Raw genomic sequence first — 72,089 nt, 5'->3', positions numbered from 1 at the left:
GAAGGCGTCAATCGAATTTTTATCTTCTTTGTTCGAATACATACATTTTTCGTTAATTTTTCGTGGATTTGTGGGTTATCGTATTCAGTCTTGCTACGACAACCTTGTGTTAACTAATCCCTGTATCCGTTTTGATGCTCGTTGTTAGTTCAGAATTATTTGTTGCTAAGAGGTGAACTGTGTTCCCGTAACCTTTTACTATTCGAATGCGCTCCTGAACTAAGTGCTCGAAATAATTTTCATATAACGCGTTTAGCACTAGTTCGGGCGCTGTTTTTTGCATACCTCCGGATTTAAACATGTATTTCTGCCAACATATCGCGGGTAAATTGAATTCACCGCCAACTGTATGAGTCAGGTACGTGTTTGAAATTAAACTCAAGTTACCTTAGAACCTTTGAAGAATTGTATCTTCTGTGTTGGGAGGTCTGTAAAAGGGTCCAATTGTTATTTTATTCCGGTTGCCAAGAACAACCTCTACCCATACTATCTCATATAAACTATCAATTTCAATTTCGCTGCAAGATAAACTGCTTTTAACAGCAATAAACACGCCACAGGCAACTGTATTTAGTATATCCTTTCTGAACACCGTTACGTCACTCACAAAAAAAAGTTCAAATGGCTCTAAGCGCTATGGGACTTTACATCTGAGGTCACCAGTCTCCTAGACTTAGACCGACTACTAACTAATCTAAGGACATCACACACATCCATACCCGAGGCAGGATTCGAACCTGCGTCCATCGCAGCAGAGCGATTCCGGGCTGAAGGGCCTAGAACCGCTCGGCCACAGTTGTCGGCACTCGCAAAAATGTCGGCTGAATTTCTCTCTTCCCTTAGCCATATTTCAGTGGTTATAACGAGCCGGCCGCGGTGGCCGTACCGTTCTAGGCGCATCTGTCCGGAACCGCGCTGCTGCTACGGTCGCAGGTTCGAATCCTGCGTCGGGTATGGATGTGTGTGATGTCCTTAGGTTAGTTAGGTTTAAGTAGTTCCAAGTTCTAGGGGACTGATGACCTCAGATGTTAAGTCCCATAGTGCTCAGAGCCATTTGAACCACTTTCTGAGTGCTTATAACGATTTCAGCATTTGTGCTTTCTATTAGCGATTGAAGCTCTGTTACATTCCTAACACGGCTTCCACAATTTAAACATCTTGTACCGTTGGTTCCTAGACGTACGTTCTCCGTGTGTTCAATCTGCACTCCGAGTGTGGACCCTTTTTTGTATTTCGCCGAGATCCTCTAACCTAAGAAACTACCCAGTCCACGTCACAAAGGCCCCACTGCCCGTGTAGCCGCCTCCTGCTTGTTATCTCACATATTTACTGGAACCCGAAACCCCAACACCCTAAGGTGCAAGTCGAGGTATCTGCAGTCTACACGGTCGTAGAACCGTCTGAGCCTTAGATTCGAACCCCCACTTCGCTCTGTACCAGAGGTTCATAATCGACTCGACTAAGCTGCAGATGATGAGCTATGCTTTCACCTCAGAAGCAGGGCTATCAGCTTTCACCATTTGAGACAGCTGCTCGAAACTAGAGAGAATGTCTTCTGCCCAAAACGACACACATCATTGGTATCACAGTTGGCTATCAGTTTTCACCACTCCTCAGCTTTCGCCACTCCTCAGCTTTCACCACTCCTCAGCTTTCACCACTCCTCACAAGGGAACCTCCCCATCGCACCCCCCCTCAGATTTAGTTATAAGTTGGCACAGTGGATAGGTCTTGAAAAACTGAACACAGATCAATCGAGAAAACAGGAAGAAGATTTGTGGAACTATGAAAAAAATAAGCAAAATATACAAACTGAGTAGTCCAGGCGCAAAATAGGTAACATAAAGGAAACCCTGAGGCCAGGAGCGCCATGGTCCCGTGCTTAGCGTGAGCAACTGCGGAACAAGAGGTCCTTGGTTCAGGTCTTCCCTCGAGTGTAACATTTTAATTTTTTATTTTCAGACAATTATTATCTGTCCGTCCACCCGTCCGATGGGAGATAACTGCGCCGTAGTATGGGGACGCTACACCTAAACAAACATCGAAACACACGACGTCAGTCGATTACAGCGCACGGAAGAGAGAGCATTCCTGCTAACGAGGCTCCCTGGCTGGCAGTTGACTGTTCGCTACTTTGGACGAGAGTGCATTAAATACGTGAGATGTATTTCGTGGGCAATATGTTTTCGGTTCCCATTGGAGAGTCTACTAATCACACGGTTTTGCGGCGCGATCGCAAAACACAGACGCTACACTTATTACAGTGAACAGAGACGTCAATGAACGAACGAACAGATCATAACTTTGCGAAAATAGAGAAAGTAAACTTTCCACTCGCGGGAAGACTTGAACCAAGGACCTCTTGTTCCGCAGCTGCTCACGCTAACCACGCGACCACGACGCTCCTGACCTCAGAATATCCTTGATGTTACCTATCTTGCGCATGGACAACTCAATTTGTATATTTTGCTTATTTTTTTCTTAGTTCCACACAACTTCTTCCTGTTTTCTTGATTGATCTGTGCTCAGTTTTTCAAGGCGTATCCACTGTGCCAACTTATAACTAAATCTGAGGGGGGTGGGATGGGGAGGTTCCCTTGTCAGCTTTCACCACTCCTCAGCTTTCACCACTCCTCAGCTTTCACCACTCCTCAGCTTTCACCACTCCTCAGCTTTCACCACTCCTCAGCTTTCACCACTTCAGGTAGCTGCCCGAAATCAGAGAGAATGCCTTGTGATCCAAAACAACACGCATCATTGGTACCGCAGTTAGCTGCAACCTGCTCTTTACATGGCATCTGGAAGGACCCGTTCCACAACTGGAATGACTCCACCCGGTATGCAGACGGAGTGCACAATGGATTTCTTCCTCTCCTTGGCAACCATATGCCCTAAGGGGGCACCATAATGCGCCCAGCATTGTTACTCGCAACTAGCAACAATTCCATCCTTTGCTCAGATCTTGGAGGCTGAGAGGTTTCCTTTGAAATACGACAAGTGACTGCATCTGTCTGAGGGACAATATCAGCCAGAGACAGCACATGGAACCTGCTTGTCAGACTAACCAGGGAGGCATTACGTTCGGCACCCCAGGAAGTCTTTCGCCGCCTTCCATGTCCCGAGGCGACCTCCCACTCGTTCACGGGTGAGGGGTCAACCTCAGTCCGTGCAATAACTGGGCTGGCTACTGGTGCGGAGCGATCGCCGGACCCGTGGGTGATGTCGGTCGTCCGTTGGACCCTCACGGCCGGCCCACAACAGTGATTCCCACCCAGTGCTGAGTCAAGCTGTGTAACCGAAGCCTGGAGCTGCAAGCGAGGTGTCACCAACTCAGCTCGCATCAGCACACAGCAGTTAAAGTCCCTATCCATACTATAGACTGTGACTAACTGATTACATTACAGGACAAACAGAAGACTGCCGACTCATGTTGTGGAACTATACCGTAGATACAGACAAAAACGCAAGAACTGTGTCTAATAAATTAGACTAACACTCAGGGATTCAGAAACTAAACCGCCAAAGCACGCGTGAGGTTACGTAATACACTTCTGGTTATGAATGCGTAAAATGTCACAAAATCTATTACTTCCATGTTGTTGCTGTTTCTCAGCCGGCAGTTGTTTCCAGATCAAATGCAAACGATTTGGGTAGGATAAAAAAAAGAGGTGTTTGATACTGCAACCGTATAAAAAAGATGGAGATGCTTCTTCGGTGCCCTTGATTGAAGGTGATCCTTGCGATCTTCGTGCTAAACAGTCAATGAGCTTGGCTTCCCAACTCACCAATGAGAAGGCAGCGATATTACTGTCTACATTGATGATTCCTCATACGATATGTTTCGTAAGATATCTCTCATCTTCAGATGTGTGTTCGATGAAACATTTACAATATGACTCTGAAGAACTTCGTCATAGTAATCTAAATATTTCACCGAAACGATACTAAAGATGTAAGACTTGGAAAAAATCTAGTGTGCGGAATAAACCAAATCAGTTGCGGAGGTCCAACATTTTATTACAGCTAACATCCAGTGCCGCTCTAGGAAACATTACGTCAACACTACACATAATCGGTGTATCAGGTAAGGGTGCAGCTCTCTTTCACTGGCGAGGGTTTTTGACAGTATTGTTGCTTCACAATAGCAACGGAGTGAAGAGTGGTTGATGAATGTTACCATTCGGTGTACTAATATATACGCTCCTGGAAATTGAAATAAGAACACCGTGAATTCATTGTCCCAGGAAGGGGAAACTTTATTGACACATTCCTGGGGTCAGATACATCACATGATCACACTGACAGAACCACAGGCACATAGACACAGGCAACAGAGCATGCACAATGTCGGCACTAGTACAGTGTATATCCACCTTTCGCAGCAATGCAGGCTGCTATTCTCCCATGGAGACGATCGTAGAGATGCTGGATGTAGTCCTGTGGAACGGCTTGCCATGCCATTTCCACCTGGCGCCTCAGTTGGACCAGCGTTCGTGCTGGACGTGCAGACCGCGTGAGACGACGCTTCATCCAGTCCCAAACATGCTTAATGGGGGACAGATCCGGAGATCTTGCTGGCCAGGGTAGTTGACTTACACCTTCTAGAGCACGTTGGGTGGCACGGGATACATGCGGACGTGCATTGTCCTGTTGGAACAGCAAGTTCCCTTCCCGGTCTAGGAATGGTAGAACGATGGGTTCGATGACGGTTTGGATGTACCGTGCACTATTCAGTGTCCCATCGACGATCACCAGTGGTGTACGGCCAGTGTAGGAGATCGCTCCCCACACCATGATGCCGGGTGTTGGCCCTGTGTGCCTCGGTCGTATGCAGTCCTGATTGTGGCTCTCACCTGCGCGGCGCCAAACACGCATACGATCATCATTGGCACCAAGGCAGAAGCGACTCTCATCGCTGAAGACGACACGTCTCCATTCGTCCCTCCATTCACGCCTGTCGCGACACCACTGGAGGCGGGCTGCACGATGTTGGGGCGTGAGCGGAAGACGGCCTAACGGTGTGCGGGACCGTAGCCCAGCTTCATGGAGACGGTTGCGAATGGTCCTCGATGATACCCCAGGAGCAACAGTGTCCCTAATTTGCTGGGAAGTGGCGGTGCGGTCCCCTACGGCACTGCGTAGGATCCTACGGTCTTGGCGTGCATCCGTGCGTCGCTGCGGTCCGGTCGCAGGTCGACGGGCACGTGCACCTTCCGCCGACCACTGGCGACAACATCGATGTACTGTGGAGCCCTCACGCCCCACGTGTTGAGCAATTCGGCGGTACGTCCACCCGGCCTCCCGCATGCCCACTATACGCCCTCGCTCAAAGTCCGTCAACTGCACATACGGTTCACGTCCACGCTGTCGCGGCATGCTACCAGTGTTAAGGACTGCGATGGAGCTCCGTATGCCACGGCAAACTGGCTGACACTGACGGCAGCGGTGCACAAATGCTGCGCAGCTAGCGCCATTCGACGGCCAACACCGCGGTTCCTGGTGTGTCCGCTGTGCCGTGCGTGTGATCATTGCTTGTACAGCCCTCTCGCAGGGTCCGGAGCAAGTATGGTGGGTCTGACACACCGGTGTCAATGTGTTCTTTTTTCCATTTCCAGGAGTGTAGCTTTGTAAAAGCAGATAATTGGCGCTGTAGACTGACCACACCCCGCCAGTGGTATTTAAATAATCATTCTTTCCGCGATCCATAAGCGAACACATCGGGAAGAAGTCATAATAAGGGGCTGGGTGGTTCAAAAAATGGTTGAAATGGCTCTGAGCACTATGGGACTTAACATCTTAGGTCGTCAGTCACCTAGAACTTAGAACTACTTAAACCTAACTATCCTAAGGACATCACACACATCCATGCCCGAGGCAGGATTCGAACCTGCGACCGTAGCAGTCGCGCGGTTCCGGACTGAGCGCCTAGAACCGCGAGACCACCGCGGCCGGCCGGCTGGGTAGAAATTACCCTCTCTGGCATGTACTTCACAGTTGTTTTTTTTTAGAGAGTATAGATAAATGAGGGAATGACTTCCATGGTACTAGAGGGAGCTGTAAAGGGCAAAAACTGTAGAGGAAGACAGAGATTGGAATACGTCAAGCAAATAATCGAGGACGTAGGTTGCAAGTGCTACTCTGAGATGAAGAGGTTAGCACAGGAAAGGAATTCGTGGCGGGCCGCATCAAACCAGTCAGTAGACTGATGAGCAAAAAAAGATAAAGCTGCAGATATAGATAATGCACATAAAAAGATACCCGCGAGAATCCAATTAAAAGAATAGTTGTAAGCATCAGCAATGATTTAAGTCCTTTAAATATGAACGTAGTGGTGTTAACTGGGACGAACGTAGGTATGTTGGAAAGAAAGTGATCAGTCCAACAGCGGTACTCCGTGTTTGGAGTAATTATCAAGGTAGGATTACAGGAACAGTCGGCAGAAACGGAGATGTGTTGATGTGTTGTTAGGTCCCTACATGGTCGGAGTAGCCCTTCGGAAGTACACTGAACAACCAGAACTTCATGACCACTTATCTAATAGTCTCCATGCCGCCTTTGGCACGGATAACAGCGGGGACGCATCATGGCGTGGAAGCAATGAGGTACGTCGCTGGAAGGAGTTGGCACCACATCTGCACATGCAAATCTCGTAATTCCCCTCACTTCCTGGGAGAGGGGTGATTGACGCCACGTTCAGTCACATCTCAGGTGTATTCGATCGGTTTCAGATCTGTCAAGTTGAGGAGGTAGCACATCGACAGTAACTCACCACTTAGTTCCTCGAACCACCCATCACATTATTGGCCTTGTGACATGGCCCATTATCTTTTTGGAAAATGCCACTGCCATCAGGAAACAACCAGTGTACGGTACTCCTTGGCCACCACGATGCCTTGCGAGGGGTTCACATGATCCATGGATGCCCACGTGATTGTTCCCCAGAGCATAAATGAGCCGCCGCCAGCTTGTACCCGTCCAGCAGTAGAAGTATCAAGGAGCTGTTCCCTGGGAGACGACGGTTTCGCACTCTCCCATCGGCATGACGAAGAAGGTATCGGGATTCATCAGGCCATTCATCGCTCTGCCACTGTGGATATGTCTAGTGCCGACGTTCACTTACCCATTTCAGTCATAGTTGAAGTAGTCGCGGTATTAACAATGGCACACGTATGGGTCGTCGGCTGTGCATTCCCATCGTTAGGAGTGTTTGATGCACTGTGTGCTCAGACACACTTGTACTCTACCCAGCATTAAAGTCTGATGTTAGTTCCGCCACGGCCCGCCGCCTGCCCTGTTTCACCAGACTGCACAGCCTACGACGTCCGACATCTATAACGAGGGGTGGTCGCCCAATCCCACGACGTGTGGACGTAGCTTGGTTTCGCCGTGTGTTGAAGACACCACAGAACTTCTGGAAGACCCGAAAAACCGTGCAGTTTCTGGAATGCTCTTGCAGAGCCTCCGAATCGTCACTGTCTGTCCCTTATTGACACTACATGCTCCTTGCTTGTGTCTGATCAGCAGCCAATCCTAGCCAGGTGATGCTGGACGGGTTTGTATTGATAGTAGGTCGGTGGTCATAATGTTCTGGATAATCAGTGTATAATGTGGAAGGTGGGGGAACTTATAGGGGAGTTTCGGTAGAAAGGCGACTAAGCTGTGGCCAAGTTGCGTCAAGATAGAGAACTAGTGGTACACTAGGAGGACTGTACAATGATTGTGTCACCTCCTTCGCAGGGAGTATAAGAAGAGGATAATATATTAGGCACAAATCGAGACGTAAAGGTATTTTCCTTCAATGCACGTACGGTTTAAATGTGGCAGAGGACTGCTAATTTTCGTACAAGTTCGATCCGGTATGTACTGCGCTGCGACTTGTTCAGTGTAACAGTGAAACCCAAAAAATTAAACAAAAGTTCTATAGACATGTATAAGAAGTCTATGTTTTCAGAAGGTGGTGCCCCACATCTCGTAAATATTTGAAGAACGTCGAGATTTACCGCCAAGAGTTACTGATAAAATTGCTTTATTGAACAAGCAGTTCAGGTCCATTGGTCATCATCTTTCTGGATGCATTTGGAGAATCATAGAAGGCGATAGAAAAGCAATGGTGTCAAATAATAAAATCCTTTAATTCGTCTGCTGACACAAATAAAGTCAGTGAATTCGTCTGTTCCCACATAGTGATAATAAAATCATAAATCATCAACAACCATAAAATGTGCTAAGCAGCGCACTCATTCACGCTACAATACCAATCAGCTATAACCCTACGAACGGAGGAATTCTGTACACTTATTACCTAGAAACTCCGGAAACTGTGAAGTTCTTTATAGAAGACACGGATTTGAAGCAAGGAGTGCGCCATGTGATAAATGATCATGGTGAAGTTTTCCAGTCGTAGCTAGTATGAGACATAATTTGCGACCCCGCCCAACTGCCTACAAGGGAGTCATACAACGTTTTAATAAGACGTAGGCAGATACGCTCTTGCGTGGATGTCGAACAGAGACATTGGGTTACAATACTGCCCGTTCTGATATTCACTTACATCAGAGCGAAGCGACGCGCTATAGGTTTCACAGCTTTCTTTCTGTTATGCTCACGTGAGGTCGGGACAACAATGGTCTGGACACTACGTTCCCGTTTCAACTGGACGATACATAGGATTACTGCTTGTAGCGCCTCGCACCTCATACTATGACCGAAGATGCAAGGCATCTGGCTCACCCAAGAGAAGGACCCAGAGCCCTATATCGCCAAGTAACTGTCAGCGAGATACTGCCCGGAAAACTTCCTACAAAATTTTACGACTGTGCGGAAAGTGGAAGAGTTACTAAAGCGCTACTTTACCGTATTGTATCCTTCGTAACTTAGCGAGTGTCACGTATGAAGTTGTGGATTATGACCGGCAATCAAGAGGACAAAAGCGCAGAGGGTGGTCTATGTCCTCCGTATAACATCCCACTACTGTCCAGAGGCGGAGACTGTCAACCGGACGTTCAGCTGAACTGGAGGTTCATTCGACTATCGTGAATCTTCGGGGCTATCTTCGATGCTCGACCACAAAGCGAGGCTTCGCCAGCGCCCTCATACAAAGTACCATTGACAAGATCTAGAATCAAGGTGTTGTAGTCGGCTTCATTATGACTTTCTGAAACAGCGCGTCGCTGCTTCTCCTGTAGAGAGAGCTATGCCACCACCTGCAGCGCATACTATAATGGAGAGTAGTGTTTAGCGATGGTGGCCGGCGTCATTCGGATCATTAGTTCAAATCCAACTGACAACAGTAATTTGTTACTTAGTATTTATCTTTTCTGCAAATTTCTTGAAATACCTATTGTTCGAAGATTGGGGAATATTCGATGTCTGCACAAATATCTCCACTCTGCCAACAGGAAGTTAGTTCTGTTCCGGCGGTATGTTGGTGTTTTTGATAGATGTGCAGTTATTTCTAATTGTTGTTCTCCATTGACGACCCTGTTTTTGGATTTGGACTTGAGGTAACAGTATTTGCGGGAGAATGAACGTTGTCTGCCGCAAGTAAGTGCAATTAGGCAGCAGTCATAAAATCTTCATCGTTGTGCCTACCTTTGGAGCGGGAAACTATCTTTTGGTGAACTAACGTTGCGTCAAACCATTAACAAACAGTTTGTCCGAAGAGGTCAGTGGCTAATGTACACAGTCATACACCGCATTGCAGTTTCTTATAGACCCAATTGTTCAAACACAGATTTTGTGTCCGTAGAATACGATAATTTATGTTACTACTAACGATTCATTTGTGCAGCGAAAACTGGAACAGATGGGACTGCATATCATGCGGAATATCTAAAATCTGGATAATCCAGAAAGTCAGAAAAAACAGAATAATAGGTGCTAAATACCATAAACAAACATCAATTTATTTTATTTAAAGATATAATTTTCACACACGTTTTGAGCAGATTTTAAATAAAAGCAATGAGTTTTATTCCCTGAAATAATCACTAAGTTTCTCTTTTAAGTATCGTGTATCGTTTATGTTCAGGACCGTCACGCTGCCATTTTACCTTCACTAGTTCAAATAAACCAATAAACACGCTGTATTCCACAAATTTATGTATTTCGTGTACCTTCTGTGTAAGTAATATCCTTGTAAGTTACACGTCATTTACCTTGTTCGCGACATTTGGTTGTTACTTGACGGTGTTCTACGAAACTGAAAGCCGCTTCTGACCAGATAAATATAAATATTATTTTTCAGAAGCATAGGAAAGCGTTTCCTGGTTGATATTGTTATGTTATCCCAGACATCGAGGGTGAATTATTTTGTCCAGCCGTTTTGTAACCTCTGTCTTCGATCGAGCGGAATCTCCGTCAGTTGCTGACCAATTACATTTCGAGTTTCCTATCACCTCTGGCTAGCTGTGAGGTTAGAAACATAACTAGAAAGCTTCTTGTTTAAACTAATTGATTTTTCCTGCAACATTACGCCTGAAATCGGAACGGCAGTCTCCATTTTTTCACTACACGAAAAGCTCGTCTATTACCAACACATCAGTAAACCCCCCAAATAACGGATTATTTAAAGAATCGAACTCACACATTCAAAAAATCTTCAAACGTCTGATTACTTCAAAAATGAGTTAATATATGAAATAAGTACATTAAGTATGTAATCCCCACAACGAACCTTGGACCTTTCCTACAGTGGGGAGGCTTTTGACCCTCAGCCATACAGATATCCGTATCGTAGGTGCAACAACAATGGCTGGGAATCTATTGAGAGGCCAGACAAACTAATAGTCCCTGAAGAGGGGCAGCAACCTTTACAGTAGTTGCAGGGGCAACAGACTGGATGACTGACTGAGCTGGCCTTGTAACATCAATCGAAACAGTCTTATGTGTTGTTAATGCGAACGGCTAAAAGCAAAGTGAAACTACAGCCGAAATTTTTCCCGAAGGCAGGTAGTTCTACTGCATGGTTCAATGGTGATGACATCCTCTTGGCTAAAATATTCTGGAGTTAAAATTGTCCCCCATTCCGATCTCCGTGTTGGGACTACTCAGGAGGGCGTAGTTATCAGAAGAAACAAAACTGGTGTTCTACGGATCGGACACTGGAATGTCAGATCCCTTAACCGGGCAGGTGGGTTAGGAAAGTTAAGAAGGGAAATGGAAAGGCTGAACTTAGACATAGTGAGATTTAGTGAAGTTTGGTGACAGGAGGAACGTGAGTTTTGGTCAGTTGAATACAGGTTTAATAATAAATGAAAAATAGTAACGCAGGTAAGCTACTGCGAACACCTCAGTGAACTCATTATTGTAGCCAGGATAGAGACGAAGTCCACACTGATTGCAGTCGTAAAATTTAACGTGCTAACTACCTCTGCAGATGATGAAGAGATTGAAGAAATGTATGTTGAGATAAAAAGAACATATTCAGATACAAAGGGGCCGAAAATTTAATAGTGATGGGGAACTGCAATTCTATAGTAGGTAAAGGAAGAAAAGGAAAAATAGTTGGTGAATATAGTCTGAGGAAAGAAGGAAAAGAAGAAGTCGCCTAATAGGATTCTGCACAGAGTATAATTTAATCTTCGCTAACAGTCGGCTCAAGAATAATGAAAGAACTTGTTTACGTGGAACAGACCTGGAGACACCGGAAGGCTCTAAATGGCTCTGAGCACTCTGAGGTCATCAGTGCCCTAGAACTTAGAACTACTTAAACTTAACTACACTAAGGATATCACACACTTAAACTTAACTACACTAGGGACATCACACACATCCATGCCCGAGGCAGGATTCGAACCTGCGGCCGTAGCGGTTCACGGTTCCAGACTGAAGCGCATAGAACCGCTCGCCCACAGCGGCCGACCACACTGGAAGGTTTCAGATTCATTAAAGAATGGTAAGACAGATTTAAGGACCAGATTTTAAATTATGTGAAATTATTAGACATTTCCAGGGACGGATGTGGACTCTGACCACAATTTATTAGTTATGAACTGTAGATTAAAACTGAAGAAATTGGAAAAAGAGTAGGAACATAAGGAAATGGGACCTAGATAAAGTGTAGAAACCAGATGATGTTGAAAGTTTCAGAAGGAGCATTTGGGAACAATTGACAAGAGCGACGGAAAGAAATACAGTAGAAGAAGAATGGATAGCTATGAGAGGTCAAATAGTGAAGGCAGCAGAGGGTGAAATAGACAAAAGGGGAAGTAGTAGAAATCCACAGATAACACAAGCGATATTGATTTTGAATGATGAATGGAGAAGATATAAAATGCAGTAAATGAAGCAGGTGAAAGGCAATACAAACGTCTAAAAAGTAAGTGCAAAATGGTAAGTAGGAATGGCGAGAAGACAAATGTAGGGATTTAGAGGTATATATCATTAAGAGAAAGGTGGGTACAGACTACAGGAAAATTAGGAAGGCCATTGGAGAAAAGGGAACCACCTGCACAAATATCAAGAGCACAGATGGAAAACCAGTTCTAAGCAGAGAAGGGAAACCTGGAAGGAGAAAGAGAACCTATACAAGGGAGAGGTACTTGAGACAGTGTTATAGAGATGGAAGAGGACATAGATGAATATTAGATCGGGGACATGAAACTTCGAGAATAATTTGGCAGAGCAATGAAAGACCTAAGCCGAAACAGCGCCCCGGTAGTGGACAACATTCCGTTAGAATTACTGATAGCCTTGGGACCGTCACCCATGACAAAATTCTTTCATCTGGTGAGGAAGATTATGAAACAGGAGAAATAACAGCAGACTTTAGAAAGAGTATAGTAATTCCAATTCCAAGAAAAGCAGGAGTCGACAGGTGTGAATACTACCGAGCTATTAGTTTAATAAGGCACGCTTGCAAAAAACTAACACCAACTTTTTTTTACAGAAGAATGGGAAACCTGATAAAAGCCGACCTCAGGGAAGATTCCGGAGAAATGTAGGAACAAGCGATCAATACTGACCCTACGACTTATCATAGAAGATAGGTTTAGGAAAGGTAAACCTACGTTTGCAGCGTTTGCTGATTTAGAGAAAGGTTTCGACAATGTTGACTGAAATATTCCCTTTGTAATTCTGAGAGTATCAGGGGTAAAACACAGCGATCGAAAGCTTATTTACAATTTGTACAAAAGCCAGAAGGCAATTTTAAGAAGGGAGTGAGGCATGGTTGTAGCCTAATCCCGATGTTACTAAATTTTTATATCAAGCAAGCAGTAAACAAAACCACAGAGAAGCTTCGAGTAGGAATTAACATCCAAGGAGAAGAAACGAAAACTTTGCCTCTTGCCGATGGCATTGTAATTCTGTCAGGAGCAGCAAAGGACTTGAAAGAACATTTAAACGGTATGGACAAGTGTCTTGAGAGGAGGATATAAGATAAACATTAACAAAAGAAAAGCAAAGATAATGGAATTTAATCGAATTAAATCTGGAGATGCTGAGAAAATGAGATTAGGAAACGAGACACTTACCAGTTTAGTATCGGAGGGAAGCGTGTGGGGTAAGAACCGTAGAGGGAGACGAACGGATTTACACAGTCAGCAGATTCAGAAGGATATAGTTAGAGATGAAGGCTGGCTGGCTCTGAGCACTATGGGACTTAACTGCTGTGGTCATCAGTCCCCTAGAACTTAGAACTACTTAAACCTAACTAACCTAAGGACATCACACACATCCATGCCCGAGGCAGGATTCGAACCTGCGACCGTAGCGGTCAGGCGGTTCCAGACTGTAGCGCCTAGAACCGCACGGCCACTCCGGCCGGCAGAGATGAAGGGTCTTGCACATTATAGAGTAGCTTGGAGAACTGTACCAAATCAGTCTTTGGATTGAAACGAAAACAACAACAAACCATCTAGTATGTAATCGAGAAAGTTTCATAGTTTTCGTAATTTGCGCTCCTTTTTAGACAAAAGCTAGTTTCTCACAAATTTTAGTGTTCCTTACGTCATATCTCCTGAACTATTTTTGTACAATGATATAATTTTGCTGACACATTCAGCAGTACCTGTGGATACCGTATCCATAATCTATTGTGATGTTGATGTCTTACAGCACGAGCCAAGATAATGTAATAAGCGACAAACTTTTTTATTTCATTATTTTGTGGGTGATGTAGGCGAGAACATGTTTAGTAAAGGTTTGAAATTATGTGCAAAGTTCGTTGGAAATCGGCAAGTGTTCTAGTCCCCAAAAACTGGATGAATGAGATTAGTGTAATATGCGCTCCGTGAGTAGGTGCTACCTCAAGATACATAACCCAAAGACCTGTATTATTCTGTTAAGCCTTCGACATAAGTTTGTGACCCTTAACGAGTAGATTATTCGGAAATTTAAATTTTTAAACTCCGTCAAATTTATGTAGCCCCGGACGGTCATTAGATATGCAACCTGCCCCTGAGACTATGCATCACAAATCATGATTTGGGTTAGCAATGTAGTGATATATTTTCTTTGCTTTTCTCGGTTGCCCCGTGATTCTCTAAACTGTTCTTCGGAATCACATTTCCAGTCATTCTTCCATCACCACATCCAGCAGCAATATTTTCAACATACTGATTTATACATCTAACTCTTAATCCATAGATATCTCTTTGAAGTTATTTTCTAAGGCTACATCTACTCAGATACTCCGGAAGCCACCTTACGGTGCGTGGCGGAGTGTATTCTGTACCATTACTTGTAATTTCCGCTCCTATTCTACTCGCAAATTCAGCGAGGGATAGACGACTGTCTGCATGCCTCCGAATGAGCCCTGAATTCTCGAATCTTGTTTTCGTGGTCCTTGCACGAAATACATATTTATGCCAGTACAATCGTTCGGAAGTCACCTTCAGATGCCGGTTCTCTAAATTTTCTCATTAGTGTTTCTCGAAAAGATCGTTGCCTTCCCTCCAGGGATTCACATTTGAGTTCCCGAAGCATCTCTGTAACACTTACTTGTTGTTCGAAGCTACCGGTAACAAATGTAGCAGCCCGGCTCTGAATTGCTCCGATGTCTTCCTTGAATCCGACCTGGTATGGATCCAAAACAATTGAACAGCACTCAAGAACAGGTCCTACCAGCGAGCTATATCCTGTCTCTTTACAGGTGAATCACTCTTTCCTAAAATCCTCCCAATAAAGCGAAGTCGACCACTGGCATTCCCAACCACACCTCTCACATGCTCGTCCCACCTCACATCGCTTTGCAACGTTACTCCCAGACATTTAAACGACTTGGCTGAATCTAGCAGGACACCAGTAATACTGTATCCGAACATTACAGGTACATTTTTCCACATTTAGGGCTAGCTGCCATTCATCACACGAACAGAAAATTTTGCCTAAGCCGTCTTGAAGTACAAAGAAAAGTGAAACCGTGCTGGGCCCATAACTAAGAGGTCCGTGGATCAAAACCACACTTTGCTACCATTAGAATGTCATTTGACGCTTCAGGAAAATTTAACAACTAACCCGGCGTGGAAAGGTACAGGCCATTTATCGCAAGCCAATTGATATTTTTACTGCACAGACAAATCTTATAATTCAGCTGCCTGATAAAGACATTTCCACAGAATTCTCTCATTTCACCATACCGCCGTAAATTTTACGCTGTCAACAAGCGTGGGCGATAAATTTCTGTACGACTCAACGTTAATTGTTAATTAAAACCGTGCGAGGATCCACGTATTGGATGAATTTAAATTTAACAATTAGTGTCGTCGATTGTCGCCTCTGTTACTTCTGAAGTATAAAGTATATATTTACTGTTATAAGTAAATAAATCCAGATGAACTGGGGATCTTGGTTGATGAGGACCGGCCGATGGAATTTTTTCTATAGTTCTACAGTAGATTAATTTGGTAGGTTTATGAATGTTGTTCGGTGGTGAACCATATTTCCTTCATAACTCAGACACAGTCGTTGGTGGAAGTTAGTGCAAAGAACGACAGAGGAACTTGCAAAAGGAAACACGACTGGTGGAACTCCAGAGACCGGGAGGTGCGGAGTGCGAGAAGAAAGAGGACGTCGCGGCAGAATTAATGAGCTCCCGGGGCCGAAGCGGACTATCGGTCTTCCGTGACAGCGAGCAGCGCGTGGCGCCATTGATAGGCTGGGAAACGCGCCAGCAGATAGCCGTCCGCACCTGCAGCAAAGAGCTATTCACCCGCCAGCGCCGGCGTAGCGGCTTGGCTCCGGCTGAAAGACCGGGCGCTGCGCTCTGGGGTGGCGAGGCGTCTCTGCACGCAGCTGCCGCCAGAACTCCAGGAAGCGAGCCGTTACATTACTCACCGTGACAAGCCGCTGCTAAGCAAGTGCATCTCGGAATTCCCAAAGCAACAACTCTCTGAAAAGCTCATAAATTTCAGCTGGTGGTGTCGTAGTCCCAGTGTTCTTTGCCGCTGAGTTCTTTGGCAACTCCTTTACAATCCCTGTTAATATTTTTGAATGGAAGCTGGAGTTTTGGAGTCAGCTACCCCATAAAAAGTATGCACCACTCTTATAAACCGCATTGTGTGTGTGTGTGTGTGTGTGTGTGTGTGTGTGTGTGTGTAGTCGGGAACCGCTCGCCAAATTTTCAAGTTTCCATGGTTTGAAATTGCTGGAATTAGATGGAGAGGAAGGTAGTGGAGGAGTAATCCACTACGAAACGTAACTGTCCAGTTCCATACATGACGGCAATAAATGAAATGTGAATTCAAAAAGTAAGTTACATACAGCGTCCCACGCTAAAACTATTATGCATCAAGAATGGCGCAATGGCGCAACAAGAATGGCGCAACAAGAATGGCGCAACAAGAATGGCGCAATGTCGCGACAAGAATGGCGCAACAAGAATGGCCGAATGGCGCGACAAGAATGGCGCACTGTCCGAACGGAGTACATGTTCCCGGTTTTCTGCAGGGACAGTTCTGCTGCGGTACGGCTAACAAGTGCGTGACAAGTCGTGAGTGAAATGGCCTGGAAATTGGAAAAGTACTCCAAAGTACTTTTCCAATTGCCAAAGTGAAGTGTGCAGGATACTAAGACACTTTTGTGGAAAACTTCTACATTGCTCCCAGATTCGCCATGAGGTTCTGGCGGTATATGAACCAAATGGAACGTCGCATCGAGTCGTAGTAAAATGGCGCCAACCATTTGACCAAGGCCGCACAGACGTCGGTGATGCAGATCGGAAAGGACGAACATCATGGTCGACTACAGACGACGTTTTCCAAGCAGTCGAGGAACTGATTCGCAGCAGTAGTTACCTGGCCTGCCACAATAATGCGTCAGTTACTTTGTGAATTCTCCCCCTCCCCTCCCCCTCCCCCCCCCCCCCCCGAGTCATTTGTCCCTTGCACAAGCAATTCAGACTTCTTTCCATACTTACAATAGGAGTTATGTTCTGCATTTTTGAAGACACTGGATGTCCTTTTACCGTGACTTAAAACAGTTAGCTGATCTCCTTGTTTCCCCAGCCATCCAACAAAAAAATCATAATCATAATGAGATTATTGTTTCTTTTGCAGGGAAACCATACATGAAACTTGCTTGCCAGAGCAGTCTTCTTTATTTGGCATTTACATTTCGTGATCAAAAGGTGCCTTCACATTAAGTGGAATAATACATTCGCGAAAGAACACACACACACACACACACACACACATACACACACACACGCACACACACATATTTCACTGTTAAGTTAGAAAGAACACATGGCTCTGAGTTGGTCATACAGTTCAAATGGCTCGGAGCACTATGGGACTTGTATGAGGTCATCAGTCCCCTAGAACTTAGAACTACTCAAACCTAACTAACCTAAGGACATCACACACATCCATGCCGAAGGCAGGATTTGAACCCGCGACGGTAGCAGCAGCGCGGTTCCGGGCTGAAGCGCCTAGGACCGCTCGGCCACATCGGCCGACTCTGAGTTGGTCACCCTCAGAAATAACTTAACGAGGGCCTGCTAAGGACTGAGGGGATATACACGGCTCTGTCACATTAATGTAACCACCTGTCACAAGCCTGAATAACCAGCTTTTGCAGTGCAGGATGTACGCGAAGTGTGTCAGTGAAAGTACAAACATTAATGTGGAGTCATGCCAACTCTAGCACCGTGGGCTGTTGCGCTACGTTCCTCAGTCAGAATCGATAATGCGAATAGCCCAATGGAGGTGGTCCCACAGATTCTCGACTCGGTTTAAATCCGGAGAGTCTGATGGTCAGGAGTTTACGGTAAACTCATCCTGGTGCTCTTCGAACCACGAAAGTACACCGCGAGCTGCAACACGTTGCGTTGTCCTGCTGGTGCATTTCGTCGTGCTGAGGAATAACAGATTGTACGTGATGGTGAACATGGTCCCCAAAGACTTGTGTTGATACATCATGCTTTTCATAATCGCGAGATCACCCAGGGAACGCCGCGAAAGTATTTCCCAGACCATAGCTATCCCTTCTCCGGCCTTGAACCTTCTTGCGATTGTTGCTGGGTGTTTGCCATCCGTCCAATGGAGAATAAGTCGTGATTCATTTGAGAAGGCCACCTGTCGCAATTCAGAGGACGTTCGGTTGCGGTAATGGCGCGTAAATTCCACACGTAATCGTCGATGAACAGTTGGTTGCATCAAGAGGGACCCCAATGCGGAAGCCCATTAGCAGCAATATTCTCTGATAGATCGTCGAGGAGACACTTTTGGTAGCGCCTAGGTTCAACCAGGCGGTCAGCTGCTGAATAGCGGCACGTCTATTTGCCCACATACATCTTCACACCCATCGTCCGCCCCTGTCATCTATGGCCCTTGGTGCGCCGCAGTTGTCTCACCGACAGTTGTGGACACGCCATTTTGCGATGTACGCTGTTCTTTAACCACTGCGGCACACGAGCAGCTTACAAAGTTAGCCGTCACGGAAATGCTCCCACCTTTGGCCAAAAACCAGTGATCATGCCCTTTTGGGCGTACTATAAATCTCTCAGTTTCCACGTAACGACAATGACCGCACTGTTTCCTGGGTCTCCAACCCCCACCCCCACAAAAAAATGTTTCTATACCCTCCACTACTGGTGCTGCCATCTGCCGTCTGTGAGTGGCTATTGCATTTTAATGTTGAAAATACGCGATGTTTACAATAATGTGACTGGATCCTGTAATTTGTATATTCCCGTTACGACTTTTATTTTTATGGAGAAGAGGGCAACTGCAGTCTTGTACCAGTTTTGGAAACAAAGGCCTACAACAGCAAATCGCTACATGAAGCCATCCTGTGTAATGCATATTGGAGTAAAGCAGCATTTTCAGTGTATTTCAGCGGTGTGTGCAGCGCTTCCAGTCGTGAATAGAGCAATGTGGCATGTTCAATATATTATGCCTCATATAATAATTTCAAGTGTAAACCATGCACGCATTGTCACCTTACTAACAGAAGGTCTCAGCAGAAAGAACCTCCCCCCGAAATGAAATAAACCTGTTACGTCACGGAACAGGTCCTGTTAGCAGTGTGGACACAAAACTCAAGATAATGTCGCTGGATACTTATCGAAAACTCACTTTCCCTGTCTTGTATGTGTAGAGACTTCTGGTGGCGTCTTTTTGCAGCATCATCACAGAAGTGTCTCTCTGTAGTGACTTTAAGGCTCACCTGTGCTACTGTCCGCGACTATTCGATGGTGGTACTGCATCCTGGTAATGACTCCTTGTAACTCATAGCAGTGACAGACCTGGTAATATGCTCAGGCTGCCGATGTTCAAATGGTTCAAACGGCTCTGAGCACTATGGGACTTAACATCTCAGGTCATCAGTCCCCTAGAACTTAGAACTACTTAAACCTAACTAACCAAAGGACATCACACACATCCATGCCGGAGGCAGAATTAGAAACTGCGACCATAGCAGTTGCTCGGTTCCGGACTAAAGCGCCTAGAACCGCTCGGCCACCGCGGCCGCCCAGGTGCCTATGTGCTGATTTTTCAATGCTGATGGAAGAGTTTGTCTCACTGCATTGCAATGCCTTGGTATTAAATTGCTGAAAAATTAAAACAATTTAGTGTATTGTTAAAAGAGAAGAGGGTACTGAGACCACAGGAAGAGTGATTTCTATGAGACTCAATGACAAGTTTGTTAACAAAAAGCCGGCCGGTATGGCCGTGTGGTTCTAGGCGCTTCAGTCCGGAACCGCGTGACCACTACGGTCGCAGGTTCGAACCCTGCCTCGGGCATGGATGTTTGTGATGTCCTTAGGTTAGTTAGGTTTCAGTAGTTCTAAGTTCTAGGGGACTGATGACAACAGCTGTTAAGTCCCATAGTGCTCAGAGCCATTTGAACAAAAAGTTAGACGCAGAAAATATTTTGAATAATCATTCTTAAATACTGTAGAGAAAATGTGATCCAGCTGTTCATTACAAAATGCAAAGCTGTATATAGAAAATACAATACCTGCGCAATTTGATAAAATTGAAATTCAACCCACCTCTCTTAGAGAAATTAAGAAAATAATAAATTTACTCAAAAGGAAGAGCTAGCATGGAATTAATAGCATTTAAAACGCAGTACAGGTTGTTTGCATAGATTCTCAGCCAAATATGAAGTGGCTCACTGAAATAGGGGCATTTCTCCAGACAGACTGAAGTATTCAATTGTTAAACCATTGCATAAAAAAGGAGGAAATGTCTGATGCTAGCATCTACAGCCCAACCTCATTTCTGACAGCTTCAGCCAACATTCTTGAAGAAGCATTGTATTCAAGAGTAGCTGCACATATCCCTAAAAATGAATTACTAAAAAAATGCCAGTTCCGTATTCATAAAGGCATTTCAACAGAAAATGCCATGAGCGCTACACAGATCAAATATTATGTGATCAGCACAAACGATCATCATCCACTGGGATATTTTATGATCTCTCAAAGGCTTTTGACTGTGAATCATGAAATTCATCAACCTTGGGTATTGTCGTATGAGTGATCTAGTGCGCAAAAGGCTTAATTCATATTTAAGTGAATGAATGCAGAAGATTAGAATTTATCGTATCAGTAGTGGAAGAACATCCCACTATTACCAGTTGAAGTAACTGCACTCAAATGAAGGAAAACAACTTTGTCGTAAGACGGGTCCTCATACTTTAACGACTACAGAGCCCAAATTATAAGCTTCGTTGTACTAACTGAAAACTGTGGGAACAAGGTTAGTCGTTCAAAGACTTCTTCAGTGGCACAATGTTGTTAAATTGCGATACACAGTGAACAGCGTGCTCCAAAGAAACAAATTGCCTGAATATTCTGCTTTGTAAGGCAGATCAAATTAATGTTCTCCCGTACAGAAAATGCCATGAGAACATTCCTACCTCAGCACACATTTTAAAGCTACTGAAAAGTCTTCAAAGGTTCGTCACAAACTTTTGTTCATTACAGGGAGCAGCACACATGTAGCTGAAAAAGGTACAACGATTTATTATCGAACTATTTATTATAGAACTAAATATTTGTTCCAATGTCTACAGTTACTTGTTCTAATGCTTTGGAGCATTCAAAAATTATAGAAATGTAGGCATGCTATGAGATACTACTACTTTCTTGGTTGTTACAGACACTGAATTGTTTTCAGTATTTTAGTCTGTAAAATCCGAACTATTGATATGTGAACTAACAAATTCATGAATGTAGAAATAATTTGACAGGATCATATAGAAAGAAAGTCAGACTATAGAATATCGAAAGAAATAATGATATTTATAAAAGTTCAGTGAACAGATTAAAGAAGAGTTAAAAAGAGCATTAAAGTAAGCAAGGTATATTAAAGATAAGAAAAATGAACGTCAGATAAAAAATTCTAACACACAGGAACATGTAAGAGAACAAGAAAGTTAAATAGGTCTAAGTTCACGTCTCATTTCTTCAAGAACAATACACATGCAGCCGCACAGTGAATTTCCAACGGAGATAACTGGCGGTGGTCTCACTAAACGAGCTACGCCAAGGTATTACAAAAACTGCACTCCATTATGCTACTGAAGTATGCCAAAAAACGTGATAACAAACATTTTTAATGTATTAGGTCGGTGCATAAGTTCGTAGCGGTCTTCCATATTTTAATAAACACATCAAATACACGCAACAGAGAGTTTGGTCACCAATAATATATTTTGCTTCACTATTTACAGCAGTTTGCCGATGCCGAGGAAATTTTTCGATTCCTTGAGCGTAAAAATCACGCAATTTAGAGGCGAAGAACACGTCGAGCCACGTTCGGAACGCATTTTTGTCCGGATGTTCCTTGAAGGTTGTTCGAGAGAGAGCGGAAAAGGTGAAAATCTGAGAGCGCAAGATCAGGTGGATGAAGTGAGTGTGGAATGACTTCCCAACCCAATTTCTATTTTGTGTTTGTTGTCAGTTCAGTAGAATGCGGGCGGGTGCTATCGTGGAGTAGCATCACTTCACGCATTCTTCATGGTCGTTGTTCTAGGACTGCGTCTGCGAGACGTCTCTGTTGTTAACAATAAATGTCAGCCTTGAGGATTAGACTTCGGGTAAACAATTTGTAGCACTACATACGGTCGCTGTACCACCTGATGCATAAGATCAACTTTTGTGGATGTGAACAGCTCATTATACGGTGAGTTGCTGTTTTATTTGCGCGCACTCCCCTTTCTCTTCCTTTTGTTAGCATAAAGACACCATTTAGCATCCCCAATAACGAACAGGAGAGGAATGGTCGGTGAGCCATGCGTTGCTCGTGTTCGTGCCATATCTCATTTCCCAGTTCTTTCTGTACTACCACCTCGTTATGTTAATTTCGATCACTGGTATCAGTTAGTTGCCGCCTTGCCCGACCGTGAGTGGCAGCAGCGGCGCTTATCGATATAAGCCCTGGAGTATTATCCTTGCCTACTGCTATTACTTACTAGTTGACGTGTGTTCGGAGTTAGTTCGGATCTGCCAGTCATTTGGGAAGCGCTAGCAATGCAGTTCGGACCTGGCAGTGTTTGACTTAAGGACGCGGCGGAAGTTCAGTCGGGATGAGGCTGCAGTGAGGTTCGGACAGCCATGACTCGCCCGACGGTAGCCGATACATACCACTTGAGTGCGCACCTCCTTGGTGTGTTGTCGGTTGGTCGTCTTGTCGGACGACGAGTATGTTGGCCCCATTTCTACGAGGTCCGTGGCTCACAGACCATGGACACCAAACTTGGGTTCAAATGGCTCTGAGCACAATGGGACTTAACTTCCGAGGTCATCAGTCCCCTAGAACTTAGAACTACTTAAACCTAACTAACCTAAGGACAACAAACACATCCATGCCCGAGACAGGATTCGAACCTGCGACCGTAGCGGCCGCGCGGTTTGTAACATCCACGAGATAAATTTTAGCTACAGTGCGACGAGAGGAAATTATGCCTGTAACAGTTATAAACATTATCTATTCGACATATAAAAAATAGTGAAAATTATGATAAATATTAATTATTTATATAATATTCTATGATGTAATTGGATATATCGATGTGTGTCGTACAAAGATAATGATAATTGTAAATTCCTTTTATGATCTGCGTTTCTCTTCCTTTGTTTTTACCTTTTGTTTGTTGGCTTTTGTAGATTGCGGACGCATATCAAACTGAGGTCTGTTAAGAAATTGTAATAATTTGTTAATTATTACTTGAAAATAGAGTTCATTATTATTATAAATATGAGTGAATAATTATTTGTAACTTTAATTCCTCTCCCAGTAAGCAATATCTGTGTTAATTATTTCTTTCCGCTGCAACGAGCGCAGCCATTGATGATAGCGATTTGTATCGCGTTTTTGTCTGTATTTTCCTTAGAAACAAATTAAATGTCTGCTTGATGAAGTCTAAATAGTGCACAATACGAAAGTAGAGTTTATGGAGTTTAATAAGCATTTCAAATACTTACTTATTTGGTCTAACAATAGAAAGTCTCTACCAATTGTCTGCCGCCATCTTAACAATTATCTCAGCGGCAAATTCAAATTACGCAACTCTGCAGACATAAATGCCGAACGTAATACAAATGTGTAAAAATAAATGTGCACCGGTGGTCCCGAACTCATTTTAATGAAAATGATTCGAATCAAATTGTTCCTTTAAAAACAGTGCTCATAGCACAATCCTTATAACAAACTTTTCTAGCTGATATATGGAGCCGAAATTAATTACGCACGAGTTGCGAAGAATATTGTTTCAGGTAACATACGTCAGTGTTGTGCGCGGCTGATATTCGGTGGTTTTAATGATCATTTTGCTGAAGATAACTATTTCCATCATAATCAATAGTTGTATAGAATCCGTTGTATGAACTGTGATTTAGTGACACTTACACAACTTACAGACAACACTTTAACGCGACGTTATCTTGGAGTTCTTTAGCAACTTGACCAAATCTTTAGCCGGGAGAAAAAATATTTAATAATTACTCATTGTAATAAAATAAGATTTTCACTTTCATTTACAAATTAGTTAAATACCAAACCACTGAATAACACAGCGAACGCCACAGATTCCAGACTGTCAGTCTAACTGTGTTTTGTTATTTTGAATTGAAGTGCACCAGTGTAATTTTGTGCCTTGTGGCCGTTAACGTTCCGGTTACCTGCCCTGGCCGTTGACGCAAAATTTAGGCAGTGTCCCTTTTCTCACCGTGTTGTCGCTGTCCAGCACGGTGTGTAATTCTACAGCTTAATGTATGCTTGGTTGGGCGCGCCCATGCCTTCTACGTTTCCATTGAACTCCTGGTTGTGTGCTTATCGAGTGGAGCCTAAGTTACCTTGTCGATGGGTCCGTTGACTATCTGTTGATTGAGTTGCGTCGGAAGGAGAATGGTTGGGCCGACTGCCTGTCTCACATAAGTGAACGTTAGTATTTCAAGTGCTGGCTGACCCCCGTAACTTCTGAGCGACGTTAGCTGCACTGCCTTTTCTTATTTTCTGTTATGTGTGTTTGTATGGCTCATAGCCGATGGTTTTGAAATAAAGTTGAATTGTTTTTTGTGGCGTTTTAAGTCGTGGGCCTTCAGCTGGTTTAAAATTAAAATTCCTTGCTTGTAAGGGTTGATTGTTTGGGCCTTCAGCGTGTTTTAAGGCAATGCTTTGTCGTTTAACTTTATTTTTCCTTGAGTTTGAAGTCATGGGGCCTTCAGCCGCTTTTAAGTTTGTCTTTGTCTTTCGAGATCAGACTGTTTGGGGCCTTCATTCTAATTGAAGATAAGGCCTTCTGCCTTGTGTTTTTTTTTTAATTTAATTTTGCCTTGAGTATTAATCATCAGCCTTCAGCCGTCTTTAAATTAAAGTTGTTGCTTTTCAAGTGTAAGATTTTTGGGCCTTCAGCCAAATTATAGAACTTACTTAACGTGAGGACTTCTGCTTTCTATATATTCTTTTTGGCGTCTGCATTTTGAGTTAATGGCTTTCAGCCGTTTTTTAAAATTAAAGTGGTTGTGCTCTTAAGACCTAAGATAGTGTGGCGTATTCAGCCGATAACTAAGTTCAAGAATTTGTTCAAATGGTTCAAATGGCTCTGAGCACTATGGGACTTAACTGCTGTGGTCATCAGGCCCCTAGAACTCAGAACTACCTAAACCTAACTAACCTAAGGACATCACACACATCCATGCCCGATGCAGGATTCGAACCTGCGACCGCAGCGGTCGCGCGGTTCCAGACTGTAGCGCCTAGAACCGCTCGGCCACTCCGGCCGGCCAAGAATTTGTACTGTAATGTTTGGTCAAATAAATAAAGTTACATGTGTTCGAGTGTAACTGACAGCCGCTCATTTTGGCCCTTTCCAAAATTCCAACTACCTGTCCTGTCCTGCGGCTTCAGCAGAGGGTTTCAGTCGGTGATGTAAAATAGCCTATTGGAAACAGAGGTGCATACGTTCACTTTTTTAACCTTCCCCACTGCATGAATGTGAGGGTGGAATGATCATTCGCCAGTTCTCGGGTACAATGACTTGGATCCTAGTGGATTAATGCGTTTAAAAAATCTTCCTCAAACCCCGAACGTCTTCTTCAACGTGGAGAATTTCTATTGTCAAAATAATTCTCCTTAAAACGCGAAAACCATATTTTTGCGTTGCTCTATCCAGTGGCATCATCCCCACACCCGGCGCAAATGGTTTGTTGTTTGATTTGGGGGAAGGGACCAAACAGCGAGGGTAGCGGTCCCAGCGAATTAGGCAAGGTTGGGGAAGGAAGACGGCCGTGGCCTTTCAAAGAAACTATCCCGGCATTTGTCTGAAGCGATTTAGGGAAATTACTGAAAACCTAAATTAGGATGGCCGGACATGGGCTTGAACCGTCGTCCTCCCGAAAGCCAGTCGAGTGTGTTAACCACTGCGCCACCCCGCTTGATGGACGCAAATGTGTTTGACTACCTCCTGTACTGTCACCCCTGTGTTGAACTCAGAGGAATACGTTGGATATGTTCCTATTTCTCCACGTGGCATTTCATTTTCTAGCGTCGACGAGTCCCTCACTATCTTGAAATGAAGTTTTGACAACGTATACATTCAAACAGCAACACTGAATAAAAAAATAAAAGAAGGCAGTCGATATATAAACCCATAACAACTGGAATACCAACATACAAAACGAAAACGCTACGAACTTAGGCACCAACATAATACTGAAGTGTTCCTAAAATCTGATCAATGATGATAAAAAGAACTCTATAGAAACCTTAACATCTGTATTTCAAGATTATCACGCCAATCAAGAAAAGTTCTTACATGTAATTTTGTGAGCTATTTTACATTCAAACAAACTTCTATCTAGGAAATTTATTCCCGTTCATTTTAAAATGTCATTGAATTGAAATTTCCATTATTTAAATAGTGTCAGATAAAACTAAGTTTTATGTACGTTGTATTAGGCTGCCTGGTACGCATTTCTGCAGCTACTAGGCTGCCTTTAACGTAAGGTTTGGCCTGCTATACAAACTCTAAATGCCACTCACGTAGTCAGCTGCCGCAATATTCATTTCGCCAGATTAGCGTGAAATCCCATTTAAAGGCATTGATCAGCCTCTCGGTAGGGCTAATACGGAAAGCGCCATCTGCATTTCCAATGCTTCTCATCAACATTCCGTTGGCCCCAATTACTGTTCTCACAAGACAAAAAGGTCCCAACGTTGGAATGGTGTGCTGAAAGGTTACATAAAAAATGTTCACATCTTTTTAAAAAATCATAATGGCTCTTAAGATTCAACATTGATACAAAATTTAATTGAAGCGCAATATAGATACTCCCATATTCGTGTATTTTAGTGAATGTCTGGTGTAATACATTCTTCGTTGTGTTCGGGGATAAAATTTGGATTAAATCTTGATTGTATCTATTGTTTTTGTCAGGGGACTATCATAATTTCGTTATATTTAACACTTGATAGGCAGTAACCAATAGGTGCGTCAGTACGATTCCATACGAATGGCAGGTATTTTATTATTATTATTATTATTATTATTATACACGTTTGGTCCCAATTGGATCACGCGATCGATGTACAAGACAGAACATTTTCAGAGCTTTGTTTTATCTTTCATTTGTGCGCGTATTACTTTCTTTCCCTCATGAATTTTCGGACTGTTATATCAATTTGTTTTATTATTATTTCCTTTTATAGCAAGTAGAGAACGAGGAAGTCATCAGCTGAAACGTCGCCCTTCAGTCACGTCGGACCCCCCTCCCAGACTCTTATATGCATTAAAATCTTTTCGACAAATGTCTAAAAGTGAAAGATCACATTATGAAGAATAACTTTTACTAGAGTGAAAGTGATCACTGACATTTCCCAACGAAACTAGTACTCGCCTGCCCTGGGACAAAGAAACGTATCCCAACTAGCAGGATGTACTAACCACGTGTGCAGCGTACTACCTATCCCAGTAAAGAAAACAGTAAGAATGAGTGTCTCTAAGCAGAGAGAGATGTTTTAGAGGCGTACCAGGAACTGAAGTTTATTTGGCTTACCACTTATCATGCAGAGAGGATGACTGGATGATAGGCAACACGCAATGCATATGGACGCCGCAGAGTGTCTACGCCCTGATGTGCCACAATAACGTAAAAAAATGAAAAGGACTCATAACGGCATCATCAATTAACATTTTGTCTCTAACAGTAGTTGGTCCTCGTTACACATCACCACTAGACGTTTGTCGCAAAAACTTAGAAACACCCAGTGTATACAGGATGTTCCTAAAATGAATGTAAAACATGAGGAGACTGGAGAGATGGTCGTAACAAGCAACTTTCATATCCCTTCGCGTTCGGCGCTAGGCGTCATTTAACAGCGTCGCGCACTACCGTAAATGTAGGCATAAAAATGCCATGTGAGTCGACACCGTGGCAGGTCTGCAGGGCAGCGTTAAGATAAAAGGGAGGTGAGGTTGACGTTTCACGACCACTATTTGTGAACAGTTACATAAACTGCTGTGGAACAACGTCTGAGCCATTGTTGAAACTGCCCTAGCAAAACGAGGATTGAATCAGAGACGGTCGTAATTCTCGCTATCAGCTACCCGTCCGTCTCGATTGGTGTTTCTAAGCAACAGATTTCATGTGTCCCTAGAGGAAAAAAATGAAGGGACGTCAAGTCGGGAACGTGCAGGCAATGGCACCAGCCCACCGCATGCTATCCAGTTTTCAACAGAGGTCTCATCTAAATGATTTCACGCCACATGAGCGGAGTATGCAAATGTCCTATCATGTTGGTACCCCATGTGCTGTCACCCGTGGAGTGGTACATATTCCAGTAACATGACAGAGTCTCCCTTAATCGGAATAAGTATCTCTTCGCGTTCTGTCATCGGAGAAGCATGTACGGACCAGTCAGATTTGATTATTTACTACCAAACCAGCCCAAATTTTGAAAGCAAAGCGTTCTCGGTGACAATGAACAAATATGACGCCCTGTTGAATGCAACCTCCTTTGTAAAGGATGCCTCATCCGTGAAAAGTACGAAGTGTGGCCCTTGGGGAAATAAGCATTAACGGCTAGCTCTTGCCATGTGTACAACCCAGCTAAAGATGTAAACAGAGTAAATACTGATGTAATGTTATCAAGCACACTTTCCTGACTCAAAAATAATAATATCTGTACTTATACCGCTTACACCCTCTATATAGCTATGATTATAACTCTTCAAATGATGTAAATGCGGATGTAATGTATTTCAGTACACTGTCCTGGGTCACCAATAAAAACATCAGCCTTATATCCCTAAAACTCTGACATGGGTAAACTCTTTACAGCGAAGTTAAATTCAGGGAGAATAAAGTCCAGCAAGTCTGATTAACTCTCATAAAATTTGCCTGGCTCCGAGTTTAGCTGTATGTAAATATACGAGGAGTATTTCATAGGTTATCACGTTCGTCCTGTTCGAATGGAAGTGAAAGATATTGTATTATCTCCACAATGTAGCTGGCTGTTTCTTTAATTCCTCGTGATGTGAATAGGTGAAATAAATTAACAATACAAGTTTATTAATGCTTCTGAGAACACAACCGCTCATTTGCACCAAAGCTTTCATTAATAATTTTATAATACCTTACAACTTTTCAAGTTCTAATAATCTTATGTGTGTGTAATCTGATGTAGACACTTAAAAACTAAAAATCTGCAGCATATTAAAAGTTTTATAACGTAGTACCTCGTCAGTCGAAAAGTTTCAAACTGAATCAGTAAAAAACATGGAAAAGTTAATATTGTTTTTGTTCACCATGATCTTTCCCCACTACAGTACAGCCAGAAATCGTTCTTACGGTCGCGTGATACTGTTAGAACAGTCATTCTGTGGGATGTTCAATTCCAGCTTCACGGTTTCTTCGGCCGTGGCGAACCATCATAGACCCACTCTCAACTTCGTGTTTTTGTGCTAAGTGATTTCTCGTAACACCAATTCTCGTCACCAGCGATGATTTTTTTTTTTCCAGAAAAACTGTACGCATTTTCAATTTAATCAAGTCGTCGCTAGCATCGACACATCATTGTTTTTTGATCGGGAGTCAAGATGTGCGGGACAAATCGTTTCATTTAACTATCATTATCCTTCCGTTGACAAGCAGATTTTACTCGTAGTGCGCCTAGTGATTACGAGGTATACAGCTGCTTTTCTCCTAGAGATTTTTCCGGCTGAGAACTGCATTTCACATTTCACTTACTTAAAGGAGGTGTGCGTGTGAGAAGCTATTAACCGCAAGGTGAGTGGAAATTTATTCGCAGTAGCATCGCACCGCGCCGCTGGAGTCTTTTCGGGTGCTGCTGTACGATGTGTGATCCTTGCCAGAGAGGATTAATGGAGTACATCAAGGAAGTTCAAAGAAGGGCAGCACGTTTTGTGCTATCGAGAAATAGTGGAGAAATACACAGAATTTGGGGTGGAAATCTTAATGCAAATGCGTTTTTCGTTGTCGCGGGGTCTTCTCACGAAATTTCAGTTGCCAGGTTTCTCCTCCGAATGCGAAAAAAATTTTGTTGACACCGACCTGCATAGGGAGAAACGATCATCGGAAATCAGAGGTTGCAGGCTGGTTGGTTGGTTGGAGGTCATCGGCCCCCTTGGATTAGGGTAGCATGGGGGAAGGAAGTTGGCTGTGCCCTTTCAAAGGAACCATCTCGGCATTTCCCTAAACCGATTTAGGGAAATTACGGAAAACTTAAATCAGGCTGGCCGGACGTGGTTTTGAACCGTCTTCCTCCCGAATGCGAGTCCAGCGTGGTGACCACTGCACCACCTCGCTCGCTGCTCGCAGGTAGAGATAAAGATGTTCGTTTCTACCGCGCGCTATTCAAGAGCAGAATAGTAAAGAATTAGTGTGAAGGTGGTTCGAAAGCCCTCTGCCAAGTGCTTAAGTATGTTTTGCAGAATATCCATGTAGATGTAGATGCACAAATATTCGATAGCGTGTTAGTCCACTGCTGCATCGCAACACAACAGCAATTCTACGTAGCATGGATCGATAAATCCTTGGTAAGTTTCTACAGATATGTAGCACCAGATGTCTATGCAATTCCCATGAATTACATTTCAGTAGTTTGTGGGTACGGATGTGGCACCACAACGTGCCATAGCTATTCAGTCGGGTTTATATCAGCGGTTTTGGTGGACAAGAAGTCAACATGAGTTCTATAATACTCATTTAACACTACAGCACGATTCTGCCCTTATTATGCGAACTGTTAACCTGATGGAAGATGCCACAGCTGATGATATGAAGCAGGAAATGACTCACGTCGTCAGGAACAATGTTTACGTAGCCCAGAAACTGCTGACGTGATGTTCTCAATTACAAACAATAATGTCACTGGATCCCAGGTGAATATTCTGCATACCGTAATAGTATCAGCCTCCGTCTGTGATGCGGTGCATATTCGGAACAGAAGCCTGAATGGACGGTGGCGTATCAGGATACTACTATCGACGTAGTGTAAAAAGAACCGCGATCCATTCGACTAGGTGACACATCCCCACTAACCCACAGTACAAACTCTTAATACCCCGCGCCCACTGCAATGGTAGATGGCGGTGTCTGAGTGAACACAGGAGTAGACAGCGGTCGTCTGCTGTAGAGCCACCATGTTCAACGAATAGCCTGCACCAGCATTGCACTGTGTCGTCACATAACCCTAGACTGCCGCCTGTCCTACTTTGCTGAGCAAGGAAATCTCCTGTTGCCAAGTGTGGGCACCCAACACCTTGTCGCGTACTACGGGTTTCACAGTATATCAACCATTTTCCTTACATACTCACTAGAATTGTTGATATTTTTAAAATTATTGAAATACGATATATCGATATTTGAAAATGTATTATCATCGGATGTCATTAAATTTAAGAAAATATCGATGTATCGATACATTTACAGTGACAATAATGACATACGGACCTACAAAAGTACTGGCTGCACATTGTAAATATTCTGCCGATTTTAGAGCTGTATATTAAGTATTGATTTACTATTAGATATTCAGTACATCAACAAGCTAGCAGTTTGCTTATCCTCCTTAGAGCAAGGATTGAAAGGAAAACGACGCACGTTGACGCTTGGTGGTAGCCGCTATGCTAACATGGTAATTGCATGTAAGTGGCAGCAATAAAATGTATCCGATGAGTCCGTCGTTCGGTTTCTTTACAAATCGGATTTATCTCGAGCACTTTCTGTCGACTACTGTTTTTTTTTTCTTCATTTCTGCAAACGCCACCGACCTAGCAGTTGTGCCAAATACGCGTCGTGAAGCTAAACGTTGCAGTTTCTGTTGGTAGCGCCGATTACGTCAGCATTTTCCTGTCGCACGCCTCCACCCACCGCAAAGACCAATCTTGTCGATTAATTTGTTCATAATTTTCTTGAGCTGTGTTTGAAGAATGCCTATCCGAAGAAGCACCTCAATAGAGGGTTTAATTTTGTTTAATGCTACTGATACATTTCTCCATATCGGAAGTCTTGTTATTCCATTCATTCCACCACACCTCATTGCTATTGGACTATTACTTTGCGCCACCTACACTTGCCTCACACTGTCTAAGAGAAAAACTGGATGTGATGAGAGCTTAAAAACCAGTACACTCTCACACACAATGAAAGTAACATTATACCCGCAATTTCAAAAGAATAATTTCAAATATTTACCGAAAGATGCCAAATAAACACACTACTGGCCATTAAAATTGCTACACCACGAAGATGACGTGCTACAGACGCGAAATTTAACCGACAGGAAGAAGATACTCTGATATGCAAGTGGTTAGCTTTTCAGAGCATTCACACAAGGCTGGCGCCGGTGGCGACACCTACAACGTGGTGACATGAGGAAAGTTTCCAACCGATTTCGCATACACAAACAGAAGTTGACCGGCGTTGCCTGGTGAAACGTTGTTGTGATGCCTCGTGTAAGGAGAAGAAATGCGTACCATCACGTTTCAGACTTTGATAAAGGATGGATTGTAGCCTACGCGATTGCGGTTTATCGTATCGCGACATTCCTGCTCGCGTTGGTCGAGATCCAATGACTGTTAGCAGAATATGGAATCGGTGGGTTCAGGAGGGTAATATGGAACGCCGTGCTGGATCCCAACGGCCTCGTATCACTATCAGTCGAGATGACAGGCATCTTATCCGCATGGCTGTAACGGATCGTGCAGCCACATCTCGATCCCTGAGTCAACAGATGGGGACGTTTGCAAGACAATAAGCATCTGCACGAACAGTTCGACGACGTTTGCAGCAGCATGGACTATCAGCTTGGCGACCACGTCTGCCGTTACCCTTGACGCTGCTTCATAGACACGAGCGCCTGCGATGGTGTACTCAACGACGAACCTGAGTGCACCAATGGCAAAACATCATTTTTTCCGATGAATTCCGGTTCCGTTTACAGCATCATAATGTTCGCATCTGTGTTCGGCGACATGACGCTGAACGCACATTGGAAGCGCATATTCGTCATCGCCGTACTGGCGTATCACCCCGCGTGATGGTATGGGGTGCCACTGGTTACACGTGTCGGTCACCTCACGTTCGCATTGACGGCACTTTCAACAGTGAACGTTACATTTCAGATGTTCTACGATCCGTGGCTCTACCCTTCATTCGATCCCTGCGAAACCCTACATTTCAGCAGGATAATGCACGACCGCACGTTGCAGGTCCCCTACGGGCCTTTCTGGATACAGAAATTGTTGAAGTGCTGCCCTGGCCAGCACATTCTCCAGATCTCTCACCAATTGAAAACGTCTGGTCAATGGTGGGCGAGCAACTGGCTCGTCACAATCCGCCAGTCACTACTCTTGATGAACTTTGGTATCCTGTTGAAGTTGCATGGTCAGCTGTACCTGTACACGCCATCCAAGCTCTGTTTGACTCAATGCCCAGGCGTATCAAGGCCTTTATTACGGCCAGAGGTGGTTGTTCTGGGTACTGATTTCTCAGGAGCTATGCACCCAAATTGCGTGAAAATGTAATCACATGTCAGTCCTAGTATAATATATTTGTCCAATGAATACCCGTTTATCATCTGCATTTCTTCTTGGTGTAGCAATGTTAATGTCCAGTAGTTTATAATATAAAATAATGTCGCCACTCGTTATTGCCATATCGGCATCAATACATTGGTGAAAAATGTGTCACCGATGTGCATCGATATATTAAGGAAAGATCGATATATCGACACAGCGATGTACAGATATTTTATTATCAGCCCTAATACAACTGTAACACGTGACCAGCTGTTACCTTTTCCGAGATGCTCGTTCCCAAGCGCCGATCCATAATAATTTACCTCACTGTGAAAGTGGCACGTCTCAGTACATTTTCCCATTTTCGGATCGTAGGGTCACTATAATGGTTTTCCATTACTGTTTGCTCCTCTGAGGAACACTTACCTGATCTTGTTCCCCCAACGCCACCAGGTGGCATTCAATCTCGTGGCAGGCAGTTACCATAATGTTTTGACTCAACAGTGTAAGCACTCCTGTCATGTGCATTTGTTGCATGTAGGCAAGGAACTGTCTGACGCCTGAAACTTTGCTTTCTGATCTATGACTGCCCGCCCGGTCTAACGCACTGCTTTCTGGGCGGGAAGGCGTGCCAGTCCCCGGCACGAATGTGCCCGGCAGTTTGGCGTCGAGGTCCGCTGTGCCGGCCAGTTTGTGGATAGTTTTTAAGGCGGTTTTCCATCTGTCCCGGCGAATGCTGGCTGGTTGCCATTATTTCGCCTCAGTTGCACTATGTCGGCGATTTCTATTTTTACACATACGCGTACACCATCATTACTCTACCACGGAAACATTGAGGTTACACTCGTCTGGTGTGAGACGTTCCAGGGAGAGGGATCCACTTGGGCCTGAACCGCACGTAACCCTGGGTTCCTATGTGGACCATGAATCCTACATACATATTCATATTTCCGCTAGTATGCGACTAATAGTCATAGGAACGGAATGCGTTGGGAAGAAGAGGTTGGCTGGATGATTCGGGGGAGAGTACCATTGGATTAGGGAAGAATGTGAAAGGGATTTGGCGGTCCCCTTTTAAAGGGACGATCCTGAAGTGATTTAAGGAAATCACGGAAAACCTAAATCAGGATGGCCGGACGTAGGTTTGAACCGTCATCCTCCCAAACGCGAGTTCAGTGTACTAATCACTGTGCCATCTCACTCGGTTTTATATTTCTGATTTTAAAATTATGGTTACTTCGCTAATTCTTACTGAAAATAAGATTTCTTCTATTAGGAATGTAATAGGTTTTTCTGAGGACTGACTCAATGAGATAGAAAGAGCAAACCTGAGATGTTGAAATTTGTGCATACCATACACTCTGTTATTTGGTACATGCAGCACATGTAACGTATTATAGCAGAAGCCGTAGAAAAGAAGTTTTTGCCATGAAGAATGACTCCAAATGAATACAGGTACTGAAGTGAGGCAGAGGTTTCATTATCGGCACTCATTATACGGTAGATGTAGCCACCAATGGACAAACAGACCACACTTAATATCAGGCATTTCGGTTACGACATGTTTAGATATGAAATTTACACTTTAATGTGAATAAACATCACTAATGACCGACATCATTACAGACAATGAACTTCAAAACAGTGTAAACTATTCCTACAAGTAGAAAAAGGTGGTACGAACACATCGCAAGTCAACAAGGACTAAATAGCCTGGTGATTTATCTATTAAAGTTGTCGGCGACCATCGCCTTTAATTTTATTTGAACACACTCCTAAACTTTCCACTACAACACAAAAAATCTACTATTCATTTTCTTTTAGCGTAGATGTATTGCAGCCATAGCGGAAAGATCTCATTATTTAAAATAAAATTCAAGCTGGTAACTGCCACCAAATGACGCATCAATGGACAGTTTCTAGATCATTCAAAAAGATGACAGCCACAATTTATATCTCTAATTATACTGCATCTCTATCAAAAAAACTGCAAAGTCACGTTGTTTCGCTGGAGGGCGCTGGATTATTGTCACCATAGGTATTACAATTCAGTAACGCCCCTGAGATGGTGGTTTCACTGGAGGGCGCTGGATTATTGTCACCATAGGTATTATTATTCAGTAACGCCCCTGAGGTACATTTTTTCAAAAGAATGAAGTATGCAGAGTGGTCTGAAAAGCTTGTGAGGGTGTTTCTGGGGATATAATTCGATACATTGTTTCAGAGTTATTTAGCATTAAAGTTACCCAGTTAGGTCGTTGCTCGTGCAAATTCAAGAAGTCTAGCTGAGGTTATGTCGCCGAACATGTTCTTTGTTCGGTTTTGCCCAAATCGAATAAACGTAGCTTTTGGTCATGTAGTTTAAAGTTATCACTTCTGAGAAAAGGCACACTTTAACTGGTAATGAACATTTCAACAACACATGGACCTACAGAGGTTTGTACGTTACCACATTTTAGCATTTTTAACTGTTTGAAATTTCTTGTGCAACGAGTAGAGTACTAAGTAATTCGGAGAAAGTGCACCATATCGATTTTTTCTGAACAATTATTTATCACAACAATCCCCACTACGACACCATTACAAGCTTCTAACACAGTTTCTGACCAGTCTATATACTTAAAACAAACAAGGAATGAACATTAAATAGTATTTGAACCCCTCGGTAATTTTTGTAACGCCTCATTTTTTCCTTACTCGTGTAAATTTCAACAAGTGGGAAAACTCTCCTACGAGTATGTAGTTTAAGAACTTGTCAGCACCTCATTTCACAAATTTGTTGTGTTTTTCAATTTCTGTATTCCATTGCAGAACCGGAATCAGGTATCGATTGCCATAAAAATTTACGAGAACATCCATTTTTCTGTGTTTTCAACGCTCCTTTGGATGCGACGGATGCTCTTAAACTGCGCCGGACGTCAGCTGCGCTGGCTGCGGACACGCACGCAGCCGTGGCCCTTCATCAGGGAGACAGGATATTGCCGCCGCCTCTGCGCCCACAACAGCGCGCCGGCCGCTCCTAATGAATCAGTGCTGCCAACGAAATTAGCGTCCGCGCTGACCGCCGCTAATGGCCGCACTGGTCGGGGGTTCCCCGGCGCCTGCGAGCGTCGGAAGCCTGCCAAATGGCGGGTGCTTCCCCGCGCAACACAGGGCCGCGTTCAGTACTTGTTTTCTCTTACCTTGCGTGCTCTACCTGGCGGAATATTAGTTTAATTAAGCGTCATAACAAGTAAGTGGTTCTCTGCTGCACTGCAAATGATGCGACCGCTACAGCCTTTGTTGACTTCAGTACTCATGGAAGAGTGTCAGCACATCGTATTTAGTGTGGTTTATTTAATATTTACGTTTATTTCCTTTGTTCCCGTGTCGCACTTTCATTTCTATACAGCAAAAAATTATTTCCAATGACATATTCTTAAAACAGATTGTGTGCATCTTGTCTTTCAAAGTGCTGTGCCCATTCTATCTCACAGTCAAAGGTAGAGTGCGGCGCAGTCCGTCACTATTTTTCTATAAGAGATAATTGAGAGTCTCCTACATCTTGACTCCTTAAGAAATTTATAATTTTTGGAACACGTTAGTAAGTTCATTCTTCCCTGTGGTGGCGTGTAAGACGTCCACGATTAAGGAATTTGTTGCTAGCGCACTCGAGCAGATGTAATTTCGATGGATTGCTCACGCGCTGCCTGCGATATGTAAGCTGTAAGAGAGTCTCAGACCAGAGAGCAGTGTTGTCAGCAGTAGGAACTGAGGAACTGTGTAGCAGTTGTAGTAGTAGCAGCAGCTATCAGTCTGGTGTACCGTGTTGGCTGGGCCGGTCATGTGGAGCGATGGCGGAACCTTAGCGTTGTAGAATAAGGTAAAAGCAGCCTCGCGCATATATACCATTGTTATACAAGTCCCATGTAAATGTTTGAAAAACTCTCTGCTTAATAATCTTTCTTATAAAAATTAACTTTTGCCGATCATTCATCTCAATTTAAAGATTTTACAAATTTCTCCAATCCATGGTCATCCCGATTATTATAAAGAAAAGTCAGTTGTTTCCTTTTATACATGACCAATCTGTCGGCCAGCATTGCACTGAGCTGTGCCAGAAAAATTTCTTATAGGAGCAGATATATTACGCGTTATCCGGCGACCTTATTGAGGTAAGAATTTTCTATTTATTCAGAATGATCTTTCAGGGCCATGACGCAGCACTGATGACGTCCTAAATTTACCAGGTTAAATTCACGATCAATTATTGGAAGGTTATAAGTGAGCCACAATTTTATTGAGAAATGAGTCACGTTATTATTGGTAGATTACGGAATAATAAGCTGTTGCTAGGTTACACTAAATGTCAATGCTATACTGTTGGGTAGTTACACTAAATGTGAATATTATTTATATTATTTTGTTGTGGGGAGGTCACACTGAATGTGAATGTTATATTTTTTAATGTTGGGAGGAAGTGTAACGTCCCCACAACAAAATAATATAAATAATATTCAGATTTAGCGTAACTACCCAACAGTGAAACTATGTATAGCATTGACATTTAGTGTGATCTTGCAATAGTTTATTATTCCGTAACCTACCAATAATAACATGACTAATTGGTCGTGTATAAACTGACTTTTCTTTACAATAATTGGGATGACCATGGATTGGAGAAATTTGTAAAATCTTTAAATTGAGATGAATGATCGTCAAAAGTTAATTTTTATAAGAAAGATTATTATTAAGAGATTTTTAAAGCATTTACATGGGACTTGATATAACAATAGTATATATGCACGAGGCTGCTTTTATCTTATACTACAACGCTCAGGTTCTGCCATCGCTCCACATGACCGGCCCAGCCAACACGATACACCAGACTGATAGCTGCTGCTACTACTACTACAACTGCTACACAGTTCCTCAGTTCCTACTGCATACAACACTGCTCTCTGGTCTGAGATTCTCTTACAGCTTACATATCGCAAGCAGCGCGTGAGCAATCCATCGAAATTACATCTGTTCGAGTGCGCTAGCTACAAATTCCTTAGTCATGGACCTCTTACAGGCGTACATCGTTTTGTATCGGTAACCAAACAGGAGCAACAACCTAACCTAACAAGTTAAAAAATAATCTTTGCTACCGACGAGGCTTGGTATTTTATCGTCGTCGTTGGTGCAGTGCACGTGCGCATGCTGGGTGGAAGACTGGAGTCAGTTGGCGGTTGACGTTGCTTAGTAGTCGTATTGTTGTGATGTGGGCGGGTCGATTTTTGTATCGCATTGATTATTATTTCAGAGAGGATATTAGATTAACCAAAAGTCTCGTTGTTTTTGTGCTGACGTCTCAGAGTGAAACAAACTCCAGCAAGTCGCGGCAGGCAGGATTTATGTGGTCGTTACGTATTTCAGATTACTTGTAATCGTGTAACAAACGAGATAGTAAAAACGAAGTTCAACCTTAAATCAAGGGCGCCCGCAACCAGGGGCAAGGAGAGGCCGAAACCAGTGTCTAGCTCTCTGAGAAAGGAAATGAATACAGTTTAGTTAGGCGTTTTCTTTGAAGAAAATGACTTAAAGAGTCGCTATAAGGCAGGTTATTAACAGGGTCGGAACTGGAACTTTATTACGGCTACTTGCAAGTCACCATTCGTCTTTCAGAATATTAAAGATACTCCGTACCAACTGTCCTGCCGTCTTCACCCTTCCCGAAGAACTATTGTACTATTGTATACAGGCCCTTGAATTAACTGACTGTTGGAACGTACAACCTTCGAATCATTCGAACTAGACAAAAATAATTGACTTGCCAAATAAAGAAACATAATTACTTCTAAGATAACAAACTTAGAGCCAACAGTTTCGAAGAGGACAAAATTGATTCTTGAAATTTTCCCGACGTAACGGTTATTCCATGAAGTTTCCAGACTCCAACTTCACAACGATATTTCGGCAGACAACCATTTAGCCATCTTCATGTGAGTCATTTTACATTTGCGATGGGGCCTTCTGGGAGTTGCATCGAGTTATGAGCTCCCACTTCGCCTGCTTATAGTGTGGGTAGGTACCTGCCACACCCTAAAATTGTAGGTGCCAATGCAGCCACGTTTTTGAAACATTGCCTGTTAAAGTTTGGAAAGCTCTTTATATACAGAAAAGTTTCACTATTGTGGCAAGCGAGCGAGTAGCCGCTAAATTGTGCTACTGCTAAAGACGCATTCTTTGAATGCTGTAATTTATGACTGCAATTATCTGTCGCCTTATTTATACCATTTCATTGTAGCCATTTTTGTTACTGTTTTTGTGGAATAAAAAAAATTGATTTAAAAAAAAAAGTGGCAAGCGAGCGAGACTCCCGTCCAGGCGACCCTGGTTCGAGACACGTCTATGCTACTTTTGTTTTCGTGACGCTAGATCCATCGCAAAAAGAAGTATTCCATAACGTCAGTGCAGTGGCGTTTCCTGCGGACTTGAGAAAATACAGAGGCGATTGCGACGAAAATGAATTTGCATGCGTACAATGTTCGTGGTGTCGAAAGTACGAATGTTTTGATTATTTTTATAACAAGTGTCATCAGTCGGAATGTACTCGTCAAAATATAGGAAATATCGATTAACTTTCCATTAAATGAAACATATTTTTAATCCCTCATTCGTTGTTTTTTTTTTAGTATTCCCTACTTCAACGGAACAAAATTAAAAATACAACGAAAACAAATTGAACAATAATAAAATATTTCAAGACATTACTGTACGGTTCATTTTCTATGAAACTAAAAAAATCGCAAAAGATTGAAACAAAATATTTCATTCAATTTGTAATTTTGTTTTATAGAGGCTTGTAATTCTTTTTAATCAATTCATTGAGGAATATTCATGATTAATTATAAATTAAAACAGGCATTTGAAAAAAAAAGGAAACAAAAGTAGCGTAGACCAGTCTCGAACCAGCGTCACCTGGACAGGAGTCTAGCTCGCTTGCCACTTTTTTTTTTTTTTTTTTTTTTTTTTGCATTTTGTTCTTTATTGATCGTTGTGTTTGGTCGTTGCAGACGCCGCAAGACATCCTGTTCAAGTTCCGTTGTTCATACTTCCACTCAGTTTTTATTACAGAGGCCAACCGGCTCTCTGACCGAACACGCTGAGCTACCGTGCCGGCTGTCACTCGGCTACTCGCTCACTTGCCACAATAGTGAAACTTTTCTGTATATAAAGATCTGCCCAAGCTTTAACAGGCAATATTTCAGGAACGTGGCCGCACTGGCACCTACAGTTTTAGGGTGTGATAGGTGCCTACCCACACTATAAGCGGGCGAAGAGGGAGCTCATAACTCGATGCACCTCCCAGAAAGACCCCTCGTAAGTACAACATTCACCAGAACGTGGCTGAAAGGCTGTCAGACGAAATATCGTGGCAAAATGTCGAAGTCACCCGACTGCAATTCAGAAACCTCGTGGAATATGAGAAGAGGATTAATTTGACACTTATCTCGGTGGATGTGTTAAATTCTCGTTACGTCAGATGTTGATGAAAACCAGCTGCTGAGCGGAATATGAGGTTGTCAAACCCCGATCAGCTTTGTGTTATTTCACTGTATTGACCACTGCGGCGCCTTGTTCTATTAACTTTTGAAGCCGGCCGCTGTGACCGAGCGGTTCTAGACGCTTCAGTCCGGAACCGTGCTACTACAACGGTCGCAGGTTCGAATTCTGCCTTGGGCATTGATGTATGTGATGTTGTAAGATAAGTTAGGCGTAAGTAGTTCGAAGTCAAGGGACTGACGACCTCAGATGTTAAGTCTCATAGTGCTTAGAGCCATTTGAACTATTCCACTTTTGAAATATAGAACTTTGATGAAAGTGTCTTGTTCGTCGATTCGTAAGTCCTTTTGATTATCTGCAGCTTTGTAACACAACAGCAAACTTATTTGCGTGACTGTTGAGATGGCGTGTGGTTATGGCAATAGGTAATGCTTGTTACAGAACTATGTACATATGAGTGTACGAATACGCATTAACTTCGTGTGAATATTATAGAACATTTTTATGAACTTTCTAGAAAAACTGCTGCAGCATTTCTTCATTCAGCCAACACTTAGTGCTTCTTCGTCAAAGTTTTCTGCAGAGGCTATTACCAAGGCAAAGCTAATTCTACGGTTGGCTTGGCTCTTGCTGCTGAAATAACTTCATTTTAGACCGCTGACGTGATAACGTTAAGAGAAAATTTCTCCTCGTTCGCTACATTTGCTATGAATGAACCTTTGACGAACTTAATTATTGGCAAAGTTGCTAATGAGTGACGCCCGAACTACTTGCAGACATTTCTGTTATGGAAAATGTTTATGTAAAGTTTTAAGGCGAAGACTGATATAGTACAATGCGTTGCAGTCAGTGGTAATAAAGGCAGTTTGAAGTATCAGCATGATTTTATTTACTTACTTCAACAGCTTTCGATAATTACAAGTGCGTGATAACCGTGACTTGTTTGTTACACGGTACTGTAGAGAAAATTTATCGTAATCTCTCATTCGGATTGATAAATTCGTCAGAACCCCCAGGAACTACACTGCACAAACACAATTAATTGGTCATTTTTTTTAAAGCCCGTGATTGTGTTCCACTGCGATGCAGGTCCGCCCCCGGTAGCTGACTGGTCAGCGCGAAAGAATGTCAATCCTAAGAGCCCGAGTTCGATTCCAGGATGGGTCGGAGATTTTCTCCACTCAGGGACTGGGTGTTGTGTTGTCCTAATAATCATCATTTCATCCCTATCCACGCGCAAGTCACCGAAGTGGTGTCAAATCGAAAGACTTGCATCCGGCGAACGGTCTACCCCACGGGAGGCCCTAGCCACACGAATATAAACTGCGATGCAGAAGTTTGAAATTTAGCCTACAATCTTTCTTAATCTACCCAGAGTATGACACGTCCACTCTGGGCAGAAATCTGGTAACAATGTGACGTCATAACACACACTTTAATTTCTTAACTGTCGCCATTTTCAGCAAGTGTGAACATCTTGCCCTCTGAAGCGTCGCTGAGCGTGAGGGCGACGCTGCAGAGCACCACGCTCTTATGCTGTTCCAGGGGAATGTTGTAGACACATCTGGGCCACATTTCAAACTTGTGATTGGCAGCGTGGGGCAATTATAGAGTTTCAAAAAAGGTGACTCTTTAGTCGTGTTGAGGAGTGTAGTAACAATTGCTTATACATTATGCATTTTAAGGTCTTCTTTAAATCTTACGAAACCTTAGAAGTGCTTTGCTAACAGATATTTTATAGAGAATTTGACAATTTTTTCGTTTTAAATTAATTTTCTTGTTTCTCGCCATTCACGATGAAGTGCAAATAATATTGCAACAGGTCATACTCCAGTAAAACATCAGCTATAAAGTAATTTACTGAAATGAGGTGGCAAAGAAGATATTTTTGTAGAGTAGAATACTCGCCTACTCAGTGTACAAATGTAAGTGGAATAGTTTCGTAATATTTAGAGTTAAATGTGAACACCGAAGCAAAAGACAGATTGTTTGAAGAAAGTACTTATAAAACCGCGTGAATGCTATATCAAGAAATTTCATACAGCTGTAGAACAGGGCCGCGCGGGATTAGCCGAGCGGTCTAGGGCGCTGCAGTTCTGGACTGTGTGGCTGGTCCCGACAGAGGTTCGAGTCCTCCCTCGGGCATGGGTGTGTGTGTTTATCCTTACGATAATTTAAGTTAAGTAGTGTGTAAGCTTAGGGACTGATGACCTTAGCAGGTACGTCCTATAAGATTTCACACACATTTGAACATTTTTTATAGAACAGGCTGAGTGGACAAGAATAGGAAAAATTAGTCGACTGCCTTATCCTGCTGTGTTCAGTTGGCTGCTTCTGGGGCATGATCCCAAACGGGATTGCTTTCTTCTACCATGAGTATTGAACCATACAAGCATCAGAACTGTCAAACAGCAGCCAGCGTTACTACCAGGTCGATTACTGTTGTGTGTCTTCGACTTTGAGCTGTCCTTAGTCCTGTAGTGCAGGCAATATGTGGTTATACATGGACGACGTTGGAAGTGAATTATCCACTGAAGTGCCAAAGATACCGGTGTAGGCATGCTTATTCAAATGGAGGGGTATGTAAACAGACAAAACAGGGCTCTGCGGATGGCAAAGCCTATATAAGACAACAGGTGTCTGGCGCATTTGTTAGATTGATTACTGCTGCTACAATGGCAGGATATCAAGATATAATTGAGTTTGAACGCGGTGTTACAGTCAGCTCACGTGTGATGGGACACAGCATCCCCGAGGTAGCGATTAAATGGGGAATTTTCCGTGCCACCATTTCGGGAGTGTACCGTGAATATCATGAATCCGGTAAAACATCAAATCCCTGACATCGCTGAGGTCGGAAAAAGACCCTGCAAGAACGGGGCCAACGATGACTGAAGCGAATCGTTAAACGTGACAGAAGTGCACCCTTCCTCAAATTGCAGAAGATTTCAATGCTGAGCAGTCAACAAGTGTCAGCGTGAGAACCATTCATCGACACATCATCGATACGGGCTCTTGGGACCGAAGGTCCAGTCATGTACCCTCGAGGATTACACGCACAAGGCTTTACGCCATGCTTGGGTCCGTCAACACCGACATTGGACAGTTGATGACTAGAAACATGTTGCCTAGCTGGACGAGTCTCGTTTCAAACTGTATTTAGTGGATGGACCCATAGGGGTATGGAGACAGCCTCATGAATACATGGATCCTACATGTTATCAGGAGACTGTTCAAGCTGGTGGAGTATCTGTGAAGGTATGGGGCGTGTGGAGTTGTACTGATATGGGATCTCTGATACTTCTAGATACGACTCTGGCAGGTGACACGTACGTAAGCATCCTGTCTGATCATCTGCATGCACTCATGTCCCTTGTGCTTTCTGACCGACTTGGTCAATTCCAGCAGGTCAGTGCGACACGCCATACGTCCAGAAATGCTAACTAGGAACACTCTCCCAAGTTTAAACACTTCCGCTGCCCACCAAATATCCCAGACGCGAACATTATTGAGAATATCTGGGATGCCTTGCAACGTGCTTTGGAGCAGAGATCTCCCCCTCCACCTCCTGGTACTGTTGCAGTTTTATGGACAGCCCTGCATTATTCGTGATGTCAGTTCCCTCCAGCACTACTTCAGACATTAGTCGAGTCCTTACCATGTCATGTTGCGGTACTTCGGCTTGCTCGCAGGGGCCCTACACGATAGTAGACGGCTGTGCCGGTTTCTTTGGCTCTTAAATTTAGAAGTGCGAGTCGCAGGTAAATGAAGGAGCTATGCTTTACACAGTATAACAGCCATCACAACATTAGCGAGGGAAGCTGGTTCGGTGGGATGTGGCCTCAGCACTACCCATGTGTTAGATGCCCTAAGCCTTTCCACAGTTGCGACCACTAAAATGTTTACATAAAGCTAAGCAAAGCCTAACAAGCGGAGCTTGAAGGCATATAAAATCCAGGCCTTCATCACCAAAGGTATTTCTCTAAGTATCGCAGCTCTGTCATCATTGGGCTGTGTTGTTTGGCTAGTGTGCAGGACGCTGTTTGTGAATCACAGTTCAGCTCTGTCAGAGCAGTCCGCCCTGGTACAACGGAATCTGGAGCCATGAGCTCAACAGGCCATCCCCAACCCCGGCAAGCAGCTCGTCAGCCTTCGACTCGGGGCAGCGGGTCACCGCCGTTAGGCACCAGGCTGCCGCCTTCTGGACAACGTACGGTGCGCGAGCCACACCACAACGCATGTGGTTGCAGCCAGACGAAGCCGCCTGGAGTTGGAAGTGCTGTTGGCGGTAATAGTTGTGTCACAGGTCACTACCCGGTTATCACTCTGCACTCTGTCATACTGCGGGACCACAGCCCACGGGAGGTGCAGAATGCAGTGGATAGGCTGCCGCTTCATGTACTGAGCTGCGACGGGGTGCAGTAATAAGGCATTAGGATCTATAAGTTCTTTAACTGGCGTCACACTCTATCCCCCATCAACCCATGTCCACCAGTCATTTACAGTCTATGTATGCTTACTTCACTAAAAGCTTTCTACAAGGTATCTCAAGCCTAAGAGACAAAATTCTGTAGCAGGTAGAAAATTATAAATTGAATATTTTGGATCGATGATGAGAAATTAATATTTCATGGGGGTCGAGGTCCTACATGAGCAGTGCGTGTGGGCACACAGTTTTAATCTGCCAGGAAATTTCATATTAAAACACGTTTCTGTTGATTATTAAATCCTTTAGCACTGATAATAGCTCAGATACAAAAGAGGGATGAAAATCTGAGGTTCATTTTCTCGTGTCTAGTCTCGCGTAGCGCGTCCATAGCGCTGGCACATTATTTTCACGTACGTCACAGCGCATACGATTCCACAGCAAACCGTGCGGCTATCGCCAGCGTTGAAGGGTTGAAGCGGACACAAAATTAGGTTGATAGGCTGCCCTGCTTAACTTTAATCTGAGGGTTCGTGTGAGATTATTACCCTTGTTTTATGCCATCAGGTATTACCGCTTTTGTATTAGAACTAACCCACATGTAGGTAAACGCAATGGAGACTCATTTCAGAGTGACAAGGATTTGCGCAGACCACAGCGGAAGGAAGTGGGGTTAACTGGAGGTAACGGAGACAAAATTGAATTTACACTCCTCACTGTAGATTCATCCATCTAGTGATTCCGTATGTAAGGACATTGTACCCTGTAGATACAATTTGCTCCCTACACTACTTAATAATCAGAAAAAATTTCTGAACTTGTGGAGTTGCAAAATTATCGAGATGACTCCATCTCCTGCAGGACGTGTCTTGGAGTGACGTGGACACCCATATAGCTGACAACTCTTACACAATGTAACTGTGAGCTTAATTTAGGTTGCTTCACCCCAGCTCTAAATACGATTAAAATGAATGGGATGTGTTTCAGAAACATACTTCTTGAGTGAACGCGTGTGGAGGTATAGAACACGTTGAAAGATTCATTAACAAAGACTAGCCAGGAGAGTAATAAATTTGTAAGATCCTAACTGTACTGAAAACTAATATAAATATCAAAGTTCATAACAGAATGACATCCTTCAGCACACCATGTGTTTTACATCATCACAGGGCATGACAGAAGAAAATAAATCTAAGCAATGGAAAATCAAGGATGGACTGTAACAATATTATGAAAAGGAAAGCTGCCACTCACCATATAACAGAGATAGGCACAACAAAAAGACTGCCAGTAAGGCCTTCGTCAAAAATAGTCCACACATACACACACACACACACACACACACACACACACATAAACACACAACCACACACAAACACACACACACACACACACACACACACACACACAAACATGCGCACGCGCAACTGAAGCCACACTGCAAGCAGCAGCACCAATGTGTGATGAGAGTGACGACTGTGTGGGGGTAAAGCTGTGGCGTGGAGGGGAGAGAATCGTAGCGTAGGGGTAGCAGGCAGTGCAGTGCTGCTGGGGAGCTTGCAGGTACGACGTGCAGAGAAGATGGGGCATCTATGTGCAGTCGGGAGGTTAGACGATGGGCTGGAGGAGGTGGAGAGGCGCGGGTGTAGTGGAGAAGTAAAAAGACTGGGTGCCGTGGTGGAGTGGTGTGTAGTGTTGGAATGGGAACAGGGAAGGAGCTGGATGGGTAAGCACCATGACTGACGAAGTTTGAGGCAAGGAGGGTTACGGGAACGCAGAATATATTGCAGGGAAAGTGTAATTCAGAAAAGCTGGAGATGGTGGGAAGGATCCATATGGGACAGGCTGTGAAGCTGTCATCGGAATGAAGGATGTCATGTTTGGCAGTGTGCTCAGCAACAGGGAGGACAACTTGTTTCTTGGCCACAGTTTGTCGGTGGCCATTCATGCGGAAGACAGCTTGTTGGTTGTCACGTACACACAGAATGCAGCACAGTGGTTGCAGCTTAGCATGTAGACCACATGTCTGGTTTCACAAGTAGCCCTGCCTGTGATGGTGTAAGTGACGTTTGTGATTAGACTGGAGTAGGTGGTGGTGGGAGGATGAATGGGACAGGTCTTGCATCTAGGCCTATTATAGGGGTATGAGCCATATGGTAAGGGTTTGGGAGCAGGGTTGTGTAGAGATGGATTAGTATATTGTGTAGGTTCGATAGACAACAGAATACCACTGTGAGAGGGGTGGGAAGGATAGCGGACAGGACATTTCTCACTTCAGCGCATGAGGAGAGGTAGTAGAAACCCTGGCGGAGAATATTATTCAGCTGCTCCAGTCCTGAGTGGTACTGAGTTAGGGGGGTGGGGGGCGGGGAGGTGGGGATGGCGGGGGGGGGGGGGAGGGGGAATGCTCACCTTTGCCAGACGGTGAGACTCTGGGAGGTGGTTGGAGTCCGGGAAGGTAAGGCATGGGATATTTGTTTTTGTACTTGTGTTTGTACAGATACATGTACAAAAACCAATCCAACAGCACTGCACTATCCGCCACCCCCACACTACTATCCTTCGCGCCCCAGAATTCTCCTTAGCCCAAGTTGTCTGAGACTGCATTCATGCGTGTGTGAGTTGCGTTGGCGCGCGCGCGCGCGTCGTGTGCGCGATCTAGTTTTGATGAAGGCCTTACTGTCCGAAGGCTTTCCTTGTGATAGTCTTTTTGCTGTGCCTATCTGCGACTCAGCATATCCGCTATTTGGTGAGTGGCTTAATACTGTAAGAAAGGAAAACTATGTATATTATCGGTAATTTCTTAAGCATGGTCTTAAAAGTGGAAGACCATTGAGACAAACCACTTGAAACCTTCTAAAATGAAAATATAAATGGACACTAGTCTAAAGAAGTTTGAAACATGAACAAAGACGTAATGTTCCCACGACAAATGTGTAGAGGAAAAAACTTAATTCTGCATGATCTGAAGAGCACGTAATTTAAAAATTAATGCAGCGCAGATATTCGAACCCAGCAACAGTCTCACCGCACTCCAGAACAAAGTCGGTTGAATGCGCTCACCTTTAGATTGCAAGACAGAACGTCTGCTACCAGAAACATCGGCACGACTATTGCCTACGGCAGGGATCTGAAGTCTGTCCCTCTATGCTGCGGCCACGAGGCTTTCCACACCAAAGTACGCCACCCAGCATCCCGATTTGAATAAGAATATTTAAGTTCGCTCGCCATCAAGATCTGTACCAGCAGTTTCTGGTTATAGATACACCGTGGTGGTTTAGAATTAATGCTGTACATACCGATATTAATCCCTGCACAAAGAAAAAAGACGTTTTACTTTTAACAACGGATTTATCCTTGGTCATAAAGATGGTACATAAATGAAGCTGAAAAGGATGTGAGTAAAATATTACGCCAACGTGGCCATGTAAGCTATCATCCTAAATCAAATGACTCTGAGCACTATGGAACTTAACATTTGAGGTCATTAGTCCGCTAGAACTTAGAAATACTTAAACCTAACTAACCTATGGACATCACACACATCCATACCCGAGGCAGGATTCGAACTTGCGACGCTAAATTCCTGTTTTTTTGTGGCACAGAAAATGTCATCGAAATGAAAGTTGAGACAAAGTTATTGTGCGCATTTGTCACCAAATTGGTCAGATAGTTATGCATCCAAGGCGTGGTGGATAGCTGTACCTTCTCTGTGCGGCCGAAGTCTATGGCTGTTCCGACGTAACGACATGCGCCGGCACGAAGATGAAGATTGCAAGAGCAGAGAGGGCTGTGAGATAACATCAGCCAATAGCCCGCCGACTAGGGCGTCACCACGACAGGAGCAGCCTCTACAAGAAGAGAATGTGTGCGCTGCTCCGGCCAGCCTCGGCCGGACCGTAGAAGATGGACACCAGGAGAGGCACCAGCAGAGAGGAGAAGGAGATCAGTGATTAACGATAGCAGTGACTTATGAGCGAGTGCGAATAACATGCATGGACAACCTGTACAGCGAAAGACACTGATTCATTGCATGTCGCTAATCGCTTGCGACAAGTTCATGTAAATCAAAGTTACGTGTTGTCATTCTAGTTTATTGTAATAAAAACCATTAAAGTAATTTGCTTGAATTGTTGTATAGCTATCCGAGAAAGCAGCATCCTTGAGGCGCCCTACAAGGGATAACTGGGCAGGACCCCACCTTCGGCGACGAGGACTTGCAAACGAACCCAGTTCCTGACGGCCAAGAAAGTTTTTGTCTCACTTGTCTTTACCTTCCAGGGCGTTTATTTGATTTAGCAGTTTCTTCTTGTTTTTAGTAACCCCTGTTTTCAAGTGCGCGCTGCAAAAATTTTGTTTGCTTTGTCCTTATTTTGCTTGCTTGCCTTGTCTGCTTGTTGCATTTGTCTCTTCCAACATGTCCACCCAGCCTATTCCGCCCCCAGCTCGAGTACCACAGCCGCAAGCGTTAGATGCAACACAGCTAATGCAGATGTTTCAGTTCCAGTCGCAGCAAATCTCTACTCTGTTCAACACGATGCAGCAGCTACTAGCCAACGCTGCATGTCCGATGGGACAAGCAACACCTACTGCTATATTTTCCTTTTGACAGTTCCGTCAACAAGAAGGGGAATGGCTCGAGTGATTGTCCCAATTTGAACCTCACATCCTCACTCAGAGCGTACCAGGTACTGTAAAACTTCCACATCTATTAACCATAATAGGAAGTGCAGTGTTCCAATTAATTCAGATGTTGTTTCCTAACGCCACAACGAGTGAACTTGCTGCCGGCCAAGAGGTACAGTAACTAACAAACTATTACGACCAAAAGGAGAATGTGGTAGCAGCTACGTATCAATTCTTTAATTGCAAAAAACGGTCAGAACAAACTTATCGGGAGTGGGTAACAAATCTGTACAGTATGACAAGGCAATGCAGGTTCAAATGTGTTTGCGGTGCTTTATAATCAGATGTCATGTTGCGTGATGCGACCGTGTTCAGTGTACCTGATGTCAAACTCAGAGAACAGATTTTGCAACAGCCCCATCCATCCTTTCAGCATGCAGTGCAAATACCTACACTACAGGCCATTAAAATTGTTACACCTAGAAGAAATGCAGATGATAACGGGTATTCATTGGACAGAAATATTATACTAGAACTAACATGTGATTACATTTTCATGCAATTTGGATGCATAAATCCTGAGAAATCAGCACCCAGAACAACCACCTCTGGCCGTAATAACGGAATTGATACGCCTGAGTCAAACGGAGCATGGATGGCGTGTACAGGTACAGCTGCCCATGCACGATACCACAGTTCATCAAGAGTAGTGACTGGCGTATTGTGACGAGCCACTTGCTCGGCCATCAATGACCAGACTTTTTCAATTGGCGAAAGATCTGGAGAATGTGCTGGCCAGGGCAGCACTCCAACATTTTCTGTATCCAGAAAGGCCCGTACAGGAGCAGCAACATGCGGTCGTGCATTATCCTGCTAAAATGTAGGGTTTCGCAGGGATCAAATGAAGGGTAGAGCCACGGGTCGTAACACATCTGAAATGTAACGACCACTGTTCAAAGTGCCGTCAATGCGAAGAAGAGATGGCCGTGACGTGTAGCCAATGGCACCCCATACCATCACGCCGGGTGATACGCCAGTATGGCGATGACGAATACACGCTTCCAATATGCGTACACCGCGATTTCGCCAAACACGGATGTTACCATCATCATGCTGTAAACAGAACCTGGATTCATGCGAAAAAATTACGTTTTGCCATTCGTGCACCCAGGTTCGTCGTTAAGTACACTATCACAGGCGCTCCTGTCTGTGATGCAGCGTCAAGGGTAACCGCAGCCTTGGTCTTCGAGCTGATAGTCCATGCTGCTGCAAACGTCGTCGAACTGTTCGTGCAGATGGTTGTCCTTTTGCAAACGTCCCCTTCTGTTGACACAAGGATCGAGACGTGGCTGCACGATTCGTTACGTTACAGTCATGCGGATGAGATGCCTGGCATCTCGACTGCTAGTGATACGAGGCCGTTGGGATCCAGCACGCGTTCCGTATTACCCTCCTGAACCCACCGATTCAATATTCTGCTAACAGTCATTGGATCTCGACCTACGCGAGCAGCAATGTGGCGATACGATAAACCGCAATCGCGATAAGCTACAATCCGACCTTTATCAAAGTCGGAAACGTGATGGTACGCATTTCTCCTCCTTACACGAGGCATCACAACAACGTTTCACCAGACAACGCCGGTCAACTGCTGTTTGTGTATCAGAAATCGGTTGGAAACTTTCCTCATGTCAGCACGTTGTAGGTGTCGCCACCGGCGGCAATCTTGTTCGAATGCTCTGAAAAGATAATCGTTAGCATATCACAGCATCTTCTACCTGTCGGTTAAATTTCGCGTCTGTAGCACGACATCTTCGTGGTGTAGCAATTTTAATGGCCAGTAGTGTAGATGAGTACGATTCGTGCCCTGTCAGCCGATAAACTTGGGCAGCCAACTATTTGTAGGGCTGAATCCCTTGTTTGTGATCGGCCCACTCTGTGGCTGCTTGCGCTAGCCACGCCAAGTGAACAACGCTCCACAGCCGTTCGCTGAACAGGCGACTCCACAGGCAAACAGAATTAGGTCTTGCCCTCGATGTTATTCACAGCACAAACCCCAAGACTGCCCCTCCCGACAAGCTCGGTGTTAGGCTTGTGTTAGGAAAGGACGTGTACAATGCGTGTGTTTGCAACGGAACCAACATAAAAATTCGGCCCACTCACAAAAATCTAGCCACAAGGCCTGTGTCATTCATGCTGTATGTTCCAAGCCTGCAACGGGCATTAGCGAAACTGGCACAAGAGCAGTTTCTTTAGTGAAACGTTTTGTTCAATTACTTCTTTGTTGGAAACGTGTGAAATTTCAATAGGACATGGGTGCCTCTGTCACATTGCTAAATCGTCACACATATAAACTGCTAGGCTCCCCTCGCTCTACCATCTGAGTTACCGGAGCATGACTCACGCCCGGTCCTCCAGGCTTTACTTCTGCCAGTATCTCGTTTCCTACCTTCCAAACTTTACAGAATCTCTCCTGCGAACCTTGCAGAACTAGCACTCCTGAAAGAAAGGATACTGCGGGGACATGGCTTAGCCGCAGCCTGGGGGATGTTTGCAGAATGAGATTTTCACTCTGGAGAGGAGTGTGCGCTGATATGAACACAGTTTTAATCTGCCAGGAAGTTTCATATCAGCGCACACTCCGCTGCAGAGTGAAAATCTCATTCTGGAAATATCCTCCAGGCTGCGGCTAAGCCATGTCTCCGCAGTGTCCTTTCTTTCAGGAGTGCTGGTTCTGCAAGGTTCGCAGGAGAGCTTCTGTAAAGTTTGGAAGGTAGGAGACGAGATACTGGCAGAAGTAAAGCTGCGAGGACCGGGCGTGAGTCGTGCTTCGGTAGCTCAGATGATAGAGCACTTGCCCGCGAAAGGCAAAGGTCCCGAGTTCGAGTATCGGTCGGACACACAGTTTTAATCTGCCAGGAAGTTTCATGTCAGCTCACACTCCGCTGCAGAGTGAAAATCTCATTCTGGAGATGTCCCCTTTGTTTGGAAAGATGAGTGCCAAGAATATTTTCAAAAACTTAAAGATGCATTGCTCAGTGATCGATGCTTCGTTCACTTTTATCCTGACAAAGCAGTTGTGTTGCAAGTTGACGCTTCCTCTTACGGAATCGATGCAGTGCTTTTGCACAGAATTGGTGATAATGACGGACCTGCTGCTTTTGCGTCAAAAGTCTTGTCCAAAGCGCAGTGTAACTATCCACAAATTGAATAAGAGACATTGGCTATTGTGTACAGTGTCACCAAATTTCACCGTTATTTGTATGGCAGAAAATTCTAGTTAGTAAATAATCACAATCCTCTGCAGCCGTCGTTTCATCTGTCAAAACCGTTTTCTGTGCGAACGGCTCAAAAATGGAAAATATGGGCTTTGTTGCTGTGTCAATACCAGTATGAGATTGTGTATCGTTCGACGGCTCAACAAGGTAATGCGGACGTTATTTCCCGTCTTCCGGTTGGCCCTGAAACCGACTTTGCCGCTTCTGCTGCATCTTCTTGTTACATCGATGCTCAGGATTCTGAATTGCTTCGGTGTTTTCCGCTGAACTATAGGCAAATTGCACAGGCCACGGAAGCTGAATCGGATTTCAACATTTTGCTAATATATATTCGCACATCTTGGCCTCACTCGTTGAAGAGCGTGAAGAACTCGGTAGTACGCCGATACTTTGCCCGTCGGCATATAGCCTCGCTGTACAAAAAGGTGTAATTCTTATTCGAAATGACAGTGGAACGTCATGTGTGTTGATTCCAAAAGTTTTGCAAAAAGAAGTGTTGCAGTTACTTCACCGAGGACACTGGGGGATTGGTCGTACGAAACAGTTAGCGCGTCGGCACTGTACTTTGCAGGGTATGGACACCGATATAGAACAGATGACGTCACAGTATCACGCATGTGCTGGAAAACAGTTCGCTGGGCCACAAAAATTTTCTGCTTGACCGAAGTCGCAACGCGTGCACATAGACTTTGGAGGACCTTTTTGAATCGCCGGCCGCGGTGGCCGAGCGGTTCCAGGCGCTTCAGTCCGGGACCGCGCTGCTGCTACGGTCGCAGTTTCGAATCCTGCCTCGGGCATGGATGTGTGTGATGTCCTTAGGCTAGTTAGGTTTAAATAGTTCTAAGTCTAGGGGAATGACCACCTCAGATGCTAAGTCCCATAGTGGTCAGAGCAATTTGTACCATGGCTTTAAGCCATGTCAAAGTAATGTAATCTGAAACATTTGTACTTTTCAGCTTACTGACGTTGACATGGCTTAAAGGCATAATATCAGCACTTGATAATGTTTGAGGCTGAAATTGCAATAGTGTAATAAAAGTTTATAAGAGTCACTGGCGTGAAGATGATGTCGTTCAAAAAAATTTTTAATGACTGTGAATCCCTGCTACAACAAGTAGATCTTTAAGATTAACAAGTGACTGTCTTAGCGGACACAAGTGTAATGTACGAAAGGTGTTCGGAGCACTACAGACGCCTTTCAAAGTCTTTTCCATTTTTCAGCTTTTGGTTTTGGAGGTGACAAGGATGGAAAGGCGGGAAGCAGTGATTCACGTATTCATAGAGAGATCCGTAATCGGAAAGATGTAACTATTCACGGAGCTAAATCGAAAAACTGCAGTAGCGTACGGCAGCGGTGGCCCTCGCAACGACCCAAATAATTTCGTACTCCGGATGTAGCTCAGGTATTCCATTAGGGTTAACATGGCAGCTACTGGCAGGGGATACGCAGGTCTCGGGAGGATCCGCGACCGCTGTCTGAGGCTCGGAGCGTCGCTCTGAGGTCCACTGCTCCCTGTGGAGCGGCTGGCCGGAAATTAAACACGCCGAGGGGGCGGAGGCTCGGCTGCGTGGGTGGTGACGGGCCGCCGCCTCCTGGGTCTCTCACATCCCTACCTTAAGAAACGGTAGCTTCTCAGCAGTACACACTAGCTGCTGACACTAGCTGCTGACACAGTCCCCTAGAACTTAGAACTACTTAAACCTAACTAACCTAAGGACATCACACAACACCCAGTCATCACGAGGCAGAGAAAATCCCTGACCCCGCCGGGAATCGAACCCGGGAACCCGGGCGCGGGAAGCGAGGACGCTACCGCACGACCACGAGCTGCGGACCCCGCCCAAAGATGTAAACAATCATGCATCAACAGCGGCTATAAGACTGAGGGTGTCCATTCCACCAGGAATGATTTACATGGCTCGTGTTGTCTGCAGTTCAACCATGCCTAGACACTCAATACCGCGGTTCGATAGCGTCCGCATTGTTATTTTGTGCCAGGAAGGGCTCTCAGCAACAGAAGTGTCCACGCGTTTCGGAGTGAACAAAAGGAATGTTGTTCAGACATGGAGGAGATACAGAGAGGCAGGAACTGTCGATGACATGCCTCGCTCAGGCCGCCCAAGGGCTATTACTGCAGTGGATGACCGCTAACGGATGATTATGGCTCTGTGAAACCCTGACAACAAAGTCACCATGTTGAATAAAGCTTTCCGTGCAGCCACAGGACGTCTTATTACGACTCAAACTGTGCGCAATAGTCTGCATGAGCCGTAACTTCAATCCCGACGTCCATGGAGATATCAGTCTTTGCAACCACGACACCATGCTGCGCGGTACAGATGGACCCAACGACACCGCTCAGGACTGGTATCACGCTCTCTTCACCGATATGCCTTCAATCAGACAATCGTCGGAGACGTGTATGGAGGCAATCCAATCAGTCTGAACGTCTTAGACACACTGTCCAGCGAGTGCAGCACGGTGGAGTTACCCTACTGTTTTGGGGTGACATTATGTGGGGCCGACGCACGCCACTGTTGGTCATGGAAGGCGCTGTAACAGCTGTTCGATACGTGAATGCCATTCTCCGACCGATAGTGCTACCATATCGGTAGGATACTGGAGAGGCAGTCGTATATTCATGGACGACAATTCGCGTCCCCATCGTGCACATCTTGTGAATGACTTCTTTCAGGATAACGACATCAGTCCAGCATGTTCTCCAGACATAAACCCTATCTAAAATGCCTGGGATGGATTGAAAAGGGCTGTTTGTTGACGACGTGACCCACCAACCACTCTGAGGGAGTAGAGTGGGATAATCTGGACCAACAGCGCCTTGATGACGTTGTGGATAGTATGCCACGACGAGTACAGGCACGCAACAATGCAAGAGGACGCGCTACTGGGTATTAGCGGTACCGGTGTGTACGCAGTCTGGACCTCCAACTCTGAAGGTCCCGCTGTATGGTGGTACAACATACAATGTGTGGTTTTCATGAGCAATAATAATTGTGGAAATGATACTTATGGCTATCTTTATTCCTATGTTCTGTAAAGGTTCTGGAACTCTCGCAACCGACGTGATGCAAAACTTTTTTTTTATGTCTGTATAACCATGTGAAACCCGTTTATCAGGGAGAAGTAAAGATTATGTGAATGAGACAGTGCACGACAGTGCTCGTTGCCAATATGTTCAAAAAGGCACGCACGAAAATGTGATTTTTCAGGGATCATAAATGGTTCAAATGGCTCTGAGCACTATGGGTCTTAACTTCTGAGGTCATCAGTCCCCTAGAACTTAGAACTACTTAAACCTAACTAACCTAAGGACATCACACACATCCACGCCCGAGGCAGGATTCGAACCTGCGACCGTAGCGGTCACGCGGTTCCAGACTGAAGCGCCTAGAACCGCACGGCCACACTGGCCGGCCAGGGATCATATCTCGCGTTTTACTGATCAGAGAGATATAGGGTCAAGTGTTTTTGATAGCCCTTGGCCTAACAACCGTTCTTATACCTATCTGACGAAAGGGTTACAGTAGCTATTTTACATTATAGGGTGAAAATTTAGGCACTATGTACATCGTCCAGCCCATGAAAATTGAGGATATGGTCCTTTGGGATTTGGTGTGGTGTGGAGTAGGATTTAGGCAGATTGTAAAAGAACCATTTACTCTTGGGCTGTTCCAGAGGAAACAGGAGAAACACTTTTTTTGGGTATGAAAGTACCAGTTGCGGGTATGGTCACTTCTACAATTTCTGTTCATGGTAAATCATCGAACCTTCTACTATATGTTCTTGATGTCTCGACGAATTTCGAAATATTTTCAGTATCATTATCCATTACGGAAATTGAGTGGTTCAAGTTCATATTCACTGTACGTACGGAGAAAATAGAGAAGGCTTTTGCACCGCGGGCTACACTCATCTAAATAACTAGTCATCGAAAATGACTAAAATTATAAAAGTACAGAGCAATAGAAACAAGCAAGAACTGTAAATCTTTATGTAGTGCACAAGTACGAAACTACCGGGTGGTTATAACTGAAGTACACTTAGTTACAGAGGTCGAGTGTGGGCTGATATTGACACGAACAGCCATGCTGTTTTAAGCATCATCAATATCGGAGAATGTTTCTGCGCTAGCAGTTGTATTTGAAATTAGTATTTTCCAACATTGATAGACCATAGAATTATTTTTTGCTAAGCTCAAAGCAAATTTTTCATTACAAATAGTTTGTATCTTTTTCGTGTCCTAAAAACACGAAATATTGTTTTGTAAATACACATCACCTAAGTATTCTAAACCATGAACATACACTGAAGTGCCAAAAAAATTGGTATAGGCATTCGTATTCAAATACAGAGAAATGTAAACAGGCAGAATACGACACTACGGTCGGCAACGCCTATATAAGACAAATGTCCGGCGCAGTTGTCAGGTCAGTTACTACTGTTACAATAGGAGGTTATCAAGATTTAACGGAGTTTGAACGTGGTGTTATAGTCGGCCCTCGAGTGATGGGACACAGCATCTCCGACGTAGCGATGAAACATCTAATCTCCGACGTCGCTGCTGCCGGCAAAGATCCTGTAAGAACGGGATCAACGACGACTGAAGACAATCGTTCAACGTTACAGAAGTGCAACCTTTCCGAAAATTCCTGTAGATTTCAATGCTGGTCCACCAACAATGTCAGCGTGCGAACCATTCAACGAAACATCATCGATACGTGCTTTCGAAGTCGAAGACCATTTCGTGTACCCTTGATGACTGCACGACACAAAGCTTTACGCCTCGCTTGGGCCCGTCAACACCGACATTGGACTGTTGATGGCTGGAATCATGTTGCCTGGTCGGACCAGTCACGTTTCAAATTGTAATGAGCGGATGGAAGTGTATGGATGTGGAGACAACCTCACGTATCGATGGACGCTGCATGTCAGAAGGGGACTGTTCAACTGGTGGAGGCTCCGTAAGGGTATTGGGATGTGTATTGGGATGTGTGCAGTTGGAGTGTTATGGGACCCATCAACCGTCTGGATACGACTCTGACAGGTGACACGTACGTAAGCATGCTGCTTGAATCACCTAAATCCATTCGTGTCCATAGTACATTCCGAAAGACTTAGGCAATTCCAGCAGGACAATGCGACACTCTACTCCTCCATAATTGCTACGGATTGTTTCCAGGGACACTCTTCTGAGTTTGGACAATTCCGCTGGCCATCAAACACCCAATTATGCAATGATACTCAGTTATTTTTCACCAACGTGCTGACTGGGTTTATTTTCGCGGCTTTTTTGATTCGCAAGATGGTATAAATCATGCGCTGGTTATTATTTTTCATGAACATTCTGACTGCATTTATGTTTACCAATGTTTACAATGGTAGGACAGGTAATATGAAGTCTTGACTCATTTCATAAAAATTTGCTTGTCTAGTGTCATCAATAAGGGACTGACTGGATTTTTGCAGACACAGATTTAATTGAACAATCATTCTTTTACTTCATTAGTAGATCACAGTGCATTCAGAGGGATGTCGGCAACTATGGTATTGTATCTGGTGACGTCTACGCTTGTCAGATCTCCTCGTCGTATATTAAACAAGTAAAAACAACACTCTGTAGTTTGTATTAAACAAGGAATATAAATATATTAGTTTGTTCGAAACTTCGTAGGGTTTCTCTTTTGATTGTTGGTATTCTGGTTGTTATGAGTTTATTTACAGACTGTCATTTCTTATTTGTCCTTCAGTGATGCTATCTGAGTTAACATATTGTCATTTAGAGATAATGAGTGAAGCTATGGAGGCTAGAAAATGGAGTGCCAAGTGAAGAAATCGGAACGTTTCCTACATATTCTTCTGTTTGGATTCAGTAGCGGGTGACAGTAGCGAAGGGAGCCAGGAAAAATTTGCGCCGTGTGTGATGGTAATGCTACTGGACAGAGCATGGGAAGAAAACGGTTTTCTCAGGTTAAGGTGGGTCTTTTTGACATGTGACTTTCCACTTTCAGGGTTGATGAAAATCGTTTGAACGCATTAATCCACAATGTTCCACGTCAGAGCACTCGAGAACTGGAGAAAGTGATGAACTGTAACCATTCCACCATCGGATCTATGCGTAGAACATGCTCTGACCCAAAATAACAAAAATCAGCTGGTGGGCATATGTGCATCTCTTCTTGCTCGTCACCAATTATCTCATTACCAACACTGGTCATTCCCGTCCTGTGTCGTAGCTGGTCACGGAGATGGTGTCTTTGTGGTAAAATAAGGAAAATAAAGTCATGGTCGAGCTCAAAGCAGTAATTTCCTGTACAATGACCTGCACGCATCCACAAATGCTAATGCTAAGCATCTGGTGGAAGAGCGACGGTGGTGTGCCACGAATTCTTTCCTCGAGGTGTAACCATTACAGTCAACAACTGAGAAGTCTTGCAGAGGCAATTCAAGAACAACAACCAGGAAAACTGCAAGAAGTGATGCTACTCCACGATAAGGCCCGCCCGTATTCTGCTCTCCGGATGAATATGCACTGCGAAAATGGTTCGACGAGATCTTCGCCTGAAAACCATCCGATTTCTACAGCAGTGGAATCCAGAAGTCAACCACCGTTGGCAGATTATTGTAAACAGTGGAGAACAATATACTGCCGGTGACTTAGTCTATGATATGCGTATCTATTTTGCTTATTAAACCGATTGATAACGCAACGACCTTACTCACGAATGGTTCAAGTGGCTCTGAGCACTATGGGACTCAACTGCTGTGGTCATTAGTCCCCTAGAACTTAGAACTACTTAAACCTAACTAACCCAAGGACATCACACACATCCACGCCCGAGGCAGGATTCGAACCTGCGACCGTAGCAGTCGCACGGTCTTACTCACGAATCCAATAATAAAAGCGTTGTGTTGTACAGAGTAACGCGGTTGGTGTATTTTCCTTCAGTTGCTGTTGTGACTACTGTAATGATATAAAAACTTGGCAGTATCACTCAGAAATCTGCCGCATACACGTGCTATGGTACTGTATACAGGGTATTCGAAAATTCCCGTTACAGATTTCTAGGACTCGTAAAAGGGAATGAGTACATAGTATTATGAATATGAATCTAAGTCCGAAAACATACGGTTTTAGTTCAGATGTGTAACAACGCATCCACTTCTGCTTGAGGAAATAAATTAGGTGTGACGTAGGGCAATTATTACGTAACAATTCGAAAGGAAACATAACGGAACATACATTTAACACTTAAGCAGATTTGTTAGAATTACTGCTTCAACATTACGTGTTTTCATTATTCCAAAACAGAAAAGGACCCAGTTTACATTCTACGTACAGTGCCCTACTAATGCATTTCAGCGGAGGCTTGATGTGGCGACCATCAACGGTGTTACAGGCATTGTAGCTATGAAGCACGTTTTGGTACACAATCTCCATACTACCTGATGTCTCTTTAATTTACAGTGCAGCGGCCAGAGCTCCACGAGGACTAGTCCGTAGGAGACTTCGCCCTGCCTACCCTACTGCAACTTTGAGACTTTTCTCCTTCCCTGCGCAGACATTGACACGTTACAAATCTGAATTCAAACCGCCATTGAACGGAAACTGTACGTTTCTGGACCTGGGCTCCTATTCAAGGTAGTATGTACTCACTCTCCTCTACAAGTTCTAGAAGTCCGTAACGGAACTTACCGAACACCGTGTATCCAGTACCATAGCACGTGTATGAGGCAGATCCATCTGTGATACTGCCCCACTTTTATGTGACTACAATGGTCTCAACACCAGTTAAAGAAAAATACACCAACTGCGTAACTCTAAACCGAATAACATTTATCAGTGTTATTGAAATGAAATATCGTGCGGCGAGGTCCTCCCAGCGGGTAGACCCGACCGCCTGGTGCAAGTCTTTTGATGTGACGCCACTTCGGCGATTTGCGCGTCGATGAGGATGAAAGGATGACGATGGAGACGACTAACACCCAGTCCCTGGATGGAGAAAATCTCTAATCCAGCCGGAAATAGAACCCCCCCCCCCCCCCCCCCCCCCCCTCCTCTCAGACATGACAAGCTGGCGCGCTGTCCACTCAGATACGGTGGCGGACATCAGTGTTATTTACCCACCAGTTTAATTGTACTGTGTTGTTTGACGTCACAAATGTTTGTCCGATTTGAAACCAAATGGCGTCAGGAATATCTGGCTTGGCAAGCAACTTGTATTGTTTATCACGCCAAAGGGCTTAAAGTAACTTGTATAATGAAATCCACAGGATTACTGTACGACTGAATGACCCCTTGAGGTGCGGTTGGGCAGCCTACCTCAAGGTTGTGCTACCCTGAATCCATAAGCAGGTGACGAAGTAGCTAGCTACTTTGTCAGGTGATTTGTGTGTCCCGTGGCACCGATAACAAGGGTAAAGCCGTAAACGGCAATTACGCTGTATACGAAACAATCTTCCCCTAGAGGACAGAATCTGGCACAGTGGCGAGAGAAAGAAGGAAAACTGGACGCGCTTCCGAAGCGTGCTAGAGAAGATTAAAGAGCCATGCTCTTATGTTAATCACCTGTTTACGACGTAGAGACTGCCTTCATCGTGGTCTCATTAATCAGCAATATCTATAAATTTAAAAGGTGGAAGATTTAGCATACCGTCGACAACAAGGTCATTAGAGATAAGCCATCCAGTTGAACGAGGGCAAAAGAAGGAAACGGATCTTACACCGAAGAAGGAAACTGTAGCGATTATTCCAGGGTATTGTACGAATGTCGCATGGACAGTGACTACTGCTCGTTCTTCAGGTTTTTAACGTTGTGTAGTCATAATGTACTCAGTAAACGCTGAAGTACAAATGATACAAGCTGTAAACCTGCATCTGACAACGAAAAAGATAAAAAAAAGGGGTTCAAATGGCTCTGAGCACTATGGGACTTAACATCTGAGGTCATCAGTCCCCTAGAACTTAGAACTACTTAAACCTAACTAACCTAAGGACATCACACACATCTATGCCCGAGGTAGGATTCGAACCTGCGACCGTAACGGTCGCGCGGTTCCAGACTGAAGCGCCTAGAACCGCTAGGCCACAACGACCCGCATAAAAGATAAAACAAAAGTAGTACAAATTAAGTAGTTGGTATCGTTTACGCATATACTCATGTATTGTTTGATAAAACTGTGAACTAAGTCAAGTTTTCAAATAAAGATAACGGGCAGCTATCTCACTGGCACGTTGTATGATACAATGGAGATGCAGTTCTTTTCAGTATGTCGACTTGTATTAATGAGTGACATAAACAGACACGCTGTACTGAGCTGTATTAATTTGATCCGTCTATGATATACTGTAGTAGTACACAAAGAAATTGAAAATTAGAGTAATCCTACCGTGGTAGCAGCTGTGGAAAGATAACGCATTGTCTTCCATTATTGCTCTTATTAATACTGTTGGTATTGTTACTATTATTGTTTGGTCAAAATACTCCAAGGCGTAGGGTAATACGTTATCTATTGGTGTACTTAATTGAGACGTATCTTGTAGATACAAAATAAATTAATAAAGTAATTGTTATTGCTGTATGACGAGTACTCCATTTTTTTCCTTGTGGAATAATTTTTGAAGTACTTCCCTTTCTTCTTCTTTTCTAAATACTATCCTAATAAATTATCTTTCCTTTCTCTTTTTGCTGCCTTTTCCACAGGAAAAATTATTACTATTGTCAAGTGGGAATGATCTGAGCTGATATTCACTGGTGTCCAAAATGAAAGCAACAAACTGCTATTACCCCGTCCGTGTCTAATTCACGGTATCGTCATACAAACTGTCCACAGATGGGGTTACGATAGTGTTCTGCAAGGAAGATCGCATTCCGATCAAAGGACTACCACATCAGGAATGACGTCAGGGCACCTTTCAGGCTGGGTAGCGTTTGCAGAGTAGTTCCACATCCACAATCGCTGTGTACACAGACACAGTCGGTGCTGTATGGCACGGAGAAGACACCTACAGATATTCTGCTGTGGAGGGCCATAGGAAGAATGGAAGTGGGAGAGTCGCCAATGTTGGTGACCTGCTGTCTGTTTACTTCTGGCGTATCTTCACAGAAGGAAACGCCTAGTGTGGAGCCGTCAATATGCCACCTGGACGGTCGAATAGTGCGCCAATACTCTTTTCACAAATGAGTTCCGGTTTGGTCTGGAGAGTGATTCCCGACGGATTCGCCACTGCAGGGCACGTCGAACACGACTTCGGGACCCAAGCATTGTGGAAAAGAGATATGGAGGAGTGTCCTCAATGGTGTGAATCAGCAAGCTTTAACCGTTGTCATGTGCCGTGAGGTGATTTTGGGATATTATGCGCGGTTACTGCCAGGTGCTGTGGACTCATCTTCATACTAACGGACTATAACGCTCGATCTCATAGAGCACGGATGGCCTGATCGCTCACCATGTTTGAATGCCATAGAGCATGTCTGAGATGCAGTAGGGAGACGGACTGAATCACGTTAGCATTCACCAACACCTCTCCAAGACGGTGGGCAGTTCTGCAGGAGGAATGAGCGTTATTGCCTCAACATGTGATTGATGAAATCATTCACATCATGTTCCGTGCTGTCAGGCATGTATTGGTGCCAGAGGTGGTCACACCCCATACTAAGCACATTAACCAGTTGTAAGAGTGTGTGTGTGTGTGTGTGTGTGTGTGTGTGTGTGTGCAAGTCTGTTAAATTGGAAAAAAAAACGAAGGATTTTTTGTCTACCGTAATGCATGTTGCAGTTGATTACGGTCTGTATTCTGTACACTGTTGCTACTTTACTATGTTTTGTGGCAAGATAAACGCAACCTTGCAAAATTTCCTGTTGTTGCTCTGACACAACAGTATATGTTGAACTTATATTCGGAATACTGCATTTTTATCATCCAGTGGTTTGTTTTTCAGTTCATTGTGGAAACTAATATGTTTTTAATCCACTAAATTACAGATGTTATAGAATTAAGATGTTGTAGAATTAATTGAAATAGATTTGTGCCAGGTCACGCTTGTTAATGGTCAGTTTCTGCCTTCCATGGTAACACTTTTCTGTAATTTGTTTCTCGCCTTGTGCAATTTTCTTAAGTCCAGTAACAGGGGACCACAGTTTGATTACCGCCTTTGAGTGTTTCATGGAGATATTGGTTATTGTGAATCGATGATAGCAGTCGTACAGTTCCTTCCGTGGAGTTAGCAACATCAATGTTTCGTTCATCATCCTAAAATGTTCTATTGTAGTAATCTGTCCTCCTTTCTCCCATTCTTCCTGAACTTTTCTTCTGACATTTGTGTCACGAAATCTTAGGGCAACTGAGAGAACTACCTCTAGAAGCAGTTAGATCTAGATGCATCGGTCTAGATGCCTTTTTGGGAGGCCAGTCTCCCAATTAACTTTTTTTGGCGTATGTTCGTACGAGCTTCAATACGTTTAAAATAGTTGCGGTGGGAGCAGCAGCAGCAGTTGTTGTAGTAGTAACAGTTAATTTGTTCTACTTCAGATCGCTTTTACAATGGTAGCGCTCATGTCTTGGCATTAAAATTTAAAAACGTAATTAAAATATACAGAAATTTTCATCTACGTCAACACACACACACCGCAAGCCACCATAGGGTATGTAGCGGAGTGTACGTTGTACAACTACTTAGCATTTCGCTTCCTACTCAACGGAAATCGACTTTCTATACATCAACGAATGGTCTCCAGTTTCTCTGATGTTCGTGGTCCTTCCGCGAAACGTACGTTGGCGGCACTAGGATCATGATGCGGTCAGCTTTCTCAATATTCTTCTACCAGTAACGAATCTAGCAGCCCGCTTCTGAACTGCTTATATGTCTTCCTTCTATCCGACTTGGTGGTGATCCCAAACATTCGAGCAGTACTCAAGACTGGGTCGCACTAGTGTTCTACGTGCTGTCTGCCTTACACTTTCTGAAAGAAATCATAAAAACCAATATTTCTTTCTTTACCACATTCTGCCTCTAATGAAGTGAACCTGGAGACATTCAGAAAGTCAACGATAGACGGTGAAACTGGATCAAGTATCAGACGAAGTTGTGATTACAGGACAGCACACAGTCATAGCATAACAGAATACATGCATCATCGTTTCACCGAGAAGATTTTATACACCATCGTTTCATTTTCAAAGCAGACCCCCTTCACTAAGGAGTGTACTGGAAGCAATACTAGTCTACGTTTCTCATTTTTTCCACCAGTCTTCCGACTTCCTTGATGCGCTCCACTGCGATACCCTATCTTCATCTCAGAGTAGCACTTACGCCCTACATCCTTAATTTTTTTTGGATATATTGCCGCATATTTTCTTTGCCTTCTGCAAGCTGCGATGTAGTCGGGTATTGAACAGTGACCTGAATATAGAATAAATATCCTTTACTTCACGTCTATGGTCACAAATTTTTTTGTCATCTCACAAATTTTTTTGTCATCAGACTACCTGTTTTACAAAACATCTGAGGCAGAAACCGATAGCCTTATGACAAATTGTGACCATTGACGTGAAGTGAAAGAAGTTTATTTTGTCTCCTGCGACTACCTCTAGTTCAATGAGAAATATTTCCCGATTTGTTATCACGTAACCTATCATACTATCCCTTCTTTTAATTAGTGTTATCGACATATTACTCGCCTCGCCTGTTCAGCGGAGCACTTCCCAGTTCTTAACTGTCCATTTAATTTTAAGTAGCCTCCTTTAACACCACATCTCAAAGCAAGAGCCACTTACATACAACTGTGTTCTTCAGACTTACAATCCCAGGAAATATTTCCTCGAATTAAGGCCTCGTTATATTACCGGAGAATGCTTTCATTGCCTGTGCTACTTGCTTCGCCCATCATATGCTGGTTTGGTTCCAGACTACCACAATTCTTTCACTTTGTTTGCTACGTGATGTAAAGGTTATTTCAAATTTCATTTATGTCATTCTTCCATTTATTTACAATACGTATTCTGTGATCATTAAACACTTCATTCTATTCAAAAGTTCCGGTAATTCTTTCTCACTTTCACTAACTCTAAGAATACCTTAAGTTCACCATATCTATGATATTCTCTCACACCGAATTCAATCCGGCGTCAGAACGTTTACATTTATTCCGTAATTACTTCTAAAAGCCACACGTTGACATAAGAGAAGAAAAACTGCATCCCTGCCTTACATCCTTTTAAATCATATCTATTCTCTTTCGGTCTTCTTCTCTCATTTATTACTCTTGGTTCGTGATCATACCGCATGTTACGAGCCTTCTACTATCCTCTGGAGGTGTTTTCCTCTGTAACGTACAATATAATATATGGATGTAATATTCATTTAGAAAGGCAAAGATAAGGGACGTTATTTTTTCTGCAGAATTATTAACATAGTTTATGTAGTAACTTCCCATGGAGTTACAGTACCGAGTTATAAATTTTTAAATAGAATTTTTTCCCAACATGTAGCTGATGTATTGAAACCAACTCTGCATTAATTAATTTGAATAAACTTCATTTGACTTTAGCAATGGAGCCACAAACCTTGCTTGTAGTTATCTGGGATAGTGGTTTCGGTGACATAAATCAAATGGCTCTGAGTACTATGCGACTTAACTTCTGAGGTCATCAGACGCCTAGAACTGAGAGAACTAATTAAACCTAACTAACCTAAGGACATCACACATATCCATGCCCGAGGCAGGATTCGAACCTGCGACCGTAGCGGCAACGCGGTTCCAGACTGTAGTTCGGTGACACAAACAAGATCTTTAAATATCAGCACAAAAATCCGCTAGCGTTAAATCGGATAAAGACGACACTATTCTTACCACAGTGCCCTACCCATCATCCAGGAAGTTGAAACGACCTCGGCTTCAGTCAGTGCATCGATGAAGCTTGGAGCTTAGTGCCACCAGCAACTTTGTATCTCATTCGCAGATGGCTTAGGAGGCACTTCATTTGTTCATTCAGGAAAATGGACACTCTTTGGAACACCTTACTTCTATGGGCATTCCATCACCAAATCATCCATCGAAGCATCCATCTGAACGAAGCCAATTACGTACAGCTTGGTCCATTAACCCATAAAACTTAGAGCGTTCGTAGTTTCTTAACTAAAAGGGACAGGAACTTGACTTAAATTAATTCTTGCGAATTTGTTTAAATACTCAGGTTAAAAAACAAAAAAATGTAATCTTCTATTCAAAAAGTTACAATTCCTGGAGGAAGATATATACTAAATGAAAGCGTGTTATTGATGTTCTCGTCATGTGTGACAAAAATGAATAAAATTATAATAATTTTTATTATTTCTGACAAACGTCCAGTGATGTCATAAAATGTTAAGTAAGGGAAAGGAATCAATATGACAAGTTCTAAAGCCACAAGTATCTTTTAAAGCATTAAACTCTTTCATTCAGTAACTGTAAAACGCTTGTCTTTTCACGAAAGTTTCCTTGCCAAGATCTCTTCAACATTCCGAAACTACTCTGAGGGTGTCGCCGTATTGCAGCTGAAAGTCTGTTAGTTCAACAGTGCTAATGAAATCGAGGAAGTTCTTGCACGTTCTCGTTTTCGAGTGTATTAAATCAAAAAAATTCGTACATCGCATTTCAAAGTTTATAAGAAATTTGGAGAGGAATTTCAAATATGAATGGAGCTGACTACTATTTGATTCCAAAGCAGTTACTTCCACAGTGATATATTATTTCACACTGCATTCACAGGCTGCCTCCAGTCTTTCAGACTGATGTCATTACCTCTCGATATCAGTATTGTAATGAGCTTTACAAGACGAATGCGTGGTGTCAGATTGATGGTCCTTCTCCTATTAAACTGAACCGTACATACTCCACGACACATATCTTGATGAAAATAAAATAGCAACATTAATTATTATATTAGTTTTTACCCAGTAAAATGAACTGCAATCCATTTCCTTCGTTATAGTAACTCTGTGCCAGTGTATTAGCTTTAGCTTGTAGTAGAATACATTTTGCATCTACTGACAAGATCTAAGATTATGTGAATGTATGGTTTCCCGCGTATACAGCTAGTGAATAGTTCTCGTGCTTCCAACCGGGTGGCACTATCTTCAAACTGCAACGTTTCGACGAGTGACAAACTCATCATCTTATGGCGAAGTGCAGAGACTATGCGAATGCCGGTCCCTTTATACCTGCGGCGTGCCCTCACCACATAGCCGCACGAGGCTGGATCCAGTAGAGCCGTCGGGAGGGGTGGAGGGGGAAGCGGGTGCGCCGTTCGTGTCTCCGTCAGGGCATTCCGGTCGCGTCTAGCGAGCTGGACGGTTGTTGGAGCGTTCACGGCGTATTGCGCCTAATGCTGGATTCCAGGTCGCGCTAAGGTGATAACCTTCGCCCCTGTTCACAAGATTCTTTTGGATCCGTATTTCTGTCGATTCTTTAATGACGGTGTCCCAAGAGCTCCCGGCTCGGCACAGCACCCTGGTGTTCTCTAAATCAAAGGTGTGCTTTTCTTTGATACTATATACAGCTATAGCAGATATCTCTGTCTGTCCAAGTCAGACGTGTCTGATGTGTTCCTCGCACCTTTTCGAGATGCAGCACAATTAATAGAGAATCGATAAACATGTGTTCTATGCATATACACACATCAAAAAAAAGTTTTGCATCACCTCGGCTGCCAGAACTCCAACTCCTGAAGACAGACGTTGACTATAGATACTGTATCACATACACAGCCCCTTTGACTGTTCAAAGATGTCACTAAACCCGCACAAAGAGGTACACGGCTCGTGTTGTTTGTAGTTCAACCATGCCTAGACAGTCAATACCGTGGTTCGATCTCGTCCGCATTGTTACTTTGTGCCAGGAAGGGCTCTCAACAAGGGAAGTGTCCAGGCGCCTCGGAGTGAATCAAAGCAATGATGTTCGGACATGGAGGAGATACAGAACAAGAGCTGTCGATAACATGCCTCGCTCAGGCAGCTCAGGGACCGCTATTGCAGTGGATGACCGCTACCTACGGATTATGCTCTGAGGAACCCTGACAGCAGCGCCATCATGTTGAATAACGCTTTTCTTACACCCACAGGACGTCGTGTTACGACAAACTGTACACCATAGGCGGCATGATGCGCAACATCACTCCCGACGACTATGGCGAGGTCCATCCTTGCAACCAACACCATGCAGCGCGGTACAGATGGGCCCAACAACAAACCGAATGGACCGCTCAATATTGGCATCATGTTCTCTGCACCGATGAGTGTCGCATATACCTTCAGCCGCCGGCCGAAGTGGCCGTGCGGTTAAAGGCGCTGCAGTCTGGAACCGCAAGACCGCTACGGCCGCAGGTTCGAATCCTGCCTCGGGCATGGATGTTTGTGATGTCCTTAGGTTAGTTAGGTTTAACTAGTTCTAAGTTCTAGGGGACTAATGACCTCAGCAGTTGATTCCCATAGTGCTCAGAGCCATTTGAACCATTTTTTTTTTTTGCCTTCAGCCAGACAATCGTCGGAGACGTGTTTGGAGGCAACCCGGTCAGGGTGAACGCGTTAGACACACCGTCCAGCGAGTGCAGAAATCTGGACGTTCCCTGATGTTTTCAGGTGGTATTATGTGGCGCCGACGTGCGCAGCTGAAAGGCGCCGTAACGGCTGTACGATACATGAATGCCATCCTCCGACCGATAGTGCAACCATATCGGTAGACTATTGGCTGGGCATTCGTTTTCGTGGACGACAACTCGCACCTAAATCGTGCATATCTTTTTAATGTCTTCCTTCAGGATAACGACATCGCTCGACTAGAGTGGCCAGCATGTTCTCCAGTCATGAACCCTATCGAACATGCCTGGGATAGACGTGAACCACCAACCACTCTCAGGGATCTACGTCGAATCGCCGTTGAGGAGTGGGACAATTTGGACCAACAGTGCCTAGATGAACTTGATAGTATGCCACGACTATACAGGCATGTATCAATGCAAGCGAAGGTGCTACTGGGTATTAGAGGTACCGCTGTGTACAGCAATATGGACCACCACCTATGAAGGTCGGGCTGTAAGATGGTACAACATGCAATGTGTGGTTTTCATGATCAATAAGAAGAGAGGAAGATCTCTATTCCAATTTTCTGTACAGGTTCCGGTACTCTCGGAACCGAGGTGATCCAGAACTTTTTTTATATGTGTAAATGCAACACACATAGAATAAATGTAAGTGCATCTAGCTGTGGTGGTTGTTTCGCTTAGTATTTTAACTGCAGTCGACACAAACTTAATAATGGTTAAGGTATAACTGCATTCCTTGAATGGAGGATGGGTGGAAACGCGCAAGATGTGTTAGTGTAAATAAGATTAAGTAAGAAATTGCTTGTTACTGCACTTCTTTAGGTTGACAGAGTTTGACCCTGTATTTCATCTTGTTCAATGTGAAAAAAAGTTTCAGGAAGTGATATCTGGCTTTTTAAGAATTTTCTTCAGTCATTCAAAGAAACATGCATTTCTAGCTATGATTTGTATGTTGAGTATCCTAGAGGAATTACCCCTTTGTCTGTGTGAGTCAGATCTTGGCCTTTAAGACTCAGCATTCACTTATCCCTTAGCTAATTGCCAAACACTAATTTTATCTAGAAAAAAATACGACCTTCCCAGTTTGAGGAATAGACAGAACATGTTATAAACAAAGAAAGAAAGGTATCAAATATTTCGAAATTGACGTAGATGAACTGTTCCTTTTTCCTTCCGTAAATGATGGGGTGAGCCCTCTCCTAGATCGGCGCAAGATAAGGCAATAACTTATCCAATATGACTATGCCTAGTAGGCAGTTTTGGACTTAATCTTCGGGATGGTGACAGCTTTAACGCCTAAAGAGAAGAACAGTTCCAATATACACCGTAGTTCTCTCTTAATGCACACCAGCGGATAAATTACATTTGCCTCCCCGCTGTGGGATCGCTCGCGGCTGCACGCCTGCGGAATTATTTGGCCGTCACGTTATTACGAGAACCACAACACAACTCGTGGCGGCCAAAGCTGGTATATCAGGAATAACAGCGGCAGCGCGTGGTTAAGTAGCAGCAAAAGCTGTTTCGGCGTCTCGCAGCAGCGGGGGAGTAAGTAACCGGCTCAGCAATAAAGCCCTCCGCACAATGTAATTACGGAGAGCGTTCGCCAGCCGGCAGGATTTGCGATTCTCCGGCATTGTGGCACGAGCGTTCGCCATTTCTTATGCGCCACTGGTTTACCAGCTTTGCCGT

This window comes from Schistocerca serialis, chromosome 5, assembly GCF_023864345.2.
Source record: "Schistocerca serialis cubense isolate TAMUIC-IGC-003099 chromosome 5, iqSchSeri2.2, whole genome shotgun sequence".
Classification (NCBI taxonomy): Eukaryota; Metazoa; Arthropoda; class Insecta; order Orthoptera; family Acrididae; genus Schistocerca; species Schistocerca serialis.
Note: the sequence above shows the minus strand (reverse complement) of the source record.